At 43.8% G+C, this 72,089-nt stretch overlaps 2 protein-coding genes across 5 annotated transcripts; both read right to left on the bottom strand.

The window, feature by feature from the left end:
• Positions 1-39,148: 39,148 nt before the first annotated feature.
• Positions 39,149-53,881, bottom strand: b4galt7 (xylosylprotein beta 1,4-galactosyltransferase, polypeptide 7 (galactosyltransferase I)). 4 transcript variants are annotated; one of them, XM_084331786.1, is made up of 7 exons: positions 53,793-53,881; positions 53,287-53,558; positions 50,836-51,201; positions 48,883-49,108; positions 45,645-45,728; positions 42,876-42,980; positions 39,149-40,845 (listed from the first exon to the last, which is right to left on the bottom strand). In XM_084331786.1, exons 2-7 carry the CDS (start codon positions 53,337-53,339, stop codon positions 40,690-40,692), a joined length of 990 nt encoding a protein of 329 aa, XP_084187912.1. In that variant the 5' UTR covers positions 53,340-53,558; positions 53,793-53,881; the 3' UTR covers positions 39,149-40,689. The 4 variants fall into 4 exon arrangements, with proteins under 4 accessions (XP_084187912.1, XP_084187911.1, XP_084187913.1 ...); XM_084331785.1 differs by having other exon boundaries at positions 53,287-53,848; XM_084331787.1 differs by having other exon boundaries at positions 39,149-40,842; positions 53,287-53,848.
• Positions 53,882-54,474: 593 nt separating this feature from the next.
• On the bottom strand, positions 54,475-66,622 carry tmed9 (transmembrane p24 trafficking protein 9). The gene is made up of 5 exons (XM_084332537.1): positions 66,454-66,622; positions 63,029-63,129; positions 60,223-60,348; positions 59,129-59,275; positions 54,475-56,879 (listed from the first exon to the last, which is right to left on the bottom strand). Exons 1-5 carry the CDS (start codon positions 66,602-66,604, stop codon positions 56,730-56,732), a joined length of 675 nt encoding a protein of 224 aa, XP_084188663.1. The 5' UTR covers positions 66,605-66,622; the 3' UTR covers positions 54,475-56,729.
• Positions 66,623-72,089: the final 5,467 nt, after the last annotated feature.

The following is a 72,089-nucleotide window of genomic DNA, read 5'->3' as shown; positions in this document are numbered from 1 at the left end:
CATTCCAATAGAGAGAGTATATATTTTAGTGTTTATTTGATTGATTTGGCCTTTTATTTATTACGTTTCCACAGTTATTTCCTCATACTTTATTAACATTTTGTACATAATACAAGTTCATGTTAAAATGATGACACAAAAAGCCAGACCGAGGGCTTGTTTCATAAACAAACTGAACTTTCTTTTGCCTGCCTACTGTATTTGTTTGGTGGAAACCTGATCATAAAGTAAAGTAAAAAAAAAAAAAAAAAAGTAGTGTGCTATTTTTGTAGTGTAGCTTGCTACATTTATCTGGGGATAGCTTCCATTGTAGTTGAGCTATATTTAATCGAGAGTAACTAGTGTAGCTTACTACATTTTCCAAGTAGCTTGCCCATCACTGGCTAAATGCTGCATGTAGCTAGTTAGCTGAACTGAAGCTATATAGGTAGCCAGGTAGCTAAATGGCTGGCTATACTATAGCTCCAGTTCAGAACAACACTTTTTCACTGGTAGTTTGTGGAAATGAACCAACTTTCCCCTCTTTCACACGGTAAAATTAGTTTGAACAGCCAGGAGCAATATAAAAAAAAAACACAGTGGTCCCGTTGTTTGGTAGGCAACGTTGCATTACCCAACAGAGGTCAGACATAGCTAACAGCTAACATTAGCAGCAGGCACACATAACGTGTAAAAACGCATAACCATGTAAAAAACGAACACAGCACTACTCCGCTGGCGTTTGCAATCGAAATCATAGATACAGAATAATATCCACCATCGACTTTATCATGCACTATATACTCACGTTTTATTGTCGATTAACGATGCAGAGATACAGCACACGCTGATACAACAATGGAGGAAGGTGCAGGTATTCTGGGAGGCAAGGTACAGGTGTAGTGCATTCTGGGAGGCGCCCGCCCAGGAAGCTGGTGTGTGTGCAGGCAGCCTAGACAAGTCTCAACATGTCTCCTAATCATGCATTATATAGTGGCCCCCAATACGCAGGTGCAGAACGGGTACTGATTGATTGATTGATTGATTGATTGATTGATTGATTGATTGATTGAAAACTTTATTAACAGATTGCAGAATGGGTACAATACAGTACAGCTCAATACACACAATTGTTAAGGGGATGCAGACCAGAGAAAGACTTTCGTCTTGTTTACATCAGGGTCCCCCATAACCTTTCAATTCATCAGGACATACATCGTCATCATCATTTATTTATTCGTACATGGAATTACCACAGTCCAACAGTACATATAATTCACCAAATACCATGGCCGAAAGGAACAGGAAGAAGAAAAAATCTTCTACACCTGCCCTTACACACACACAACACACCAATAGACTTATTGTGTAAAACAAACAGAATATGCATTTTGCAAAAATGGAAACATCAACACAACCAAATTAAATCAACATAAATAAACCCATTTTGTGTATCTATCAGCAAACTACATATTTCGGTTCATTCATTTACACACACACACACACACACATACATGACATACAGACAGTACTGCTACATCTATACATTTATGAAACCGTACATTAGGTGGGGTGGGGTGGGGGGGGGCTGTACATTGGAGATGGTTGGGTGGGTGGGGTGGGGGGGTTGGGTAGGTTGGGTATAGGAGGGGTGGGTGGACACTGTACAACTGTATACAAGCACATTGGAATATTGACAAAACCATGTTTGGTAATTTACTGTACATTGGAGGGGGTTGGGTTAGGACATTTACAGGGGCCAGTTTCGAATTGCAGTCTCCCGTATAGGTGTTCTTTGAGAGTGGTTTTGAAAGTGGGTAGTGATTCACATTCCTTTACAGCTTTGGGTAGGGCGTTCCACATTGATCTGGCATAATTGCGAAACATGTTTAGTCCCTGATTGAGCGGAATCTGGGTACCAGGCCCATTGCATGTTGATGTACTCTGTCGTCTCTAAGCCATCCTAGGTTGTCAAAGTGGGCAGGGGTGAGGTGGGTTCTAGGAGTAAGGTCAAGCATGTAGTCTGACCAGTTTGTTTTGAGATGTTTGTGTAGCAGGGTGGATTATCCCTATGAACGTTCACCAGGTAGGGGGAACGCAGCATGCAGATCTGAGTCCAACTGAATCCCTGACTTTAGTGCAGGAGTAGAGTGGAGCTTTAGCAGAGTGGTGGATGGGGCCTATAGGATTTACTAACCTAGGGGTAGTGAGCTGGTCCTTCTTGCCCTCCAGGGCGACTCGCAGTAATTCCCCACACACCCACACTTCTCCTAATACTACCCGCACCCTCCCACACCTGGTGGCAGTAGTGATAGATGATATACTTTCTCCCCAAAGCAGTACCTTTCCTTGCTGATGAGCAGAGACCTGTCCCAATGATATAGGCTCCCCTGTTAGGGAAGTTTAGGCTGCAGAGGACTATGATGGTCCAGTTCTACACTGCCATCATCCAGTCCATCCTCACCCTCTCCATCATCACCTGGTTCCCTGCAGCCACGGTCAGGGACAAGGCTGCAGCGGGTGATACGATCAGCGGAGAGTGTGATCGGCTGCCCCCTTCCCTCCCTCAAGTCCCTACATTCCTCCAGGGCCTTGAGGAGGGCGAGGAAGATCATGGCAGACCCCGCCCACCCGGGTCACGACCTCTTCACCATGCTTTTCACCCTAGCAACCACCTAGAAACACCCTAGCAACCACATATAACACCCTAGCAACCACCTAGAAACACCCTAGCAACCACTTATAACACCCTAGCAACCACCTAGAAACACCCTAGCAACCACATATAACACCCTAGCAACCACCTAGAAACACCCTAGCAACCACTTATAACACCCTAGCAACCACCTAGAAACACCCTAGCAACCACATATAACACCCTAGCAACCACCTAGAAACAACCTAGCAACCATATATAACACCCTAGCAACCACCTAGAAACACCCTAGCAACCACTTATAACACCCTAGCAACCACCTAGAAACACCCTAGCAACCACTTATAACACCATAGCAACCACCTAGAAACACCCTAGCAACCACTTATAACACCCTAGCAACCACCTAGAAACACCCTAGCAACCACTTATAACACCCTAGCAACCACCTAGAAACACCCTAGCAACCACTTATAACACCCTAGCAACCACCTAGAAACACCCTAGCAACCACCCATAACACCCTAGCAACCACCTAGAAACACCCTAGCAACCACCTAGAAACACCCTAGCAACCACTTATAACACCCTAGCAACCACCCATAACACCCTAGCAACCACCTAGAAACACCCTAGCAACCACCTAGAAACACCCTAGCAACCACTTATAACACCCTAGCAACCATAGAAACACCCTAGCAACCACCTAGAAACACCCTAGCAACCAGCTATAACACCCTAGCAACCACCTAGAAACACCCTAGCAACCACTTATAACACCCTAGCAACCATAGAAACACCCTAGCAACCACTTATAACACCCTAGCAACCACCTAGAAACACCCTAGCAACCACCCATAACACCCTAGCAACCACCTAGAAACACCCTAGCAACCATCTAGAAACACCCTAGCAACCACTTATAACACCCTAGCAACCACCTAGAAACACCCTAGCAACCACCCATAACACCCTAGCAACCACCTAGAAACACCCTAGCAACCACCTAGAAACACCCTAGCAACCACTTATAACACCTTAGCAACCATAGAAACACCCTAGCAACCACCTAGAAACACCCTAGCAACCAGCTATAACACCCTAGCAACCACCTAGAAACACCCTAGCAACCACTTATAACACCCTAGCAACCATAGAAACACCCTAGCAACCACTTATAACACCCTAGCAACCACCTAGAAACACCCTAGCAACCACCCATAACAGCAACCACCTAGAAACACCCTAGCAACCACTTATAACACCTTATTTTGAAATAAGAATAATATAATGTGATATGTTGATATGCTATTGTGAGATTACAACATCTGATGTGATATGACAGAGAAAGACTTTTGTCTTGTTTTTTTTAATAAAATTACAATATATTATTGTGAAATAATAAATAAATTATGTGAAATATTCATATGCTACTGTGAGATAAAAAAAATGTGATGTGATATTACAGAGGATTTTGATTGCAATATTTTATTGTGAAATAATAAATAAATTATGTGAAATATTCATATGCTACTGTGAGATTACAACATCTGATGTGATATTACAGAGGATTTTGATTGCGGTATCTTATTGTGAAATAAGAATAATATAATGTGATATGTTGATATGCTATTGTGAGATTACAACATCTGATGTGATATTACAGAGAAAGACTTTTGTCTTGTTTTGTATAAAATTACAATATTCTATTGTGAAATAAGAATAATATAATGTGATATGTTGATATGCTACTGTGAGATTACAACATCTGATGTGATATTACAGAGAAATACTTTCATCTTGTTTTGTATAAAATTACAATATTTTATTGTGAAATAAGAATAATATAATGTGATAAATTGATATGCTATTGTGAGATTACAACATCTGATGTGATATTACAGAGAAACACTTTCGTCTTGTTTTGTATAAAATTACAATATCTTATTGTGAAATAAGAATAATATAATGTGATATGTTGATATGCTACTGTGAGATTACAACATCTGATGTGATATTACAGAGGATTTTGATTGCAATATTTTATTGTGAAATAATAAATAAATTATGTGAAATATTCATATGCTACTGTGAGATTACAACATCTGATGTGATATTACAGAGGATTTTGATTGCGGTATCTTATTGTGAAATAAGAATAATATAATGTGATATGTTGATATGCTATTGTGAGATTACAACATCTGATGTGATATTACAGAGAAAGACTTTCGTCTTGTTTTGTATAAAATTACAATATTTGATTGTGAAATAAGAATAATATAATGTGATAAATTGATATGCTATTGTGAGATTACAACATCTGATGTGATATTACAGAGAAACACTTTCATCTTGTTTTGTATAAAATTACAATATTTTATTGTGAAATAAGAATAATATAATGTGATAAATTGATATGCTATTGTGAGATTACAACATCTGATGTGATATTACAGAGAAAGACTTTCATCTTGTTTTGTATAAAATTACAATATTTTATTGTGAAATAAGAATAATATAATGTGATAAATTGATATGCTATTGTGAGATTACAACATCTGATGTGATATTACAGAGAAACACTTTCGTCTTGTTTTGTATGAAATTACAATATCTTATTGTGAAATAAGAATAATATAATGTGATATGTTGATATGCTACTGTGAGATTACAACATCTGATGTGATATTACAGAGGATTTTGATTGCAATATTTTATTGTGAAATAATAAATAAATTATGTGAAATATTCATATGCTACTGTGAGATTACAACATCTGATGTGATATTACAGAGGATTTTGATTGCGGTATCTTATTGTGAAATAAGAATAATATAATGTGATATGTTGATATGCTATTGTGAGATTACAACATCTGATGTGATATTACAGAGAAAGACTTTCGTCTTGTTTTGTATAAAATTACAATATTTGATTGTGAAATAAGAATAATATAATGTGATAAATTGATATGCTATTGTGAGATTACAACATCTGATGTGATATTACAGAGAAACACTTTCGTCTTGTTTTGTATAAAATTGCAATATCTTATTGTGAAATAAGAATAATATAATGTGATATGTTGATATGCTACTGTGAGATTACAACATCTGATGTGATATTACAGAGGATTTTGATTGCAATATTTTATTGTGAAATAATAAATAAATTATGTGAAATATTCATATGCTACTGTGATATTACAACATCTGATGTGATATTACAGAGGATTTTGATTGCGGTATCTTATTGTGAAATAAGAATAATATAATGTGATATGTTGGTATGCTATTGTGAGATTACAACATCTGATGTGATATTACAGAGGATTTTGATTGCGGTATTTTATTGTGAAATAAGAATAATATAATGTGAAATCAAAAGATACTGTCTTTTTTACATGTATTTGTTGGGATATTACAGGAGGCCTTAATTACAATATGTTACTGTAAGATAATACTGTTAAATGTTGTGAAATGCTGGTTACTTTTTACAGTGAAGTCTTGTGTGCGCCAGTATGGCCTACGACGTGTCTAATGAATGAACAGTATAGGCTTAATATATTCTAGTTACTTGTTTCATTAGGATTTAGTAGATACTATATATATGATCTGCCCTACGTACAGTATAAGTACAGTCTGTATACCTATACTGTACATAGGGCAGAGCATATAGTATCTACTAAATCCTAATGCAACACATCATTAATGGAATAATAAGCCTATACTGCGTTCATTCATTACGCCGTAGGCAGTATCTACTAAATCCTAATGCAACACGTCATTAATGGAATAATAAGCCTATACTGCGTTCATTCATTACGCCGTAGGCATTAATGGAATAATAAGCATACTGCGTTCATTCATTACGCCGTAGGCTACAGTACTGCGCGCGCGCGTGTGCGTGTGTGTGTGTGTGCGCGCGCTGCGGCAGGTGTACCATGAGCTGTACTATATATGATGACAATACATTAATCTAATCTCATTTCGATGGGTCACAACTTGCATTTCTCCCAGACGGCACTGCCGCAGACTCGCAAGGCACTTCCGCATCCATTTTCTAACCGGCTGCATCATTACTTTGCCTTATAAGGAGCTCTGGAGGCGTTGTTTTGTATGCAAATGACCTAGACGGGAACGCACGTTTGTGTTTAAGACATGGTGTCATTCCCCAAGCAGATGTCACAGGCTCAAACAGATGCGACCGTTTGAGCCACTTGAGACATATTACGAGCCCGTTCGGGACTCCGAGTGAACTTGTCATTGATTCTGTCTCAGTCGGTTCCAAGATAAGTCTTCCAAGAGAACTCTTTGGAAAATTTTGGGGAATGAGACCCGATGACTATGACGGGCAAACCTGAAATATCGCTGCATTTGTTTACATGTGAAATGTTTGGGAACATTGTATTTTGAGTTACGATGGGTGAAGAGAGGAAATGTGAATAAATGAATGACACTCATGTCAAAGAGGACGGCACAGTGGTGCAGTGGTTAGTGGTCCTGCCCCACAGCAAGAAGGTCATGTGTTTGAACCCCCGTGGGAGCGCTTTCTGTGTGGAGTTTGCGTGTTTGTGTGGGTTTTCCTCTGGTTTCCTCCCACACTATAAAGACATGCGTGTCTTTAATATAATAATATTAATAAACTTTATTTGTATAGCACTTTTCATACAGAAATTGCCGTTCAAAGTGCTTCACAGCAGTAAAAAAAAGAATACAGGCAAAGCAGGCATAAAAAAGATAAAAGAGGGTAGCAAGGTAAGGTAAATCACAGTTTTTCACATTAAGATCTAACATCCCAATAGGTCTCTCTGTTTACGGATTCATTCAGTTTAAAATAGGCAGTAATAAAAATAATAAAATAGAATAGTAAATAAAAGTTGGATAAAATAGTTCAATAAAAATATACAATAACATTTACAACAGAGCAGTGCATCACTCTTATGGATGCATGTTAGCTGATCTGGCACATTTAGCATGTATGATATGAGTCTGTATGATAGCATGTACAATAATGCTGTATATATATATTTATTCTCACCATATATATATATATATATATATATATATATATATATATATATATATATATATATATATATATATATATATATCCACATCTGCCTGTACCTACCTGCATGTAATCCGTTTTACATATCTGTAGATACTATCTATATCTGTACGTATCCCTTACCTACTCATACTAGTTACGCTGCTGGCCAGTATGACTTACTGTATTACTGTACATATTAATACTACAACTCTGTACATACATCTGATTAGCACTATTACTCAGTAGTACTCATTTATATATTTTATATTTATATATCACCTTTACATTGGATATGACTATCACACTTTACTGTTACATTACTGTTACGACAATTTAATCTAATCTAATTTACATTGATGTGGAAACTGCGATTACAAATAGGATACTGAGGGAAACAGATTCTTACATGCAACGCATGTGTGTGTGACGACAGATCACAACATCACTCAAGATCGACGGTACTTACCTATGTGGATGAATTATTTAGCCATTTCATCTCATTTTCATATATATGCTCTGGAAATATACTGCCTCATTCATGATATTGCTCTGCAAACAGCATGGATAGTTCATTCTCAATGTATATATTGTCCTGAAACTGCAGTGGTACAGTATATATTGTATAACCTAAATAAATGTATAACCTCAGTGTTTAGAACACTTTTGACTTGATAGTTTGAACCCCAGACTAGCAGAGCCAAGTAGCCGTGATAATGAACAGCACAGTGCCCTCTAGTGGCCAACTGCGGAATGTTTCACATGTCTTGAAATCGAATAAAGTTGCCTGAGAAGAGAGTGGTCACATGGGTCTCATTCCCGAACGGATTTACGACCAAAATGTTCCTCTTAAGGCAGATTTCTGCCCATGTAAGACATATTAGGGCTGGTAGCGCGATTCCTCAAATTTTCCTGAGATCAGATTTGAGCGTGGCATAGTATGGGAGCAGATTTAAGAGTGCCGAGGAGCACACTTATGATTGATTGACTAATTGAAAATTGTATTAACTTGACAGACTGTGTTCTCATAGTGATTCCTTCATGTTAACGCTACAGGCCTCCTTGGAATAATTTTCTTTTTTATAAATGTTTTTATTTTATTTTTCTTTCATACACAGAACAAGACATCACAATACAATAACATTAATTAACAATAACATTAACAATAATAATAATAATTATAATAATAATAATAATAATAATAATAATAATAATAATAATAATAATAATAATAATAATAATAATAATAATAATAATAATAATAATAATAATAATAATAATAATAATAATAATAATAATAATAATAATAATAATAATAATAATAATAATAATAATAATAATAATAATAACAATGACAACAGCGGCAACTACAATAATAACAGTACAAGAGACAGGCAAACAAGAAAAGGTAAAAATAATAAAAATTTTATTAAAAATAAATATGGCTCTTATGTGTGTGTATTACCTATGTGTGCTATATATATGTGTGTTCTACCTACCCATGTGTGCGTGTGCATTACCTATGTGCGTGTTTTATGTGTGAATGTTTAATATGCCTGTGTAATTTACGCGTGCATGTTGCATGTGTGTGAGTGATGTGTGTTCTATGTGTGTGCATGCGTATATGTGTGGTGTGAGCGTGTGTATATGTGCGTGTATATGTAAGCACCTTTACATTAATTACGGTTCCCTCTGCAATGATACCAGCACAATCAGACAAAAACAAGGCAGCATTGGTCTATAGGGGGGTTATGGGTAATGGGGAAACCCACCAAGTGGCAGACAGTGCAGGTCCGATATGAGACAGATATGGGTCCCATATCTCATAGAAAGTGTCCAGTTTAGAGTGCAGCATGCACGTGATGTATTCACAGGGAATGCATTCCATTATGATATTGTGCCATGACCTCTTTGATGGGACCTCGTCCTTGATCCAGAACAACAGAATGTTCTTCCTAGCAGCAAATGTCAACAGATTGAACAGTCTCTTATGTTTGAAATTGGCAACATGAATATCTGGGAGGCCTAGTAAGAGGCAGAGGGGATCCAGTTCGATGGGGGTCTGAAATATATCAGATAGTTCCTCTACGATGTCGAACCAATAGCTCTGAAGCTTTACACAGGATCAAAAGCAGTGGACGTGGTTTCCAGTCTCTATCTTGCATTTAAAGCAGAGTGGGGATGTATTGGGATCCATTTTACTCTTAAGGGAAGGGGTAATATGAATGCGGTGCAAGATCCTAACTTGGATAGACTTGGTGCGGTTGCAAACAGAGATTTGTTTTGCGTATAGGTCCATGCATCCTGCCAGTCTACATCCGTGATCTCTATGTCCAAGTCTTTTTGCCTCCTTGGAATTAATTACTTAATCATAATTAAAATAAATATGACAATATTTGTACGCTTACTCATTTGATGTCGGAAAAATAAATAATATGGATTCATCTGATCACAGGGGAGCTGGATTAACCATATCTGAACCAGCTATTTTGGAGAAATGTATAATTACTTTAATTACTCAGATATTCAAACACAATTATGCAATTATTGTGAAATGATTGAAAATAATTATTATTTAATGCCTTCTGTGGAATTTGTATTTCTTATTTTCTGTTTTAATGATTAATTATATACATTTGAAAGAATGCAGGTCAACATGCAATATATCCCATTGATTGGTATACAATGGGACAGACCTTTGTTTGATATAGCTATAAACCTGCATTCCTTCGAATATATCATTAATCAATTAAACTTATATTGAAATACACTATATAGCCTATACACCAACACTGAAATGACAGTGGATAAATAAATAAATAAATAAGAACTAAAGCTAATCTCATGGAAATATTATAATATAATATTCCATAACAAGTCTTGTGTGCGCCAGTATGGCCTACGTATCTAATGAACAGTATAGGCTTAATATATTCTAGTTACTTGTTTCATTAGGATTTAGTAGATACTATATGCTCTGCCTCTGCCCTACGTACAGTATAAGTACAGACTGTACCTATACTGTATGTAGGGCAGAGCATATAGTATCTACTAAATCCTAATGCAACAAGTCATTAATGGAATAATAAGCCTATACTGCATTAATTCATTACGCCGTAGGGCTACAGTATACTGCACGCGCGTGTGTGTGTGTGTGTGTGTGTGTGTGTGTGTGTGTGTGTGTGTGTGTGGTGTGTGTGTGCGCGCGCGCACTGCGGCAGGTGTACCACGAGCAGAGCTGTACTATATATGATGACAATACATTAATCTAATCTCATTTCGATGGGTCGCGCAAGACTCGCAAGGCACTTCCGCATTCATTTCCACACAGCTGCGTCATTACTTTGCCTTATAAGGAGCTCTGGAGGCGTTGTTTTGTATGCAAATGACCTGAACGGGGACGCACTTTCGCGTTTGAGACATAATGCCATTCCCCAAGCAGATATCAGATCATATCACAGGTGCGACCGTTTGGGCCACTTAAGACATATTACCAGCACGTTGGAGACTCAGAGTGAACTTGTCATTGATTCTGTCTCAGTCGGTTCCAAGATAAGTCTTCCAAGATAACTCTTTGGAACATTTTGGGGAATGAGACTGTTTGGGGGTAGCTGGGATATATTTCACTTCAGGAGAAACAGATGACTAAATTAAGCAGTGTTTGAAAGCAATGCATTGTGAAATACTTCATGTGATCCCTGTTTGTTGCTGAGACTAAATGTTCCAATTCATTCTTACCATATACAGACATGTATCTATCTATCCACGTATGTCTTTACATACCTGCATATAATCCTTTTTACATATCTGTAGATAGTAGATACTATACCTATATCTGTACATATCCCTTACATATGCTGCTGGCCAGTATGACTTATTCAAGTTCAAGTTTCTTTATTAGTTGTCATACAAAAATACAGAATACTTTTATATGAACAGAACAGAGAACAGAACAGAAAAAAAGCATTTCATATAAAGGTATTCTGTATTTTTGTATGACAACTAATAAAGAAACTTGAAACTTGAACTTATTACCATAGTGTATTTATACCTGTATCACTGTACATATAGTAGTAGGCCTACCCATTTATATATTTCATACCCGGTTTAATCACCTGTACATTGTATTACTATTGGACTTTACTGTTACATTTGCACTCTTCAATTCCATAATTTTAAATGATATATTTGATGTGTTGACTTCTATTTCAAATATAATATTTGTGGAATTTAATTATTTGAAATTGGAAAATGTTACCTAGTTGTTGGCCACAAACACCTCGCCCAGAGCTTTAAGCTAGGTTAGTGGTCTGTATCCACTTCCATTAATTTGTGCTAAGCTAGCTAAGCTTTCTACTGAACGCACAGAGAGGAAATTGGTATCTATCTTCTTGTCTGACTTTCCCATAATGTTGACATGTTCCTTTAACTCATTCAACGCCATAGCCAGCGCCCATCTCTGCTCTCTAGCGCCAGCTTTCCATTGCCTATTTTCACGACATTTCACGATCTTTGCGGATCTATTGTATATTCTATATTATAGCTATGGAGAAAATAGTCCGGCTCATTTGACAGACACTATTTGAAGCCCAATATGTAAAAAATAGTACATTTTTACATGTATACGTTCGCGTGTTATCCCGTGGTGAATATTGTATAGTTTCAGAGTGATCCGGGCTAATTCCTGAAAGCTGAGTTATGGAGCGCTATGTGCATTTTGCGAAAGTCGTTCGCGTTGCTTGCCTGGACACGATATTATTTCCAAATCAAAGGTATATAATAGGTATTATGTTTCATCATAAAGGCATCAAAGGGGGGGGGGGGTCGTTTTGTGATGCTCTGATTGTCAGCAACGGCATACGTTTTGAATACTACATACGTTGATCGCTGCGATCAATGTGAAATCATTGTAGGATCAAAGTAGGTTTGATGTCATATAGTCCTTACCTTTGCTAGGAGTTATTCCAAAATGAATATTCCAATTGTCTGATCGCGATTTCCAGTATTGATGTCCATCGGGTCCCTGACATGAAATGACACAAAATATGCATCAAGTGTGCTGGACGCGTTCCAAGTTGCTCGAATGAAGCGTTTCACTTGCCCGGGTCCAAATTCTCCGCCCGGACCATATAAAATGTAACACACAGTGTGAAATAAGGTTTCAAAGGGTAGGCGATACTGCCACCTAGCAGGATTCGGCCGACATTGCACTCTCGAGGTCTCAGAATGAGTTCCAATGATAACACTGAGGTCCGTGAGAGTGTATAGAATATTGAAAATCGAAAAAAAGAAAAAACTATCTGTAACTGAGGGGTACAATTCCCTGACTGTATTACTAGATATGATACTTACTACCACTACCTTTGTACTTAATATTCGGCCACCCAGTACTCGGCATAAATATATTATGATGAACACTGTCACGTAGATGAAACGGATCCAACACAAATGTACGAATTAGAAATAGGTCTTTATTTCTACACAGCGATGGTGTGTAGAGCAAGCACTTAATCAAATCAATCACATTTATGAATGGGAATTAGTATGCACTTTTATGGCAAGAGTATTCGTCGGTATATCAATAGAGAATGTCCAATCTCTGAAGGCGCAGGTGGTACATATACGACCTGGAATAGTTAAGGAATAACAGCAATGATACTTTAATGATTATAGACTGGATACACTAGGGGGGGGTTAATCCGGTCGCTTGTAAGCCGACAGGAGTAGGAAGGGGGGGGGGGTAGAGTCCGGCTGCCTCATCCGGCCAAGGGTATCCCAGGTGAACCCACTGTAGTGCCGTTCAATGCGCCGGCGATCCTTGGACCGCAGATGAAAGCAGATGGACTCTTTGTGGGCCGGCGTCCTCCGGTCCACGGAGGAGAGACGTGAAGCGACCTCGTCTTGCAGAGCGTCTCCTCACCTTGCGTCCTCTCCAGGGGGGGGGGTTCCAACACACGGCAGTGTCGGGGGTCTTTATCCATGGAATAATCAACATATACAAAGCATAATCCGTGCCTGGGAAGGCGGGCTGTCGTCGGTAGAATAATCCGGTATACAGGTCCACTCGCTCGTCGGCTCTGGGGCTCCTCGGGTGCAATCTCACATGGGGTCGATCATCCTGGATAAACAGCCAGTTTTCTGCCCGAAACGATGGGGTGCTGACTACGGTAGTATTCTCACCGTACGAAGCACTATATATTAACAGACTATTATTAGCTTAATAGACTACGTCCAACTCGACGATATAGTGCCAAATATGACTATTCAAATATTAATATACACGATGTCTCAATACCGATGGTAGGCCGAACTTGGCCTTACTCCCACACGTGGCGTCGCGGGGAGGCTTTACGTCTGTCACTCTATTGGAGGGTAAGAAACTGGACTGAAAAGGAAGTCCTACTTTAGTAGCGCAGTATATATACGCACTATGAACAAATAGTCCCATTAGTGGTGCGGTAGCCAGATTCCTACGCGGAACTAGGACTTGTTCGTACATGTTGAGCGGTACGTTTGAACTGGGTCTGGGGGGTATGGCAGCCTGGCACCAAGGTCTCGACCAATAGTAGAATGGAGACTATTATGGGATGTTCAGTAGGCTAGAATGGATATTCAATGCATATTGTACAATGAATATACAAGGGATATCAAGGAATATTAGAGAATATACAAATACAATTAAATATATATATATAATAAATATATATATTCGATTTAATCTGGCCCTTCACAACAGCCACCCCCTGATTGGTCCCAGACCTAATCAGTTAAGCAGAGACAGATTAATCGCGTTGTCTATTTACACATAAGGGTTTGTTGTAGGGGTCAGTCAACTTCACAAAGTCATAGGGTTATAGGGTCATGGTCATCATCGATTGTGTCTGGGAGTCGGGGCAGTTCTATGAGCCTCGCCACGGGACGGGTGTAAGTGCGACCCTGGACAAGCACTTCAGCTGCTCGGACCTTGCCGTCGGCACCGGTGATCACTTTGCTTACGCGGCCGGCCGGCCACATAGCTCTGGGCAGTGATTGATCAATAATCATGACGACTGTTCCTTCTGTCAAATTGTCTCTCTCCTTTACCCACTTCTGGCGGGTCTGTAGAGACGGTAGGTAGTGCAGTAGGAAACTGCTCCAAAACTTGTCGGCTAATACTTGGCTGTACCTCCACATTCGTCGGCCGTTCGCTTCTTCAGGCCGGTACATTGTCTGGGGTAACGCAGGATCTAGCCGCCCCATCAGGAGTGTGTTGGGGTCTGCGGAGATAACAGTGCTCAATCCACAGAACACAGACTTCTTATTTTCCACCTCCTCTGGACTTGCTTCCCTCGGGATAGGCATGGGCCACTGTCCTTCCGGGAGTCTTAGGAATGCGGGGCCGTCACTGTAGACATTGCGACGGGTGAGGTCATCTAGGGGCATTCCCCGGGTGATGACGTCAGCTGGGTTCTGTTTTGTATCAACGTAGCGCCACTCTGTTTCTCCGGTTAACTCTTCGGTTAAGTCTTGAATCTCGGTGACTCTGACTCCCACGAAGACTTTGTACTTGCATGAGTCCGATTTGATCCAGGCGAGTACTGTCGTGGAATCTGACCACAGGATTGTTCTAGACACCGGTATGGTGAGCTCACGTTGGATGAGCGTGGCTAGGTGCGCTCCGGCTAGGGCTGCGCAGAGCTCTAGACGTGGGATAGATTGTTGCTTGCGTGGGGCTATTCTCGAGCGGGCGAGGACAAATGCTGTGTAGATCTCTCCCCCCTTTTCTTGGGCCCGCAAGTAGGCTACTGATCCGTATGCGACCTCTGAGGCGTCACTGAAGACGTGTAAGTCCATTTTACATGTCTCTGGCCTCACCGTGGGTGGGAAGTAGCTTCGGCGCATATTAACGCCTGGGAGTGAGTGGAGCTCCATCTCCCACTCTCTCCAGGTGGATGCAAGGTGTGCGGGAATGGGGTCGTCCCAGCCCTGGTCCTTGTCCCACAATGCTCGTACAATCATTTTTGCCCTGGTGGTGTACGGTAGAATACATCCTAGCGGGTCATATTGTCGGGCGAGTGTTGTGTACACACTCCGTCTGGTGGTCGGCGCCGCCGCCGGCCTTCCCTGCTCCGTAGTCAGGGGCTTGTGTCTGTAGTGAAGCGAATCTGTTTTGAATCGCCACACCAATCCCAGGGTCATCTTCTGGGCTTCTCCCGGGATTGTAGCCATCCAGGTCTCGCTGCTGGCTGCCTTGTCCTCGGAGGAGAGGCTGCGCAGTACTTGCGGATCGCTGCTGGCCCACTGCCTGAGATCAAAGCCGCCTTTGATCAATGAGGCGCGGAGTTTAATCAGGAGAGCCTCAGCTTCTTCCTGGGTTGAAAGGCTTTGTAGACAGTTGTCTACGTAGAAGCTGTTCTTTACGCTGTGTCGGACCTCTTCGTCCGCTGCTGGGTCCTCTGCTACATGTTTCTGTAGTGCAAATGTAGCACAGCAGGGGCTGCACGTCGTTCCGAAGGGGAGGACTTCCCATTGGTAGATGGCTGGGTGCTCATCTCCTGGCTTCTCTCTCCATAGGAACCGCAACAGGGGCTTGTCCTCCTCTACTAATCTCACCTGCAGGAACATTCCTTTAATGTCCCCGCTGATGGCCACCTTTTCCTGGCGGAAGCGGAGTAGAACGCCGAGTAGGGAGGGGCCGAGTGTGGGACCGGGCAGTAACTCTTTATTCAGATTTTGGGATCCGATCTGGTAGCTGCAGTTAAATACTATGCGGTCTTTACCGTTGTGATGGACCTTGTGGTGAGGCACGTACCACGATTCAGTGGTCTGGTCAGCCTCTTTAATGTCCATCTTTGTGACGTGTCCCGCTGTGATGAGCTTCTCAATCTCAGCGCGGTATACACTCTCTTGGGCGGGGTTCTTGGCTAAGCGCCGCTCCGTGTTCAGCAGGTACCGTTCTGTGGCGTCTGTCTTGGCGTGGAAAGTAGGCATTCCTTCTCGCCGCAGGAGTGGCGTGGCGTATCTCAACACGCCGTTGACCGGGACTCTCTTGGTCCCTGTCTCGAGGAGGTGAATGGCATAAATGTCATCTTTAGAGCGAATGTCTTTCTTTCCGTTCTTAAAGGGCATTTGTTCCAAGGTCCATAACCGCTCTACGTGTTGCAGGAGTGCGGTTTCTCCCTCTGTGACTCGGGAGTGGAGACATCTAGTGGCTGTACTTCGGTTGAGAGATTTGGCGAGCGGGCCTTGGAGAGTCCATCCCAAACGGGTCTCGACTGCTGCAGGACAGCCTCGGGGTCCGGTATGAACCCGGTCTATCGGGACAATGAGGTCTGCATGGTCGGAGCCTATCAACAGGGTCGGCATAGCATTGTCTATGAGCGGGATCGGTAACTTGCGCAGATGTACATATTTCTCCATCAGCTTGGCGACGGGGTATGTGTACCGCGACAGTCCTATTTCTTGGCTGGTGAAAGCGTCTGTAATCTGGTACCGTCGCTCAGGCTGGCCGCTTGCTGCGATAGAGAATGAGACATTCTCGCCCTTTATCGTCTTCAAATCTCGTCTTATTGTCCGAATTGTCATTTGGGTTTCGCTTCCCCGCAGCCCTAGCTGGGCCGCAGCGGAGGCGAGCAGAAGGGTCTTCTCTGACCCGTCATCGAGGACGGCGTAAGTGTCCAGGACTTTATTCTGGTAGCTTAGTGTCACACGCACTACTTTTAGGAGTACTCGGGCTCCACTGCTGCTGGCGGGATCGATGTACATGACGCTCGCTTTGCTGCTGGATGGTGCGGGTGAAGGGCGCCGTCTGTTACTGTCGTGAAGTATGTCCAGATGGGCTCCATCGCACTTGGTGCACCTTTTCTTTAAGCGGCATTCGGCTGCCATGTGTGAGCGCGCACAGCGAAAACAGCGCTTGTTGGACTTTATCCATTGACTTGCTTCCTCCGCGTTCAGCTTGGGGAAGGAGTCACATTGCGCTAGCCAGTGTTCTTTCTCACAGTAGGGGCACACTATCTTCCACTTCTCCGTTCTGGAGGGGGTACTGTGGCTCCTGCTGCTCGGTACTGACTCCGATTGGTGCATCACAGTCACCGATCTTCTTCCATCATTTAGTCGTCTGGTTCCTTCTCTGGAGCCAGGGGTGCTCCGTCCGAATGTATCTAGCCGTAGGCTGCTGACTTCTCTCGCCAGGAAGTCTGCTAGATCGAGGAGGTTCGGTTCGGGGCCATTCGGGTCTCGGTGGTCTCTCTGCCGCCTAAAACGCTCCTGTCGAGCGGGCGGCAGCTTCTCCAAGATCCTTTCCACATTTGAGTTGGCGTAAAGTTCATGCCTCCCCTTCTCTCTCTGCGCTCCCAACATCCCTACCAGGGACTGCACTCTGATGGACAGGTCGTCCAGTGCTCGATTGTCTATTGCTGGGGGTAAGCGGTCGATGTGTCGGATCTCCTGGATCACGTAATCCCATATGCGCCCATACCTCTGGTCCAATGCTACCAGCGCTGCTGTGTATGGGGTGGTGGAAGTCGCGTAGGCGAGCGCTATATTATGTGCGCGGGGTACCTTTAAGTGCTTCAGTAGGATGGCGTATTTATGGCGTTCATCCAATACATCCACCAACATGGTCTCCAGACACATGCGGAGTTCTGTATACTGGGCCCGGTTCTCTTGGGTGAAGTCGGGTACCATAGGCGTGCCAATGTATGACGCTGACTGTGGATACATCGGCGAGCGTTGGGGGAGAGGCCTCCTAGGCGAGTCTCCTCCCGCTCCTTGGTATGGGCTGGTACCGGCAGTGTACCATGGCCCGCTTGTCCAGGTGCTGTTCCTCGGTGCGGGTCGTGCGTCGTGCTCACCTGTGTATAGAGTCGGGGGTCTGTAGCGCAGCTCCGCGGGAGTATAGCCTGGGCTGTACCGGACCTCCTGGTCCGGTAGAGTACTGTGCTGTCGTCGGGCGTGGTTCTCCTCCTCTTCCTCTTCGTCTTCAGTTAGGTCATCCAGTGCTTGTAGTCTCTGGTTTAGCCTCTCCACAGGATATGCTGCTCCTTCCCGGTTGCTAGGTCTCGCTTGGACCGGTGGGGGGAGGTGGTCTGTGGGGGGTATAGACCTCGTCTGTTGGTCAAGTTCAGGGTTGTTTACTCGGCTAGGGGATGCCGCCCTGGAGGTGTGTCTAGACGAGTTCCTGGAGCCTCTGGCGGAGGGAGAGGGTGTTGTCCGTCTGATCAGCTGTTCTATTAGTTGCGCTTGCTGTCTGTCGCGCTCTGCGTCCCGTAGAGCACCAGCAGCTGCTCGCTGGCTGTCTGCTCGGTCTCGGGCCACATTCTCTTCCCTCTGAATGCGTCTTATTTCTAGACGTATATGCTCTTCTTCGCTCCGCTGCTGGATCTGCAGTCGGTCGCGTTCAGCAGCGGCGTTCAGGCTGATGAGGAAGGCCTGCTGTAGGGTCCTCTCTGCCTCGCTGGGAGAAGGCGGTTGTATAGGGGAGCCTTCCCTCGGGGTACTCCTTGCGGAGCCTTGGAGCTCTATCTCCACGGTGCTCTCCCCGTCTTCTTCCGTGCCGAGTTCTGTCTCGGTAGCGTTGTATTCCTCCCGGGACTCATCGGGGACTACTTCTTCAGTACTGGCGGGGTGTGAAGTCATGTCTGGTTCCCACTGGTCCCCACCGTGAACTTGGTCAGTTACATTAGAACCCATAGGGGCCTCTATGGTCGGGGTAGTCTGGGCGTTGGGGTTAGACATACTTTTACTTTCTAGTTTTACCGCGTTTACTGTTAGTAGAAGACTAGGTTGTTGACTGACAGCGTAAGCCTCTAAGTACTGAGGGAGCCGTCGTTCGCGCTGCGGGCGTTGGTTAGGAGGATCGTTTCGTGGAGTGTTCATCATAGGCCATTTCAATATTAATAACACTATATTAATATTACACTAATTACCATCCGGCTCGAAGGACCAATTGTAACTGAGGGGTACAATTCCCTGACTGTATTACTAGATATGATACTTACTACCACTACCTTTGTACTTAATATTCGGCCACCCAGTACTCGGCATAAATATATTATGATGAACACTGTCACGTAGATGAAACGGATCCAACACAAATGTACGAATTAGAAATAGGTCTTTATTTCTACACAGCGATGGTGTATAGAGCAAGCACTTAATCAAATCAATCACATTTATGAATGGGAATTAGTATGCACGTTTATGGCAAGAGTATTCGTCGGTATATCAATAGAGAATGTCCAATCTCTGAAGGCGCAGGTGGTACATATACGACCTGGAATAGTTAAGGAATAACAGCAATGATACTTTAATGATTATAGACTGGATACACTAGGGGGGGGTTAATCCGGTCGCTTGTAAGCCGACAGGAGTAGGAAGGGGGGGGGGGTAGAGTCCGGCTGCCTCATCCGGCCAAGGGTATCCCAGGTGAACCCACTGTAGTGCCGTTCAATGCGCCGGCGATCCTTGGACCGCAGATGAAAGCAGATGGACTCTTTGTGGGCCGGCGTCCTCCGGTCCACGGAGGAGAGACGTGAAGCGACCTCGTCTTGCAGAGCGTCTCCTCACCTTGCGTCCTCTCCAGGGGGGGGGGTTCCAACACACGGCAGTGTCGGGGGTCTTTATCCATGGAATAATCAACGTATACAAAGCATAATCCGTGCCTGGGAAGGCGGGCTGTCGTCGGTAGAATAATCCGGTATACAGGTCCACTCGCTCGTCGGCTCTGGGGCTCCTCGGGTGCAATCTCACATGGGGTCGATCATCCTGGATAAACAGCCAGTTTTCTGCCCGAAACGATGGGGTGCTGACTACGGTAGTATTCTCACCGTACGAAGCACTATATATTAACAGACTATTATTAGCTTAATAGACTACGTCCAACTCGACGATATAGTGCCAAATATGACTATTCAAATATTAATATACACGATGTCTCAATACCGATGGTAGGCCGAACTTGGCCTTACTCCCACACGTGGCGTCGCGGGGAGGCTTTACGTCTGTCACTCTATTGGAGGGTAAGAAACTGGACTGAAAAGGAAGTCCTACTTTAGTAGCGCAGTATATATACGCACTATGAACAAATAGTCCCATTAGTGGTGCGGTAGCCAGATTCCTACGCGGAACTAGGACTTGTTCGTACATGTTGAGCGGTACGTTTGAACTGGGTCTGGGGGGTATGGCAGCCTGGCACCAAGGTCTCGACCAATAGTAGAATGGAGACTATTATGGGATGTTCAGTAGGCTAGAATGGATATTCAATGCATATTGTACAATGAATATACAAGGGATATCAAGGAATATTAGAGAATATACAAATACAATTAAATATATATATATAATAAATATATATATTCGATTTAATCTGGCCCTTCACAACACTATCTAATAACGAGTATACTCGTTATTGGCGGTGAACCGCTGGCGGCCAATAACGAGTATACTCGTGATTGGAGCAGAAAGTGTTAAGGTTTTCAAATTAATTGAAAAAACAGTTGTTGTTATTCAACATAGAACATGTTTAACTCATTCTGCGCCAATCACGTAATATTACGTGTTTGCTCGCCAACCGTTGAGCGCCAAACATGTAATATTACGCTTTTAGATCGTTTTTTCTTTTTTTCAATTTTTATATTCTATACACTCTCACGGACCTCGGTGTTATCATTGGAACTCATTCTGAGAACATTTTACTCGTCACCGCATATCTACCTGCAGCAACTAAGACCAGTGGAAACGTTATCACGTACCTAATGAGACGGGTGGTGTCGCTTCTCACACGTCAACAGCTGGATGCCAGGTTCCAGCGATGATATAACTGTTCCGATATTTTGTCTTCAGCGTGACCACCAGTGATGATAAACCTGTCTCTCAGAGGTAAGCAGTAGGGAAGGACTTCAGGGCCTTGTCGGACAGCTCTGGGTATTCTGAGGCAGCGTTTAGCCAAAAGGCAGACAGGCGTCGCTGAGAAAAATCTCATTTTAAAGCACTGTCACAGGACAGTTCCACAAGACTGTCTTTCTCTCTCTGCGTAATGCTTGCGATGTTGTTATCATCCAGGCTCACAAAGGGATTTCAGATCCAGTTAGGGAAGGGAAGTACAGCCATAGCTGTGTTTTCAAACTTTGCAAGTGCTCTCTGATGTCATCTTTCACTGTATTTGGAAACCGCATTTCTGCTCTGCCCAGCAAAATTGGAGAGGTTCGCAAACAAGTCATAATTTGACTGCTCCAGCTGCCTGGCCCACATCTAGATTTTAATGATTGTAGCTTCAGTTTTGTCTTGAAAAAGCGTCACCAGGCGCCCCAGTGGCGAACCACATAACGCGCTGAGTCGCGGCACGGCAGACCCGGGTTCGATTCCCAGACCCGTCGTTATTTGCTGAATGTCTTCCCCCCACTCTGTCTCCCATTCCTCCTCTCTCTCTCTCTCTCTACTGGACTGCCGAGTAGCAGAAAGCGATAAACGCTAAAAAATAAATCTTACATTTCTTTTTAAAGTGTCACCGACTTCCCCTGAAGGCTCCGATTGAGTCCATTCAAATGCTCAAAAATATCTGCCATGTATGCTAATTTGGCAGGCCACTGAGCATCACTAAAACGAGGCGAAGGTTCAAATTCTGAGTCAAGTAAAAACATTCTCACTTCATCACGCAACTCGTAGAGCCGCCCAAACTCTCTTCCTCTGGATAGCCAGCAGAGAGAAGCCCTTTTCCTCTTGATAGCCAGCAGAGAGAAGCAGCTTCTTTCTTGATAAAAACAGACAACTAAGTGTAAAAGGCTACTTAAAATGACTACTGTCTGTGTTTAAAAGTCTGATAGCCAAGGGGACAAAAGATTTGGCGTAACGGTTGGTCCTACTTGGTGGAACGTCATAATGGCGGCCAGAAGGCAACAGCGAAAACCGCTGAGACAGAGCGTGGAGAGGTTGATTTGTGATGCTCGTCCCCTTCTTGACCACCTGGTCCGTCCAGAGAGAACATAGGTAGGAGCAGGGGCGGACTGGGACACAAATTCAGCCCGGGACATTCAGACGCACCAGCCCACACACCGACCCACACAACGGCCGTTATGAAACACTCGTCCAGTATTAAACAACCCAAGGCTGTGGCTAAGGAGTCAACATCAGGGAGACCAAATCTACACCCCGCCCCTAGATGTGCACTTGTGCACAGTGCACGCATGTGCACACACACCGTTACTTCCTGTCATTGGCATACGTTTTTTTTTTTTTTACTAACATCTTAGTGCCTCATTAGCCTAGGGATTAAGGATACATGAAGTATTAACTACACCATAATAATATTGAGGTTTTGATCCATAGAAAGGTCTGTGCTACACAATTTCAGTTAGATTGTCCTTTAATTTTGCTTGCCGTTTAATCAACATCGAAAGACCCCCCACTTCCTCCCAGACACCCATTCCAAGAGCCTTGTCCGTCCATCTCTGTCTCTCTGTCTCTCTGTCTCTCTGTCTCTCTGTCTCTCTGTCTCTCTGTCTCTCTCTCTCTCTCTCTCTCTCTCTCTCTCTCTCTCTCTCTCTCTCTCTCTCTCTCTCTCTCTCTCTCTCTCTCTCTCTCTCTCTCTCTCTCTCTCTCTCTCTCTCTCTCTCTCTCTCTCTCTCTCTCACACCTTTGTAAAACACTCATGAGACCAAAAGAAATGCCTTTGAAAACAATATGTAAAGATATATAAGATGGTATATATATACATATTGTTCACACTATGGTGAGGCATGAGACATGGTGTTTACACATTCAATTAGGGCTGGGCGATATAACGATAACAATAATTATCGCGATATATTTTAATAATCGATATCGGGGGGGAAAATATCGATTTTATTTTTATTTTATTTTTGTTAAACCCAGAGACAGTGGACAGACTTGTTTTTCTTGCCTGCAACTTAAAGTAATGGCTTTGCTTGTCCAAATGACAATACTGACCAAATTGAGATTTATTTTTCTCTTGTCCATTTATTTTGTTTGCTTTCTAATGTAAAATACAGTTTGAAACCGTCTGTACACAGTAGGCTATGTGTGCTAGCAGAGCTAGACTCCAGTCACGAGTCACGAGTGCACATGTGCGGTGGTTTGTCCACCAAAAAAGCGCCAAAAGATAGAAAAGAAACTAGCAGAGCCAGAACTGTTCAACTCCCCTGGTGCCACAGCCAGCAGAGAAGCCTGTTTACCTTCGCTTTCAAACCAGCTGCAGCCTGAGAACTGGAGTGTGAGGGGCTGTAACACTAAAGATGGCGGCAACGACAAAGAATTGCTGCAAAATAAACATACATCTGTTGTTTAAAAAAATATGTCATAATCACAGCACGGGCATACTTCACTCCCCCTCCTTTTCCCCTCACGTTCTCCACACACTCCTCTTCATCCCCCTCTCCATCCACTACACACTCCTCCTCATCCTCTCTTTCTCCATTCACCCCTCCATTCACCCTGATTCGACCAGCATCACTTCACTTCACGACACCTAGCACAGCTATTCATCCCCCTTCATCCATTCATCCCCCTGATTCGCACGCTGCCAGGCACCTCACTCACAGCTGCCTCCTATCCCCCTCTGATGAGATGCCTACATCTACTCCACGACGCTGACCAGAGGTCGTCGTGGTATTAATTGCCACTACCCAGGTACGACGTCTCTGCCTAAAGCTCTGCTGGATTCCATCCTTGTATTGCCTACTCTAACCTGTTCTCTCCTGTGCCCCAAAGGACCGCCGTCCCTGCCTCGACGGCAGCCACAAGACAGAACATAACCCCGTTCTATTCCCCCCAATTCCTGTGTTGCTCATTTCATTAAACACCCTTGAAACCGCTCCTATCTCATCTCCTGTGTATTCAGCAATTGGGCTGTGTTCCAGACCACAATCTCACAAAATATATATATGACTTCCGGTTCCGTTCCACAGCGCATGGCTGGCAGATTTTTCGGTGCTCGGCAACCGAGCCACATTATCCCTGAATACGTTTTATTTTTTATACCATTTGATTTTTCAGAAGTTATAATTATGTCTAAACATACGCAGAGCAAGTTGGGAACCATGAACGACGTGGATAAGGATCTCATCAGGTCGATATTCCGAGAGGAAACAGACGCTATCTTGGCTAAGCTAGCTGGTGATCGTGGGCTCTGGCTGGGGGTGGCCGCGGTTCGGGGTCTCTGTGGGTCGAGGCACTAAAGAGGCGTGGTGCTTTGGCTCGCGGGGGGGCCGGGCTGGGGTTCCCCCGGGATTGGGCTTGCGGTTGCCGGGCCTGGAGGTGGAGGGGATTCGGTAAGCAATTTGTATATTATATATTTTATTTTATTTAGTATACATTTACTTGATGACAACCTTTTTGTCTAATCAGTGTTGTGTTAGTTTATGTTCTTGGATGTCTTTTATGTATTATTGTTATTATTGTGTTGTGAGTTGTGTTGTTTCATGTTTGAAAAATTGAAAATAAAAAGATTTGGTCACATATTTTTTGTATACTTATAACAATATTGATAATTATGGATATCGCGTGATATGATATTGTTATCGATATCGTTATCGCGATATCATTTTTGGCCATATCGCCCAGCCCTACAAGTGGTTATAGTGTAACAGAGTATTTTCTGTTTCCCAAATAATAGATTCTTATCAACCTGGGCCTGTAGCCCCTAAACCCTAAGTATTACAGTGAAGTGCTAAGTGAAGTGCCTCTGTGACCGCAATGAGGGCTGTCTCTGTGGAGTGACCAGTCCTGAAGCCTGACTGATTAGGGTCTAGGAGGTCATTCTGTAAGAGATAAGCAGTAAGTTGGTTGGATACAGCATGTTCAAGTGTTTTAGAAAGGAAGGAGAGAAGAGAGACAGGACGGTAGTTGCCTATGACGGTAGGGTTCAGGGTTGGTTTTTTTATGAGGGGCGTGACTCTGGCTTGTTTTAGGGAGGTGGGGACCACCCCAGAGTTGAGTGAGGAGTTGATGGTTGCAGTTAGGAATGGGAGGAGGTCTGGTGCTATGGTCTGGAGGAGTGGGGAGGGTAGCCGGTCCAGCTGGCATGTAGTCGGACGGTTCGACGTTACCAGTGTCAGGGTCTCGGCTTCTGTAATGGGAGAGAAAGATGACAGAGTGACGGTTCTCGATTCAGCATTTGGAATGGGTGCGGGTTGGGAGAAGGAGCTGCGGATGTTCTCCACTTTTTCCTCAAAGAAGATCGCAAAGTCTTTGGCAGAGAAAGATGAGGGAGGGAGGGGTGGGGGGGTGAGGAGGGAGGACATGGTAGCATGCAGTTTGCGAAGATTCTTGGCAGAGGCCTCGATCCTATGGTGAAAGAAAGAAGCTTTTGGCATTAGTAATGGTTTTGGAGAATGTTAACAAGAGGTTGTGATATGTGGCGATGTCAGCAGTGAGGCGTGACTTTCTATACTTCCTTTCAGCTGCTCTCAGGACCTGTCTTTGTTCTCTCACTGGATCTGTCAGCCATGGACTGGGTGGGGAACGGCGGGCAGGTTTCTCAATGAGGGGACAGAGCTTGTCGAAGGAGGTTGCAAGGGCTGAGAGGAGGGTGGAGGTTGCCATCTCTGTGGAGAGAGCAGAGAAGGTGTCACTCAAAGGTAGAGCGGATAGTATGTCAGAGGAGAGGGTGGAGGGGGATAGGGAGGGCAGGTTGCGTCTGAGTGAGACGGTTTGAGTTGGGGTGAAGACCTTTCGGTTAAGCATGAGAGTTAATGAGAAGGATATGAAGGAATAGTCAGATACATGTAGGGGAGTTACCATGGTGTTAATGATGCTGGAGTTACGGGAAAATATGAGATCCAAGGAGTTGCCTGCTTTGTGGGTGGGAGGCATGGCAGTGGGAGTCAGGTCAAACGATTGTAGGAGGGAGACTACTATGACTGACTGAGATGAGTCAGGCAGGTTGAAGTCGCACGATAGAAGGAGACGGGTACCATCTTCCGGTAAGGAGCTTAGAAGCATGTCCAGCTCATCTGTGAAGTGATCGAGCGGACCTGGAGGGCGGTAGAGTGTAACAATGGTGAGATTGAAAGGATTAGAGACAGATACTGCATGATATTCGAAAGAGGAGAGTGACAGTTCTGGGAGTGATGTTAAGTTTGTAGCCCATGAAGGAGATGTCATGAGGCCAGTGCCTCCACCCCGTCTGGAAGGCACTATAATAACAGTAACTATTATTATTAGGGATGCTCGATATTGGCTTTTTTACCGATACCGATATTCCGATATTGTCCAACTCTTAATTTCCGATACCGATATCAACCGATATCAACCGATACCGATATATGCAGGGTTTCCCCGTCCAAAAAACGGAATAATTTCACGTAACTAATAATTTCACTGGATATATATATAACAAATATTGTTATTGTTTTTTTTTGTTTTTAAACCGATACCGATATTTTCGGATATCACATTTTACTGCCGATATCGGCCGATAATATCGGTCGGCCAATAATATCGGACATCCCTAATTATTATCATTATTGCTCATTTATAAAATGTCTATGGTATGATTATTGTGCGTTGGTGGTTACATGCGCAGCTGCGCTTGTCTCGTGTGTGGGTGCGTGCGGCTCTCACCCTGTCTTTTAGTACTGACCAGGGTGCTGACTGGTGTGATAATGTTGCATTTGCCTATAATAATGTTAGACTCGATGTGTTTGGTCGTTGACTTGTTGTTCGGTATTGGTTCATCCGTGTGTTTGTGTAAATAGGACTGTTGTGTGTGAATTTTAGTGTTGGATCAGAGGGGTTATTCTGATCTGAGCATGTGTATTTCAATTATAGCTGTCAACATTGGGATTTGAAAAAACTGGAGACAGTGCAGGCTGTGCAGGCTGGTAAATTAAACTCACTTCCCCATAACAGGGTTAACAGACGCATAGGTACGGTAGTTAGGAGTGAATTCACTTCTTAGTGCAGCGGCCTGTGTCGTCGCCCGCGGACGCGGGAGCCCCCTGTTCGACTCCCCCTCGGGACATTCTCATTTAACATCAAACACAACGCAGACCAGTATGATCCGTCACACGGGCTCAGGATGATCATGTGCATGATGTGATTGGCTACATTATTTAACCTGAGCCTATGCGTGATTGGTTACTGCCTGACTGTACCTGGAATGTTAAACGCCGTCACCTAGCCGACTGACACCTTGGCCAGCGGGCTGCAGCACAAGACACACAATAGCCAGCAGGAGTTCAAGTTCAAGTTCCTTTTATTGCCACACGGCCAAGCCGGTGGAATTCAAGCACGGTGCAGGAGATAGAAAGAGAGACAGATAGAGAGAGAGAGAAAGAATGATGTGGTTTAACTACCTTTTCTCCCTCAAACCTGTTTTCCCCCATGGGGTGCAATTTTCACCTTTTTGTTCTAACAAATGCAATGAAAAGAAAACACCTCTAATGCCACAAATAGCAGCCGGCAATAACCTGCTATCAAAGTAGGGAGTTTTCATTTTGAATTCCCCACTTGGTAATTATAAAGGGTTATCTTTGCGGTAATAATGTAAATTGTATGGTAATAAATAAGAACACCGTGGCGTGTAATCGTCGCAATGTATGTATATTCCCGGGATGTGATTGAAACACATCATTTTCAGGCATTGTTAATGAACGTGGGGGATTATGCTTCTATTACTGAGTAATTAGTAAAATATTACAAGTTGGTAGGCTGGATACAGCGGGTGGAGATGTTCAGCATCCGCGGCTAATAATGCGCAAAGGGAATGAGGCTCGCAGCGTCCCATCCAGCGCAGAGCAGGACCATCTGAACCGCGGAGCTTATCGACCATTTAGAATCAAATTAAATCAAATCAAATGTATTTGTAAGGCCCGAAATCACACGTTAATGCCCCCATGGGCCGGACAAGTCTTATTTAAACAAGTCAAGAAGAAACATCACAATAAATCAAGAACAAAAAACCTATCATGAAATCCAAAAACAACACTCCCAGACATACCCCAGCGAAGGTACGGAAAAACTCACTAAAAACCTAGCAGTAGGAAAAAAGCACCACAGGCAATGTGGAGGAGAGAAACCTTAGAAGGGCCGTTCAAGGGGGGATCCCCCTTCTTGGATGTCGGTGATAGTAGTAGTGTTATGGATGATCAGAATAATGGCAAACTGCGAAATGTTTTTTTTCTTTCTCAGGTTTTGATTGATTGATTGAAAACTTTATTAACAGATTGCAGAATGGGTACAATACAGTGCGGCTCAATACACACAATTGTTAAGGGGATGCAGACCAGAGAAAGACTTTCGTCTTGTTTACATCAGGGTCCCCCAACCGTCTGTTTGTTTGCATTCATTTGAATGTCTATATCAGATCGACAGCTTCAAAAAATATCGTTTGGATAGAAAAACTGAATGTGCAGTTTTTTGTGATTTTAAATGACAACTGGCTGAGTAAAATCACCAAATGATAAATGCTGCATTTATATAATGTTTTTATTCAAAGCGTTTTCACCCATTCGCTCACACATTCACACACCGACGGCGGAGGCGACCATGCAAGGTGCCGACCTGCTCATCGCGAGCAATTAGGGGTTAAGTGTCTTGCTCAAGGACACTTCGACACGTTGCTCGAACCGGGAACCTTCCGACTACCAGGCCTCTACCTCCTGAGCCACTGTCGCCCCACCAAAGGTTTCTAATTTTTTTCAGGACATAATTTCCAGTGAGGAAATACATATCTTTTGCAGTCAATGATAGTCTGACGTCTCCACCAGTTGTTTTCCATTGTTTCCCGGGTCTTTTGGTGTTGTTCATTCTTTTTTTAACAGTTGATTTGGCCACACCTAATGTCCATCTCTCTGATGGGTTTGTTTAGATTCTTCAGCCTAATGAAAATGGGGGACCCTGATGTAAACAAGACGAAAGTCTTTCTCTGGTCTGCATCCCCTTAACAATTGTGTGTATTGAGCCGTACTGTATTGCATCCATTCTACAATCTGTTAATAAAGTTTTCAATCAATCAATCCATCCATCAATCAATCAATCAATCAATCAATCAATCAATCAATCAATCAATGATGTCTTGCTTCACTGATAGCAAGACATCCGTTTTGGAGTCTTAATTTTGTTAAGAATATAGGACAGGCATGTATAAGCATTATGCTTCAGTCTGTACCTTTTCAGTCACTGCCAAATCAAAGATTGTGGAATGTTTGTGCATATTGTATTGTGTGTGATGACGGAATAAAACTACTACTACTATAGTGACAGCTCTTTCGACCTCATATTGAGAGTTGACAGCAACAGATTCCAAATACGAATACCACACTTTTATACCACACACAAATTAACTCTAGACCTTCTATCTGCTCATTGTAAATGAAATAATGAGGGAATAACACACACCTGGTCATGGGACAGCTGGGGGAGGCACATTTGTTGTAATTCCTACACTGATTACATGCTTTTGGACATGAATACCATCAAATAATTAAAGCTGAAAGTCTGCATATAATATTTTTGCTTTAACCTCTCTAATTAGCTCTAATCTCACCTGTGAGATTGTACACATACAAGATACACTATACGAGTAAGGTACCCATGTACATGTCAAAATACTTCCCAAAGGTCAGTGAATACCACGACCACAACACCAGAGGAAGCTCAACAAATCATGTTAAACCCAGATTCGGCTCAAACAAGGGACTAAACACGTTTCGCAATTATGCCACATCAATGTGGAACACCCTACCCAAAACTGTAAAGGAATGTGAATCCCTCATTTAAAACCGCTCTTAAAGAGCACCTACGGGAGGCTGCAATTCGAAACTGGCCACCGTAAATGTCCAAACCCCCCCACCCCCACCCCCTCCTAATAGACAGTCTCCTCCCCACCGCATGTATATATTCTCTCCCCGCCGTATGTATATTTCTCTCCCACCCACCCACCCCCTCCAAATGTACAGTCTCCTCCCCACCGTATGTATATTTCTCTCCCACCCACCCACCCCCTCCTAATGTACAGTCCCCTCCCCATCATATGTATATACTCTGTCAGGATCTATGGGTAACAGTACTGTATATTTGAATATCGTATATGTCACAAATGTAACAGTACTAAATACCTGTATGTCATGTATGTCCCTATGCCATAAATGTCATGTATGTTGTGTATGTCATAAATGTCACTATGAATTGAAAATGGGGGACCCTGATGTAAACAAGACAAACGTCTTTCGCTGGTCTGCATCCCCTTAACAATTGTGTGTATTGAGCCGTACTGTATTATACTCATTCTGCAATCTGTTAAATAAAGTTTTCATTCATTCATTCATTCATTCATTCAAGGATCACTGTGGAATGTCTAAATGACAGTGTTAGTACCATAGTCTGCTCTGTTCAGCTACTCAGGGGCCAGCGAGCTGTCTTCGAGCTAAAAGCCCTCTCTAATGGATGTTCACAGCCTCATTAGAAGGCCCAGGCACCTGGGATGACTGGCTCTAAACGCCCGGGTGTTTAGCCCTCCTAATAGCTCCCATACCTCCGTCAACCACACACGTAAAGTATAGCGATACATTGACACTCCTAAAGACGCGCATCTCTATCTTAAACCCATACCGCTCCACATTTACATGTCCTGTGAAACCTAACATGTGAACAGGTGGCAGACCGTGATGGCAACGTGAGGATCACATTCAAATGAGCAAGAGAATCAAGAAGCAGGGCAACGTGGGTTAAGGTGAAACAAACCGGGTAAGTACACATGCAGGCATGTACGCACACAGGTGCAGACACACACACACACACACACACAGGCACGCATACACACTCCCTCTCTGTGATGCAATACACTTTAAAGTTTCAAGTTTCTTTAATAGTTGTCATACAGAAGTACAGAATACTTTCATACAAAATGCTTCTTACTGTTACGCTCCAGAGACTGTGCTAGACAAGATAGTATCAAATAACATAGTATAGCATGTAAATTAGAAGTAGAAAATGAGGTCACAGTGTTCAGTATAGACATATATACAATGTTCGATGCAGAATAGACGTAACTGAGTTACCATATAATATACAATACTATGCAGTGTACTAATGTACAATACTATATAGTGCAAAGCAGAAATGGGATGAGGTACAATTTAGGTACAATTTACAGTAAGGTGTACGAGTTGTAGTGCAATCCTTCATCAATAAATATAAAGTGTGGGGAGTGGGTGCTACAGTGTGTTTGTTTAAAGTGAGTGTGTGCTATAAAGTGTGTGGAGTGGGTGCTACAGTGTGTTTGTTTAAAGTGAGTGTGCGTGTGGATGTGTGTGCTATGTGCGTTTGATGGTTGTTGTTGTGTAGTGTTCATTGTTCGTTTAGCAGCCTGATGGCCTGGGGATAGAAGCTTCTTCTGAGTCTTTCTGTGCTCGCCTTGAGACTCCGGTATCGCTTGCCTGACCGCAGCAGTTCAAAGAGGCAGTTGTTCGGGTGACTGGAGTCTTTAATGATTCTCTTAGCCTTGCTAACCCAACCCTCGTAAAAGGTGTGTTCCACCCTAACCTTGTGGTTGGTTTTCTGTTTTCTGCTAAAGTAGACATTTAACATAATATAATATATATATATATATATCGTCTGGTAGTCAGTCAAGATTCCCGGTTCGAGGGCGGCTGGGTGGCGCAGCAGACATTGCACTCGTCACCAACGCAAGAGACACCGGGTTCGACTCCGGCTGTCGGCGTTGCCTCCGGCTTGGGCCAGCCGTCATACTAACTCAATTGGCAGAATTAGCGGGTGGAAGTCGATGGGTGGTAATCTGGACGTTGTGGACAGCGACTCCTACAGGTCGGTTGGGGACGCCTGCACAGCAGAGACAGGAAATGGCGGGGGTAGTGTGAGCCTCCCACACGTTACACCTCGCCAATGAGAGTCCGCGCTGGCAGGTGAAAAGATGTGACAGGCTGCCTCCTCGTGTATCGGAAGGGACACGTGGTGCAAGGCTTCTATCCTCCTTACGACTGGCCAGTGGGGGGCATATGCGAGCAACGTTCAAGACAGGGGAGGGGAGAATTGGCACAACGGAATTGGGATGGGAGAAAAATAGAAAAAGAGGAGAAAAAGTGGATTAAAAAAAAATAGATTCCCGGTTCGATTCCCTTCCTGCTCCTCCCGGGCAGCGGGTCGAAGTGTCCTTGAGCGAGACACTTAACCCCTAACTGCTCCCGATGAGTGAACAAAAGATTGTAAAGCGCTTTGGATAAAAGAGATATATAAATGCACCATTTGCCATTTATATATATTTGTTTATTGTTTTTTTTTTTTTTTTTCTTTTTTTTTTTTATTATCTCTCAATGTAGACCAGTGCAGTCCTTAAATAATCAAAATGCATCGCCAGACAGATGGCTGAGAGGACATTGAGAAGTGAGGAGACTCAGGAGAGTGAAGCTCTCTAGGTGCTTGGGGGGTGAAGGGTCAGCAGGTGTGGAGCGCTGAGGATGAGGAATGTGGCGTTGCAGCACACACACACACACACACGGACACACACACGCACACAGAGACACACACACAGAGAGACACACCCACAGAGCACAGTAGTTATAAAGGAGCTCCTTCCAAACATCTACGTAAACATCCAGCATAATAAAGAACATTGTAGATATACACCTAAATGTAGAAGGGTGGATTATCCCTACTTTATGAGAGTGGATATGAACTGTCACCAGGTAGTGGGAACACAGCAGATCTGGGTCTGGCTGAGTCCCTGACTGTAGTGTAGGGGTATTAGAATTGGGATTTAGCAGAGGGAGTGGATGGGGCCTAGGATTTACTAACCTAAGGGTTATACGCTGGTCCTTCTTGCCCTCCAGGGCGACTGTAGTAATTCCCCAAACACCCACACTTCCCCTAATACGTCCCACACCCTCTCACCCCCGGTGGCAGTATTGGTAAATGATATAATTTCTCCCCAAAGCAGTACCTTTCCTTGTTGACGGGTGGAGACCTGTACAGAACACCTGCCCCAATTAAACATAGGCCGTGGATAAAAGGGGTTAAACAATAATGCACCGTTAATATTCACCGAAAAGGGGTTAGACAGTAATGCTCAGTAATCCACACGCACACAGTGATTCCAATTGTCCGCCTCTCCCTTTACTGGAAATATGACATGCAGGTTTACCACAACGCACTATGCATGACACTCGGATTTCGCGATTCACATTAATCAACAAGTCCCTGTATGGGTTAATACTCTTTTCATTGAACAGTACGGAGGGAGGTAGGCGGCAAGCTCCGTGAGCTATGGAATTGGAACAATCATTAAGGTGCATAAGTGCTGTTTACACAACTCGATCACACAACACATGTAACCAGAAAATTAAGTGGGCCCACAGTTGAAACAAAAAGCCTATCTAAGCCGGCATTACCTAAAACAACAAACGTTGGGGCGCCCCTAGTCACTGGTGCACGTGTCAGCTCAAAGTATTTATTCTCTTCGCCCTTAGAGGGCATGCTCTCGAAAAGGAGAATGTTCACCGATAATGTTCCAGAGTGCTTGGAGCGCTAACAGTACCTGGTGTGAGTGTACGAACCGAGTGCTGGCCTGCTCCCACAATGAATGTCTGTGACGCGAGATGGCCGTCGAACGGTCCCGTGGTTGTCACCTGTGATAGCAAGGGGGCTGGCTGGGCTGACGTTAGGCAGGCGAATAGCTGGACTGGCGGTCGGCTAGGAGAATGCTGGAGGCGGGTGCGGTCCAGCGACGTCTGCTGCGGGGCTGGGAGACGGTGGAGCGACGCGTGAGCTAACTGGGCTAACAGGCCTATACTTGAAGCTAAGCTTTGGTCAGTGCGACCCCCTAGTCTTTCGCCTATACATTCCTAAACACAGCGCGTGGAATATCCACAGCACAGTCCGGCAGTAGAACGTCTTCTTCTTGGTTCAAACGTACCCTATAAGCACTATACTGGGATGCTAAACTTTCGCATACGACGTTACTATCCCACCCCGTGGCAGGAGTCGTAGTTCGCGTGTCTTTATTATCAGGAGCTCTTAGTCCACACGTCTGCTTGCTTCACTGGAATTGGAAGAAGAGAGCGTCCCGTGTATCTAGCTCCTCCTTCATGTCAGTCTCTTCCTCACCTGTCCTTTGCCAGCCCAACGTCGCACCAGCTCCCCCTGGCGACAGTCCAGCGCCATGTCCCACTACTAAATGTCAATATTAGGATATGGAGAATCAAGACGGGTCAGCGAGTTACACAACGTTATCATGAACACAGTAGAGTACAAGGAATTAGAGTTAGACACATTGAATTATTGTTAGACATATTCAGGTGTCTACATATATAACATAGGTGTGGGAACATACCGGCCTATACAATATTAACCATCCTCATTTAAATAAAATGACAACCTAAATAATAGTTGACTTTGGTGGAATTCCTCTAACCTTCTCATGGACTGATTATGGAATATGTATTTTATGGTTGGAGAATTGTGATATCTGACTTATGAATATTGAGTGAGCTTTGATTCACTCGTTTTGTTTGTCGTGATGTTTTCTTGTGAGTATTTTTCAATGTTTGTGGTTTTATATTTTTATTTGACTTTTTTTGTGTTTGTATTTTAAATGTTTGGACCCCAGGAAGAGTAGTCTCACTTTGGTGTAGACCAGCGGTTCCCAAACTTTTTTGGCCGTGCACCCCCTGTCACCTCCCGACCTAGCTCGCGCACCCCCCAATGGGTTTCTGTTAGAAAAAATTGTTGCTGGTCTCCGTGCACAGATTTAATTTTTTATTTTATCTCTTCCCACGGCGACTATGGATAGGGAATTTCTTTATTTAATTAAAATGTTCACGACAATACTCTGCCAGCATGTTTAATATCCATAATACTAAAGGTTTGACTAAGATTTGTATGAAATTTTATTATAAAACATTTTTTTTTAATTTAATTTTTTTTACCACCATTAGCCTTTTCATGTCACGCACCACCTAGAGGGCGCTCGCGCACCACATGGGGTGCGCGCACCACAGTTTGGGAACCACTGGTGTAGACTAATGGGGATCCACAATAAAACAAAACAAAACAAAAAAAACTGCGAGACAGAAACGCAGCAGTAAACAAACCTTGGTGTGGTTGGTACAAAGAATGACTAAAGTGATAGAAGACCATGAGAGAAGACCTTCAGCCACGGTGCTGCTCTCCTCCACAGCAGGGCAGGTTTCCTGCCTCAAGGCAGTCCCTTTGAAAACCTAGAGCACACCGTTCCTGTAATAACTCTTATGACTAAAGCCTGCACTCGAGGTTTCCCCCACGAAGCTTATCTGGATCTGGTGCAAAGGCCTCTGAAGGAGCATTTAGCTTATTTAGCTGGCCGCTATCCTGGAGAACCCCTCCCACCCCCGCTGTGAGCAGCAGCTAGCCAAGATGAAGAGCAGCCACAGACTCATACCCCCAGACACCCGGCCAGTCCTTCGTGCCAGCGGCCATCAGGCGATCCACAGCCGCCGTGGGCATTATTCCCTACTTTTACTCATACTCAATAGTATTATACATTCGGATTCTTATTATTTATTGCCTATACTTATGTCTTTCTACTATTACCTTGCCCATACCTGTACCTCCCCTCCCCCATCCTGCTATGACGCCCAAATTTCCCCTCAATAAAGGAATATCTAATCTTATTTTAAAGAGTAACTAATCACATTGTCAGTTTTGCTTCCCTAGCGGTGGATATCTTAACCCTGCTGCACACTCCGCACTGCGCCAATGTGATGTCAGAGTACCCCCCCCCCCCCCCCCCAGACAGACCTTGATAGTACCTCCAAAGACAGGGATGGGGCAGTGGTCTCTAACTACACACCATCAAGACTCCTACGCTCTGCATCTTCTAACTACACACCCTCAAGACTCCTACGCTCTGCATCTTCTAACTACACACCCTCAAGACTCCTACGCTCTGCATCTTCTAACTACACACCCTCAAGACTCCTACGCTCTGCATCTTCTAACTACACACCCTCAAGACTCCTACACTCTGCATCTTCTAACTACACACCCTCAAGACCCCTACGCTCTGCATCTTCTAACTACACACCCTCAAGACCCCTCCGCTCTGCATCCTGTAACTACACACCCTCAAGACTCCTACGCTCTGCATCTTCTAACTACACACCCTCAAGACCCCTCCGCTCTGCATGTTCTAACTACACACCCTCAAGACCCCTACGGTCTGCATCTTCTAACTACACACCCTCAAGACCCCTACGCTCTGCATCTTCTAACTACACACCCTCAAGACCCCTCCGCTCTGCATCCTGTAACTACACACCCTCAAGACTCCTACGCTCTGCATCTTCTAACTACACACCCTCAAGACCCCTCCGCTCTGCATGTTCTAACTACACACCCTCAAGACCCCTACGCTCTGCATCTTCTAACTACACACCCTCAAGACCCCTCCGCTCTGCATCTTCTAACTATACACACCATCAAGACTCCTACGTTCTGCATCTTCTAACTACACACCCTCGACTCCTACACTCTGCATCTTCTAACTACACACCCTCAAGACCCCTACACTCTGCATCTTCTAACTACACACCCTCAAGACTCCTACGCTCTGCATCTTCTAACTACACACCCTCAAGACTCCTACGCTCTGCATCTTCTAACTACACACCCTCAAGACTCCTACGCTCTGCATCTTCTAACTACACACCCTCAAGACTCCTACGCTCTGCATCTTCTAACTACACACCCTCAAGACTCCTACGCTCTGCATCTTCTAACTACACACCCTCAAGACTCCTACACTCTGCATCTTCTAACTACACACCCTCAAGACTCCTACACTCTGCATCTTCTAACTACACACCCTCAAGACTCCTACGCTCTGCATCTTCTAACTACACACCCTCAAGACCCCTCCGCTCTGCATCTTCTAACTACACACCCTCAAGACTCCTACACTCTGCATCTTCTAACTACACACCCTCAAGACTCCTAGGCTCTGCATCTTCTAACTACACACCCTCAAGACTCCTACGCTCTGCATCTTCTAACTACACACCCTCAAGACTCCTACACTATGCATCTTCTAACTACACACCCTCAAGACTCCTACACTCTGCATCCTCTAACTACACACCATCAAGACTCCTACGCTCTGCATCTTAGGGCCGCCTCAGACCCACTCCTATCCGAGCTCCTTGGGGGGGCGGGCCGGCTCTTCTCGGTCCTCGCTCCACAATGGTGGAACGAACTTCAGGACAGCTGAAACACACACAATTGTCTGCCTTTGACTAAAAACACACTTCTTGAATCAATATCGGAAAAAATGTGTACCGTCTTTTACTAGTATGCACTTTGCTACTAAGGAATCTAGCATGCTCATATTATTATCTACTACACTAATATGTCTATACTACTATGCACTCAAGAATGTAGCACTCAAGTTCAACACTGTTTTATGAACAATCTTACTGACCCTTAGCTGCCAGAGTTGTACCCTTCCTGCTGACTTGTCGTACAGAACTTGTAAGTCTCTTTGGATAAAAGCGTTCAGCTAAATGACTAAATGTAAATGTAAACATGTGACTCAATAAAGGGACACGCTGGACATCGTCTGTTATGGCAACTCCTCTTTTATCGTACCGTCCACACCGACAATGCATCATGAAACATCACATTGACAAAAAGCAATGCCTCGTCTTAATCATCATCATCATCATCACAGTCCCTGAAGTTTGGTTTGAGATCCAGTCGTTCCTGAAGCAGGTCATTCAGCTACCAAGCGGTTCATGAATAGCATTAAAAATAGAACAAAATAAAAAATAATATTTGTTAAAATGACATAAAATATGGTTCAGCATAAATATATTCCGTTTCCTTGAGGCACGTTCACAGAAAGTTTAAAAAAGGTTCTTCTACTGCATGTCCTTAAGTTTCAGGACGACCAACGCGATTCTCATCATCTCATCTATGACTGTCCTCCTCATTATCACCATTATGATAACCGTCATAACATCACCGTCACCACCACCACCACCACCAACGAGGAAGAGGAGCAACAGACCCGCCTGCCTTCCTGGCATCATAACCAGAGAAGAAGAAATGAGCTGGGCGTGAATCCTCCCTCCAATCCGAGGTGAATGTTTGAGGACAAACTAACAGTCAGTCAATGTGAAAAAGAAAACACAAAACATGTGCAAAAGCGCACGCATACAAGCAAGAAATACTAAAGTGTCTGGACAGAAAAACACTAGGAAACTTGATAAATAAGAGTCTGTGTGCACTAGATCACGCTCCGGTGAACATGTCTTGGTATGACCACCACGTGTGCTCTTCAGGTCTGAGGAAGAGCGTGTACGCTCGGGACGTCCCACATGATGGCGGTTATACCCATACATGGACATGGGGGGCACCATCTAGTTAGAGCAGTGAGCGTCCGTCAAGACACTTGATGGGTTGACCTGAGTGATTCAGGTGAGGGGGGGTCACTAGTATTGGAGTCAGTTTGGTTTCATCCATCGACTCTCCTGTTTGTTTGTTTGTTTGTTTGTAGCTTATTCTCAGGGAGAGAAGACACTAAACCGGATGACTTTGTTCCTTATTAAAACAGAAAAATAAAATGACATGTATTTTAAGCTCATATCGAGTCATTCGATCTTATTCGAAGGAGACCGGTGAACAAATCTGCAGCTCAGTCTGTTCCGATCATTTTCGTTTTTTCTTGGGAAACCCTTGAAAACCAGCTCATTTGTATTGGAACGCCAGCTCCAACGACAACATGAAATTAAATGAACTCTCGCTCCACGGGCAGATGTTTCCACCTCATTTTAAGAAGATAAGACTCTGTGTTAGGGGCTGGGAGATATGTGACCAAAACATCACACCACAATATATTTGTTTTCGTTTTGACAATTGACAGTATAGTGTCTTTATCTTTCAAGAATCAAGAGGTTTATCTTCCATCTAATACAATTGTCATGGTCATATTTCATTCAAATTGTCCATTTTCTTTTACTTTTTAATATTGCTGCAGGGAATTCTTTTTATTAACTTAAGAATATACAGTATGTATATAGATATATATTATCTTTTACAATATTTTGATATCGTGGATGACGGTATAGTGAAAATCCATACCTTTGCGTTGATCCATGACTGTACGTATACTTTATATTGGGTATACCTCCCAGCCCTACTCAATATACCATTAAATAACCCATTCTCTAATAACAATCTCTTCCTCTGGTTTCCTGTATCTGCGGCGCGCTATTACAGTACAGCTTCGGTGACTACAGCCTAGAGGAGCATAACCCAACCACCTATTCCCATTCCTATCCGGAATGTTCCTAATCCTATATATTATTCCTATATCCAGTTCTGGTTTGTTTTAGCATCGTTTACAATTATTTGGCTCAGATTTCCATGAAGAGGGCCAACACAGCGGACATAGCAAAAGCGAGCTCAGTCGAACCGTCTACGACGCCTCCTCCGACACGCTTTGCACTACAGGCAGAGAGCGAAGAAGTCTTCAACACCCGTCTGTGACGGTAAGTAACGACGACGTCTATAGTTCCATCGGTCCACAATGTAACTCTCGAGTCTACCTCGGGTCAACCGGGCTGGGCTTAGGTTCGCCCCAGTGTGGTCTGAAAGGTGTCATGTGTGTGTGTATATATATATATATTTAGGAATCCATGTCCATCTATGCCAATAGGCAGCAAGGCGTCTTGTCCATCTCGTACTCTCCAATGATACTGCATTAGGTCGTTTCAGCTTGGGTTTGGCTAAAGGGGGGGCAAATTCATGATCCATGTCCATCCATGGCAGAAAATAAAAAGAACTGACTGACATTGTCCACAACATAAAAGGTGTTGATTTTCATCTTACGCCCGACCCGTAGACACCGGGGCCAGGCTCCCCGCGGTGGTCTACACCTCAGTTCAGTTCAGTTCAGTTCAGTTCAGCTCAGCTCAGCTCAGCTCAGCTCAGCTCGGCTCAGCTCAGCTCGGTTTGGTTTAGGGGTGTTATTAGATTATATTATATTATATTATAGTATAGTTCTGTTGCGTCTACGCCAGCAGGCACCAGGGCGTGAGGGTCTGGTCACACTCCAGTTTGGTGTTGAGGATGGTGCACGGCGCCCCACTGATGGTCAGCTCCTGCCTGGACTCCACCTGGTACAGCAGGTTGGACAGGCCGCCCTCTGGGTCCACTTTAAACTGCTCCTACAGGGAGAGGAGAGGAGAGGGGGGGGGGGGGAGAGAGGAGAGGAGAGGAGAGAGGGGGGAGGGGGGAGAGAGGGGGGTTAGGGAAGGGAGGAAGAGAGAGAGGGATGGGAGGAAGAATGGAAAGGAAGAAAGGAGGACAAATACAGACTCTTACAATAAGAACAAAGTCCCTCTGTATGAATGTGGAGTTGGCTTCATGTGGGGTGGAGAGTTATGCCTGATTTATACTCTACGCCAAAGTGGTTGCAAAGGTTGCGGCGGCAAGCCGACCACACTCCTACAAGCCCACCACGCTCCTACAAGCCCACCACGCTCCTACAAGCCCACCACGCTCCTACAAGCCCACCACGCTCCTACAAGCCCACCACGCTCCTCCTGCAAGCCCACCACGCTCCTGCAAGCCCACCACACTCCTCCTCCAAGCCCACCACGCTCCTACAAGCCCACCACGCTCCTACAAGCCCACACGCTCCTCCTCCAAGCCCACCACGCTCCTACAAGCCCACACGCTCCTCCTCCAAGCCCACCACGCTCCTGCAAGCCCACCACGCTCCTGCAAGCCCACCACGCTCCTGCAAGCCCACCACGCTCCTGCAAGCCCACCACGCTCCTGCAAGCCCACACGCTCCTCCTCCAAGCCCACCACGCTCCTGCAAGCCCACCACGCTCCTGCAAGCCCACCACGCTCTACTCCTGCAAGACCACCACTTTTCCATGACTCGACTGTATACCTCCCAGCCCTACTCAATATACCATTAAATAAAGTGCTCCTTCCAAGACGGCGACCACGGCGTCCGCCCGCTCCGTATCCCTCCGCCCGCTCCGTATCCCTCCGCCCACTTCACATTCCCTATCCCCCGAGGTGTGCGAGCGACGTTTTCACACAATCGTCTTTAAGTCCATAAGTCAAAGCGCTGCCTGCGTTGTGTTCCCAGTTACCGGACGACAGATCGAGTCCGTTCGGGGCGAGCTCACGTTGGCCCCCCCAGGGCTTCAGCATCTACTGTACAACAGCAGACAACCTGAGCCGTCCGGTACGTGTCAGAACTGACCTATATGGCTCTTTTGTTTGCGAGGGTTCAAATGACAGGTTTACAGTTTGACAATAAGAGACAATAAGAGACGATAAGAGGACATGCCACGTGACACGAGACGTCTCAGACAGCTCGTCTGAGAAGCAGGCGACCGCAGGGCTTTCATTGGGAAAGGGATTATATACCACCCGTTTTAAAGCTGGGCTATGGGAGAGTGGCACCCAGTGGCTGTGAGAGGTAACTGCACGATAAGGACGATGAGGATGAGAATATGGAATACGGTGACAAAAAGAAATACATTTCTTCAAAGCAGGGTAACTTTGTTTACGGTTTTTCATTTGTGTCATTCATGTTTTATGCTCTAGAAATTAAGACCGTTGGCCTTTTTACGGATTTCGTGGCACTGGTTGAGCTCGAGGAGAAGGCTTAGACTAGAGGGTAGTTTCATTGTGTTCCAAGTCTCACTGTTTTCTCTTCTTCAGTCAAACTCTGAGTTTTTCTAAAGACGATAAGTTTCTTCACCAAAAGGTTCCATAGTGGCGTTTTAAGAGCCTTCTCTGGACTGTGACAAACGGCCATTTCGCTCTTATGTCACGCTCAGGTTGGGTTCCTTTCCACCCTGTTCCCACAGGGCTGGGGGAAGGTGGAAAGGAACCCAACCTGAGTGTGACATAAGAGCAAAATGGCCCTTCTAAATTATAAGCACTTGCGCTTTCAGTTTTTGAGATTTCGGGGGTAGAAATTATTCTTAGCACGTTGTTATCAATGCTGGAGTAAAGTCTGTGAGGTAAAATAACATTTAAATCCTTCTAGTGACACACGTCATTCACATCCCACAGACTTGGGATGACTACTAATGTTAAGTCAAAACTATTTCTTCTTCCAATATCTCAAACACCAAAACACTGGTACATGTGATTTTTGGATAGACGGAAAGATAATGATTAAAAAATTATTAAAAGATGCCCTTTAATTGAGGAACAAATCACCAACCTGTTTCTGTGAGGCTATTCTCTTCTGGTCCCTCTTCCTCCAGGCAGGGTCGTGGATGTGGCGGAAGGTTTTATACCCCGTGGTTATTCCACTGGGCCTGAACAGCTGGACATGGAGAGACAGACAAAGAGATCATCACTGGTTTAATCAGGGATGTGATTGGGACGATACACTCCCAACTGTATTATTGTACTTCTGTTTATTAAAAGGTGCTGTAAGTGGAATTATTTTGTATAAATATAAGTTAAATAGCTCTACGTTGATCTGACAGCCATCACTGATATAGAGCGTCAGTAACATGGGTCCCTCCACAGTAAACAGAACATTTATTTTTGGTATCCCTTCCCACTTTATCCAATCAAGAGAGACCCCTAGATATTTTTATTTTTATTTCAAGAAGTCTTGCCAAGCCTAATTAGCTTACTGCACTGTAGGGCTAAGCCCAAACGTTCGAACGTTCGTTCGTTACGTTGGCATTCGAATTCTTTTTTCTTTTATCCACTTTTTCTCCCCATTTTCTATTTTTCTCCCATCCCAATTTCGTATATCCAATTCTTCCCTCCCCTGTCTTGATCGTTGCTAGACTATGCCTCCCACTGGTCGGTTGTACCGAGGATAGAAGCCTTGCATCACGTGTCCCCTCCGGTACACGAGGAGGCAGCCTGTCGCATCTTTTCACCGCAGCAGCTCGAACTCAGTGGCGAGGAGTAACGCGTGGGAGGCTCACGCTGCCCCCGTCACTTCCTGCTTCCGTCGCACCGGCGTCACCAAACCGACCTGTAGGAGTCGCTGTCCACAACGTCAAATCCCCACCCACCGGCTTTCCCACCCTCTAACACTTGCCAATTGTGTTAGCATGAACGACCGGCCAGCCGGTAGCAACGCCAAGAGCTGGGCTCAAACTAGTGCACTGCATCCCTGCCCAAGCCCGACGGGGCCCTACCCGACCCGACGGGTTCGGGCTGGGTAGGCCTTTGTTTTTAAATAAATTATTCGGGCTCGGCCGGACAGCCCCCTCCTTTTTTTTCTTTTTTTTTATTGCGCGAGCGCTGCTTTCACTTTCTATTTTGCACCGTAACGATGAATTACGCAGAGAACTCGAGGAGAGTAGAACAGTGCTCAGCATTCCCGCAAGTAGCAGCAGCAGCGAGAGAAACTTCAGTGCCGCGGGGAGAGTAGTGGATAAAAGGGGGACCACACTGAAGCCATCTACGGTGGACTCTATTCTTCTCCTCCACGACGCATTTAAATTCTAAAGGAATTAAATGACTAATGTAAATAGTTCAAGAGAGAGAGGCAAGGTTGGCCAAATAGGCATTATGCCCTGAATGGTCGATTATGATTTATTATTAGCCTACGTTAAAGTTATTTGTTATTGGATTTTGGACAGCTGGACTTTGTTCAAAGCGGTAGGCCAATGCCATAAGCCAAATATTGTATTATTATTTTCTGATTTATTATTATTTGCTGGTGTGGGGTCCTGTTCTGTTGTGCTTTCATTATATAAATGTTGCTCTGCTCGAAATCTGATTTCTGTTTGTTTGTATAGTGACTGAGTAGGCCATTGTGTCGTGTGTGTGTGCGTCAAAGAAGATTCCATATAGCCTTCAATACGTTTTAAATGTTTTATTGACCATAGTTAATTAATTGACTTCCCAAATTTGTGACACAAAGCTTTATGCAATTGCAGCATATCTCGCCCTGCGTGTGTGTAACATTTAGCTCATGTGTATTGTAAATCTAAAATAAAATAAGCCAGGCTGGCAAAGGTGGCAAAGCTGGCACGCCAGTACCAATGTATACTCCCGACATCGGATTCGGTAGCATCCTAGCAGTGATTTTGGACTGATTGTGACGAGGCACCGTGTGAGTCAGTCTAATGCGTGCTGGGAATAGACGGCATTCTAATAAGAAATACGCGAAACAGGCTATATAATGCTTGTTAGTTTTCAGCGTGATAAATGCGTTATTTAGGTAGACCTATTGGACATTTTCATTTTTGTTTATTTATTAAGTTAATATATAAACAGTGATTCGAATATTTAAAACAAAAAAATTATTTAATATTTGGCTATATAATATAATGCTTCTTTATTTTTCAGCGGGATATGCGCCTATCTGTTATTTAGGTAGACCTATTGGACATTTTCGTTTTTGTTTATTTATTAAGTTCATATAAAACCGTGTTTCGAATATTTAAAAAAAAATTACTATTTTTTTTTAAATGAAAAACGAAGGTTCGAACGTTCGTTTCGAAAAACCCTGGTGAAGTTCGAATCCCAAAAACAGGGTTCGGGGACAGCCTTACTGCACTGGTAGATTAATTGACTTGTTTCAAGGACACATTTGCTTAAAACTAGTTTTTATTTCTTATTTTTGTCTCTCTATATCAGTGATGGCTGTGGGAGTGTAGAGCTATTATTTTAACATGTAGACTACTTTTTTCTTTTCTTTTTTTTTTTACTTTATTTTTTAGCGTTTATCGCTTTTCTGGTCAAGCATGACCGACAGAAACGGGTTGAAATGGGATGTAGAGCAGGGGAAGACATTCTGAGAAATGACGGCGGGTCCGGGAATCGAACTCGTGTCCCCCAGATCCGTGACGAGCACGGTTTTCCCCGACGCAGAAATAGCGCCGAGATATGCGGTGAAAAACAAAACAAAAACACCACTACAGCTCCTTTAAGTACTGCATTGAAACGTGTAACAAAGAAAATTGTTTAGAATATTATTATATGACAAAAAAACAAACAAATGTCTGGTGTTCACCTGTAACTCAGCTTTCCTCAGTCTCCTGTAGAACTCGTCATCCTCTCTGCCCCAGCCCCAGAACCGGTTGGACATGCCGTTACACTGAGAGCAAACAAGGACAACAGACACTCACTAGACTGTTTACAGTCATTAAACAACGGCTTCCCCTGTGTTGGACCTAATTAAAACATTGTTAGCACAAAGCATATGAAATAAAGTATCATCATTTTTTATACACTTTCCATTTCCTCAGTAGAACATATGAAGACGTATCTCATTATAGTATTTTTGGAGACTAAAGCACTCGACCCCAGTGGACTGGAGTCTGGCTGAGAGGATGCAGCATAGTGCCAAGTTTCTCAGTAGTAAAATTATCAGTGAAATGATGGCCTGTACTGGTCAACACATCGTGCCAGACACTCTCTAAATAGGGCCTGGGTTCAGATAAAGCGAACCCGCATTTTCTGGAGAGATGTTTAGTTTGAACCGAAAACCCTTTTATTCAAAGCATGATAACATGCTTAGTATCCTTTAGCTAGAGTGTAGCTCACTGTATAGCTCACTGTATAGCTCACTGTATAGCTCACTGTATAGATGACTGTATAGATGACTGTATAGCTCACTGTATATCTCACTGTATAGATGACTGTATAGCTCACTGTATATCTCACTGTATAGCTCACTGTATATCTCACTGTATAGCTCACTGTATAGCTCACTGTATAGCTCACTGTATATCCCACTGTATAGCTCACTGTATATCTCACTGTATAGCTCACTGTATAGCTCACTGTATAGCTCACTGTATAGCTCACTGTATATCCCACTGTATATCCCACTGTATAGCTCACTGTATATCTCACTGTATAGCTCACTGTATAGCTCACTGTATAGCTCACTGTATAGCTCACTGTATAACTCACTGTATAGCTCACTGTATAGCTCACTGTATAACTCACTGTATAGCTCACTGTATAGATGACTGTATAGCTCACTGTATAGCTCACTGTATAGATGACTGTATAGCTCACTGTGTATCCCACTGTATAGCTCACTGTATAACTCACTGTATAGCTCACTGTATAGATGACTGTATAACTCACTGTATAGCTCACTGTATAGCTCACTGTATAACTCACTGTATAGCTCACTGTATAGCTCACTGTATAACTCACTGTATAGCTCACTGTATAGATGACTGTATAGCTCACTGTATAGCTCACTGTATATCTCACTGTATAGCTCACTGTATAACTCACTGTATAGATGACTGTATAGCTCACTGTATAGCTCACTGTATAGATGACTGTATAGCTCACTGTATAGCTCACTGTATAACTCACTGTATAGCTCACTGTATAGCTCACTGTATATCCCACTGTATAGCTCACTGTATATCCCACTGTATATCCCACTGTATATCCCACTGTATATCCCACTGTATAGCTCACTGTATATCTCACTGTATAGCTCACTGTATAGCTCACTGTATAGCTCACTGTATAACTCACTGTATAGCTCACTGTATAGCTGACTGTATATCCCACTGTATAGCTCACTGTATAGCTCACTGTATAGCTCACTGTATAGCCGACTGTATAGCTCACTGTATAGCTCACTGTATAGCTCACTGTATAGCTCACTGTATAGCTCACTGTATAGCTCACTGTATAGCTGACTGTATAGCTCACTGTATATCCCACTGTATAGCTCACTGTATAGCTCACTGTATAGCTCACTGTATAGCTGACTGTATAGCTGACTGTATAGCTCACTGTATAGCTCACTGTATAGCTCACTGTATAGCTCACTGTATAGCTCACTGTATAGCTGACTGTATAGCTCACTGTATAGCTCACTGTATAGCTGACTGTATAGCTCACTGTATAGCTCACTGTATATCTCACTGTATAGCTCACTGTATAGCTCACTGTATAGCTCACTGTATAGCTCACTGTATAGCTCACTGTATAGCTGACTGTATAGCTGACTGTATAACTCACTGTATATCCCACTGTATAGCTCACTGTATAGCTCACTGTATAGCTCACTGTATAACTCACTGTATAGCTCACTGTATAGCTCACTGTATAGCTCACTGTATAGCTCACTGTATAGCTCACTGTATATCCCACTGTATAGTGCACCATGTGGTCATTCTGAGTTTCTATCTGACTAGCTCTCTCAATCTTGATGACATTTTTTATTTTTATTTTTTGGTCTTTTTCCCCCTCCATTTTTCCTCCGGTTTTTCTCCCATCCCAATGTTAGTCGTATGCCAATTCCCAATCCCCTTCCTGGTCGCTGCGCACTTACCCCCCACAGTCAGATCATCTGGGAGAGTGGAGGCTACCACGTGCTTCCTCCGACACATGTCCAGCCAATCAACCGCTTCTTTTCACCTGGCAGCGCGGATCGTCCCTGAGAGGGCGTAGCGTGTGGAAGGATCACACTATCCCACTCAAGTCCTATCGGCGCTTAGCAGGCGCCCCGACCGAACTGTAGGAGTCGCTGTTTACAACGACCCGGACCCACCCCGCCAGCTTCTCCCACCCTCTAATACAGCCAATTGTATTAGTGTGAACGGCCAGCCAAGCTGGTGACTTGATGAAACTTTTAATCTCAATGTCAAATGGCGTTCTCTTTCCAGAACTCCTGAAAATACTCAAATCGTTTAGTGAGAGAGATTACAATACCCTCACACTTCACGTGGTTGTGTAATAAATCATTACCGCCTTTGTTTAATAAATTAATACTATTGCAACCAAATAAGCTGCGTCGATAGATGCTGATCCCGTTTGAACACGGCCTGCCATGTGATGGTGCTTCTTGGTGAGGAGCAGGGTGCCCCCCCACGTAGGTCTTGTAGTGGTACACCTACCATGTGATAGGGCTGAGCCCTAACGGTCGAACCTTTGTTCGTTACGTTGGCATTCGAATTCTAAATCAACATCCACATTTTTTATTTTAATAAAAAATGCATTCTGTTTAAAACAAAGGGGTTTTTCTTAATTAATTATATTAATTAAAGAAAGTTGATTTAATAAAAGAAAAAGACTAATTTAATCAGATTAATCGCTTTATTCAAATTGAGGATTTAGTTTGAGGATATTTATTTAAAAAAAAAAGAATAAATAAATAAAACTTAAAAAAAATATATATATATTATTAAAAACGAAGGTTCGAACGTCTGTTCGAAAAGAAACCCTGACGAAGTTCGAAATCCCAAAAACAGGCTTCGGGGACACAGCCTTACCATGTGATAGTGCTTCTTGGTGAGCAGCAGGATGCCCCCCACGTAGGTCTTGTAGTGGTAGAGCGGGTGCAACTCGGGCGAGGCCACGTGGAACGGCCCCTCCGCGGGGAAGCCATAGTCCAGGGCCTGGTTGAGGGGCAGCAGGTCCACGTCGTGCATGGCCACGTAGTCCGTGTCGTTGCCGCTCTCCAGGAAGCCCACGTTGATGAGGGACGCCCGGTTGAACCTGGGGAGGGGAAGAGACATCCTCAGGTACAGAGACAAAACAAAAGAAGAGATAACGGGGAAGAAAAGCCGGGAGACGGGAATCTCTTAGAAACAATTCGGGAGTGTCGTGTGAAGTCGCGTGAAAGAAATCGATGTACCGTAATGATATGTTGTAAACAGATCTCAAGCTCAGCTGGCTAACAGACGGGCCTAAATAACTGATCTACAATTACCTACTAGACTTTAATATAACAGCGATGATGATCGTAACAGTCAACATAGCCGTCATTAGTTTGGTCGGAGCACAAAGACGGTGTTTCCCCTGCGTGTATTCAAGTTATATCGTCTTGTTGCTGTGGGGAAATGATGATCCCTCTACATGTGACCCAGTGGGCAGCTAGAGACGTCTGGGGACCAACTCCAGTTCTGATCATCTGCATCGTCGTTATGCCGATTCCCTTCCTGGTCGTTGCGCGCATTGCCCCACTGTCGGCCTGGGGGAGGGTGTAGAACTACCACACGCCTCCTCCGATACATGTGGAGTCAGCCAGCCGCTTCTTTTCACCTGACAGCGAGGACTCTCACTGGGGGAACGACGTAACGCGTGCGGAGGTTCACGCTATTTCCCCCCAGATCCCCTCCCTGCTGAACAGGCGCCCCCGACCGACCAGTAGGAGTCGCGGTTTACAACGACCAGGAGGACGCGTGAATACTTTCGACAACAAATGTTTGTTTCCGCCAGGTCATGTGACATGTGCGCCAATCGTGGGACAGCAAGTTCTGCGCCTATTTCCGGGTCTAACAGCCTGCAAACTACCTGGTGTTCTATCACCATGCTCTAAGACAAACTCTAACCTTGACCAACTTCGAAAGAGCGCCTAAGCTTAACCAGTGTAGACACTTGGGGTCCCACGATTGGGCGTACATGTCACATGACCAGAAATGACCTGGCCAATCAGAGACGCGGAAACAAACATTTGTTGTCAAAAGTATTCAGGCGACCAGGACACACACCCCACCGGCTTCCCACCCCCCGCTAACAAAAAAAAAAAAAAAAACGTGGAACACCGACCGCAGCCCCCCTGACGACTCACCGGTAGTGGTCCACCTGGTGGTAACACGTGGAACACCGACCGCAGCCCCCCCCCTGACGACTCACCGGTAGTGGTCCACCTGGTAACACCGACCGCAGCCCCCCCCCCCTGACGACTCACCGGTAGTGGTCCACCTGGTAACACCGACCGCAGCCCCCCCCCCCTGACGACTCACCGGTAGTGGTCCACCTGGTAACACCGACCGCAGCCCCCCTGACCTGACGACTCACCGGTAGTGGTCCACCTGGTAACACCGACCGCAGCCCCCCTGACTCACCGGTAGTGGTCCACCTGGTAACACCGACCGCAGCCCCCCCCTGACTGACGACTCACCGGTAGTGGTCCACCTGGTAACACCGACCGCAGCCCCCCTGACTCACCGGTAGTGGTCCACCTGGTAACACCGACCGCAGCCCCCCCCTGAGTGACGACTCACCGGTAGTGGTCCACCTGGTAACACCGACCGCGGCCCCCCTGACTGACGACTCACCGGTAGTGGTCCACCTGGTAACACCGACCGCGGCCCCCCTGACTGACGACTCACCGGTAGTGGTCCACCTGGTAACACCGACCGCAGCCCCCCTGACTGACGACTCACCGGTAGTGGTCCACCTGGTAACACCGACCGCGGCCCCCCTGACTGACGACTCACCGGTAGTGGTCCACCTGGTTGACCACCAGGATGCGGTGCCGTATCTTCTTGCCGTTGAGGTACGTGTGCATGAAGGGCACGAACACCAGCAGCTCCTCGAAGCGCTCCCTGAAGGGGATGATCAGGGCCAGCTTGTGATCGCCCCAGGAAGGGTCGTCCTCCGTGGTGACGGACGCCGCCGCCTGTCTCTCTGGCGGGCAGGGCGGCGGCTGCTGTTGTTGTTGTTGTTGTTGGTGTGAGAGGCGGATGTCATCGAGGCGGGACATGTCCCCCGTGCAGCTCAGCTGGAGCCACAGCAGGGACACCAGGACCAGCACCATGCAGAGGCCGAACAGCTTGTAGACCGTGCACCTGCCCGAGAGGAACCTGGGGGGAGGTCAGAGGTCAGCGAGATGAGAAAACATATTTGTCATCACGCCTCTTTTTCGGGCGGTAGGGGTGGGGGCAATTTGGGAAGTACACGGAGGTCAGGTGGCAATTCAACACACGACTGCGACTACAGGACAAAACAAACAGATACAGCATGCCGAAGACTATCGCGACCCAGACATATAGTCTTTACCTCCTAGTATTAGATCACCCAGAGATTTATAAGTGTACATTTAAATGTCCAGGTAGGAAATGTGGATATATACACTGCGGCCACCATAGAGGTCAAAGTCTGATGTGTATACTAGGGATGATGATATGATTATCTCAGCGTACTATTTGATGCATAATACGGGCTTCACAGTTCATCTAAACACAACCATGACCACCAGCGCCAGGGAATCTTCCGAAGCGGTCGACGACGTAGTGTTACATCAGGGAAATGTATTGCATACAAAATGGCGAGTGCGCCCTCTGCTGGCCAAACGGTGTCATGGGCGAGGGAGAGCTTGTGAAAGAAACAATAAAAAGTAGCCGGCAGCATTGTTGTACTCTTTTCTGCCCCTCCTTGATACATAGTGACTTTTTTTGTATTGCGATATATTGAATTGTGATACAGTATCCCATCCCTAATGTAAACAATTCTACGTGGTATCAAAGACAAACTAGGGAGGGAGGGAGAGAGAGAGAAAAGGGTCCTTTGTTGTTTACAATGAGAAATGCATGTACAGATTTGTTGTGGTAAGTTTTAAACATTCTAAATACTGAAGGTGCTACTGATTTATCTTGACAAAAAAGCGTAGCTTCAAAATGGACACCTATCTTACAGGATATGGTACACAACGCACTCTCTTTTCTAGTGTAGTTTGCCTGAGGGCAGTAAATTAGGCTAATTAAACAGGATTAGTGGGGTAAACATGTGTTGTTGTGAGTGAGACACACGTAAGCTAGAAGGGAACACGTAGGGCTGGGGGCGATACAGAAGAAGATAACATCATGATTCATAAAGGATTTCCCCCTCCAATGTTCATATGTCACAATATATGTTAATGTATGCAACATATCATTATAAATTAAATAGTCTAATTCCATTGATGTCATTTTCATCATATTCCGCCAAATACTTCTCATTTTGTGATACATTTTAGTGCATGTTGATTTAGACAACATAACACATCTTAATTTGAAGCTGAAGGTTATTCCTTGTTTTGCTGCAATTAAAAGTATGATCTCAGACTTGTAACAGTCTTAGCAGATTTGTTTTATTGTTTATTATTGTGCCTAGAGGCCTACTTATGAAATTGCTGATAAATTAGGGTGACCTCACTAGTGACCTATGAGTTTTGGAATAATTGAATCATGACGCCAATGAAAGATTACATCTAATATTGCATTATTTCCCAGCCCTAGAAGTATGCATGCATAAAAGTGCCGAACATACTACATTCTCATTATTGGCAGGGGGCCTAGTGGTTTCAGTTGTATGTTTTGTAGTTACTAACTTACTGGTTACTGTTTTGTAGTTACTGGTTAGTAGTATTAGGCCCTATAGGGTATTGGCTCCTGCAGGCTGGGCCACTAACCTGTTGCATCAACCTACATGCAGAGCTCAGCATGCAATGACTGTAATTGATAAAGTAACACCATGCCACCCATCTACATTCAATGAACCACCTTGAGCCACACAGGTCAACAAACTGGACCAAACCATCTCTACTCACTCAGCAGACCTACTGTCTTCTCGATGAGGCACGTTGAGAGGGTCATTTCTTGGGGGGGGGGGGGGGGGCAAGAAATTGTGTTATTCGAATAGTTGGGTTGGGTTTAGGCTGTAGAGATGATCCACATGCTGTTTGCTTCTCAATGCATACAGCCTGTATGATACAGGCTAAATCATTGCTCGTCTACTAAGGGCGAGTGTGGGTGGGGGGGGTGGTTGAATTCATGACAAACTATTGACTAAAAAGGTTGAACATGAACCCAGTTAGCTACCGTGTGTATCAATCAACACAACAATATACATTTTTATTTCAGAAAACATCCAACTTCTTTGGCAGACTAGTAGTAGGTGGAAGTTCTTACCTTCGCTCCTCTTTGAAATAGAGCACAGGTTTTCTTCTCGACGAATACATCATTTTAAAAACGCTATGAAGAGCTGGAGAATGAAAAGCTGCACAATGTGTCGGGAAGCAGAGGATGTTGTTGTTGTTGTTGTTGGTCCAACACAGCGATGCTAGTAGTAATGTTCTCAGAATAAACCCAATACTTTCCCTCTTCTTCGCTCTTCCTCCATCTCCTCCTTCGTCCCTTCAGTCGGTGATCCGTGGCCTCTTCTCTCTCATCTCGTCCCCCGACTGTCACCCGTGAAAAAGAAAGCACAACACATACTCTTCACCTCCTCAAAGTAAGATGAAAGTGGGAGCAGTTTCATACATCAGAATGCATTGATAAAGATGCATTGAATAAGAACCGACTCTAATCTATGTAGCTACACGTGGAGATGTAACGGTAACATCATTATATAGAGACGAGCTGGCTGACCGTCCTCACTGTTAATACTGTACACGTAGCAACACACGGCAACCTACGTGGGGATACTGATGATGCTAATGTTTGTTAGCACAGCTTTGCTTTCCTGTCGGCGACGACCGTTTCTGAGGCTTTAATCGCCGCGTTACAAAAAACGGACACAGTTATTAAAACGAAACGCGACGACAAGCTTTTATTAAAACAATATTTTTGCAGGATACTTTTCACGCTGGAAAAATATACAAGATTGAAGCCTATTGTAAAATGCGGACCGTCGGTCATATTGTTCCTGGTGGGAACGTTGTCATTGGGGCATAAAGGTTCCTACTGTGCACAGGCGATGAATGAATGAATGAAAACTTTATTTAACAGATTGCAGAATGGGTACAATACAGTACGGCTCAATACACACAATTGTTAAGGGGATGCAGACCAGAGAAAGACTTTCGTCTCGTTTACATCAGGGTCCCCCATTTTCAATACATCGAATGCCACTAGACACAAAATTGTGTCTTAAATTTCACATTAGGAACTCTGCTTTTAATGCTTTTTAGATTCAGATTACCCAAAAGCCAAAACCATATTCACTGTACTAAGCCTATACAAAACAACGTGCTATATTTGCTGATATTTTTCTCATCTAAAATTGCTTGCCGTTTTGGGATATGCGAGAGATTGTGAGCAAAATAAATCAGCACTGTTTTGGGTTTAAGTGTTTGACAAAATCAGAAAAGGACGGTCAATTGTTAAACCAAATGTGACAAAACTTTATTTTTGAGTGCAATTTTGACAAGATTTCACATGTACAGTATCTTTCTAAAAAAAAAAATCAAACCCCCTTCCGAGCCAAAGCCTTCACAAACTGATTCAAAACCGCAAAACAGAGGAATAATGTTGTCCAAAAGACTCCTGAAATATAACCACAAAAAAAAAAAACGGATAAAATAGCTTTTTACAACGAAAAAGGGACAAAATCTTCTTGGGAGCAGGGGAGAGAGGAAACTGAGAAAAATAAACTTTTTCCAATTGCCCTTTTTTTCTTTTCTTCTCTAGACCAAATGTTTTACGATAGCCAAACATATCTGTACATATTAATTTAACTTGTGTAACATACATCTTCGTCTTTATCAAAGCACTTCAATCTGAATACAGGGGTGTCAGCGAAACATCTCTATGAACGTCACAGACCGATGTCCTGACGTATACCACCATCGCACCCAACTATGTTGCCATTCAAACAGCATTTCATAAGCATTTTGCAACTTGGGCCACGCTCGGCTCACAGCGCAGAGAGAACGTCTCCCGCTACTGTGGCTCAAGACGACAGCTAAGGACAGGGACCACAGGACTCTTTCAGTCTCTTGGTTTCAGGCTTAATCAGTGTCAAGAGAATAGATCCAGTTCGGTACAAATTGACAAGTTTACATACGGGGGGTTGAATCAGTGTCTTCATAACTCTACCTGAGGTTTTGCCGGAGAAAATGAAAAAGAACAAAACACAAAAAGATATTGTAAAACTGGAAAGAGAAAAAAGGAACTCTGACGATGCTAAAGATCTTGTGGTCATGCAGTACAGAGGCATCACACAAAGCACCCCCCCCCCCCCCCCCCCCCCCCAAGGCCTCCCAGAACCCTTGCCAAGCCACTGGTCCAAACAAGGGAAAATCTTTGGCAGTGTTTTGAGCAAGAAAGGTACGGCATGAAAGTCCCCTCTCGTGTTGACAAATGCATAGTATCTATATGAACAATAGTAACTACTGCCATGGAAGTTTAATGTTGGGGGGGGGGGGGATCAAAGTGTACGGTACAGTACCAAAGTGATGAGTTATTTTTCTTGTCTCGTGTCGATTTAGATGATTCCCAAGTAAAACCGGACATTTTTCGAGGCAAAAAAAGGAGTCATAATTTCAATAAAATGAATTCTGAATACCCAGGATGTTCTCCTACTACACGCATAGACCCCCGAAGACTAAAACAACTGGACAGACGTACATTGAATTGGAAACATACATTCAGTTTGGACAAAATAAAAACAGACTAGCTTAGCACATAATACCAAAAAAAAAAAAAAAAATGTTTTAACATTAGGTAGGTTCCTAAGGAGCTGCGTTTGTTCAACAAATGCTATGGGGCACGTTCGGGTTCACCATTTCCTACTGCAAGGCCCATGCTGTATACTTCATACAAGTAACAATCTGCCCCACCCCCCGGTTTTTGCAGGCCAATCTATATTGCGTTTGTTGAATAAACCTCAAGTCAACGGGAACCTACCTATTATTTTCCAAGTACGGCTCTCTGTACAAAGGACGATCTCTATTGGCCAGTAACATGTTGTGTACTCATTACCAGAAGTAGCAAGTCATAAAGTGGGCAGTCGGTTTAAATTTGGAGAGAGAACAAAACAAAACAAAAGTAACTTTTTTTTTTAAACATTTCAGTACATACTTGGGGAGAAAACCTTCTGATTTTAACATCACAGTGCCACAGCGCAGCCTGATGTCGGGGGGAGAGGGATAGAGTTATGAACACGACGGAAGAAGGAAGTGGTTTAACCGGTGAAGAACACGACTAACATTCCTCACACTGATGATGATGATGACATTCTATTCAAATCTAGGGGATAAAACCATTCTCTGTCCAAAAAGGTAAAACATAAAGTTGTCAAATAAATAGAATTACTCATTTCCCGTAGTCCGCAAAATATGAGGGGCGTATCAAAATATCACGAACGAGTGATTAAAAAAAAAAGGGAAAAATCAACAAGGCTCTTTTCAATCTAAATGGACAAGGCAGATTTCTTTGCACTGTCGAAATTGACATCCTGTAGCCTCACCAGCCTTGCATGTCTCTTAACAGGAAGAAACCACCCGCTTGGGCTCCCCACTCGATGTTTCCTGGGTACTGCATGAATCGATAAAACAGACAAACACACAAACAAGTGCATCATCGACGTTTCCACCCGGGGTCTCTCTCTCTCTCTCTCTCTCTCTCTCCCTCTACACCAGCTTCTTGGCCTCGAAGAAGCTCTTGAGGTGTCTCATCTGCCAGAAGCCGATGGCCACCAGGATGAGGGTCTGGACGATGGACCACCACAGCACCCGCTGGTTGGTGCTCTCGCTGGTCTGCCTGAAGCGCTCCTCGCGGTACTGGAACACAAGACACAAAGCACCGGGTTGTGACCGACGAACGCAGGGAATTTGCCATCTGCAGGTTGCAACTAGTTAAAAGGTGCTGTGGTTTGTTAAAACAAGTGGTCTACGTGTTAAAACAATAGCTCTACACTTGCGACAGCCATCAGCGATTTAGATTGTCTGGTCATTAACTTGGTTCTCACAGCTCTGCAGGAAACAAAAAATACATTTTCTAGTATGCCGTTCCCACTTTAACCAATCAGGAGAGTTTGAGATCAGTCACGGCACAAAAGGTGTGTGTATATAACTCGGCTCACAAATGAGTGCATTGGAGAAATTAGCCATTCTAATGTATATCTACAAAAGGAACACTTGGAATAAGTGAACACACACACACCTGTCCAGACTCCTATCCACACATAATAACAGACAGACAGATAGACTGACTGTACATTCAGATACAACGCAAAGAGAAATCTTGTCGCTTTTTACACAAGTCAGTTTGACAGCGGATAACTAGGAAAACTTCCCTGAAGACATGCTAGTGCGTCTCAACAGTGGCATTGTTGACATTTATTATTATTTAAAAAAAAAAAAAAGAAAAAAAAAAAGGGAGACGATTTATCAATCGACTTTGTATGCGTTCGTGCCACCTCTCGACGTTTAACTTTTCATTTCGGAGGCTGTGTAAACAGGCTAGAGCAGCCACACGGCCCCACCCGTCGTCTAGCATAGGAGGTAGAGCGGTCGTCTGGTAAACGAAAGGTTCCCACTCCTCCCGGCAATGTGTCATAAATGTCCCTGAGCAAGACACTTGGCAGCACCTCGCATGGTCGCCTCCGCCGTCGGTGTGTGAATGTGTGAGTGAACGGGGGAATGTGAAGAAGAACATTGTAAAGCGCTTAAGATAAAAGCACCATATACGGTAAATGCAGTCCTGTTTACAATAATTTTCTCACGAGAGACGCAAGAAACTTTGGCAAAACAACGGCCCATTTGACGGTCATGTAGAGTCCCATCTGTGTGGGACAGCAGTTGAATACGAGCCGTTGCCGTTTATGGTTCGTTCTCACCCAAAGCGGTGGAGTCTAGCGGCGCGGCTGCTTTCACTTCCCATGTAGAGGAGGGTCTGCAGCCACGAGGTCCTCCCGAGGTCCTGTGGAGACGCTCCTCTAGATCAGTGGTTCCCAAAGTCGGGGTCGCGACACAAAGGTGGGCCGCGAGCAGCCACGGATGGGCCGCGAGATGATTTAAAAAAAACAATTTTTTTTTTTTTTTTTTTTTTGTCAGGCCACTGAACTTAGAAGCAGGCCAGGACAGTGTTTCTAGTTGTATTCTAAAATTCTATTCTATAGTATTCTAAAATGTGACTATATGGTTTTATATTAACTTAATAAATAAACAAAAACGAAAAATCTACTTATTTCAACGAACATTTCAAACTAAATAACAGATTATGCACATAAAACGCTGAAAACAACCGAAGCAACAATAGTATTTTAATGAGGCTATTATTATTATCATTATTATTTTGCAACAAGTTAGCCCTCTCATAAATAGCACATATAAATGAATAACTAACTTGAACTAACTTAATAGGATTGAAGTGATATTTGGCTTAAAAAATCGGTCGCATAAAAAAAAAAAGAGAAAAAAAAAGCCAGACGATGTGCATTGGGCCGCGGCTCTCTGACGCCTTATTTTCTGGGCCCCGGCCTGAAAAGTTTGGGAACCCCTGCTCTAGATTGCATGTACATTTGTGTTTTATTACACGTATATGTACATACATACCAACTATTTCGCCTGTTTTATTCTCCAACCATCGATCATCCATAACACTACTACTATCACCGACATCCAAGAAGGGGGATCCCCCCCCTTGAACGGCCCTTCTAAGGTTTCTCCCCCTCTTCTTTCTCTTTTTCCCTATTGCTAGGTTTTAAGTGAGTTTTTCCTTACCTTCGCTGGGGTATGTCTGGGAGTGTTGTTTTGGATTTCATAATGGGTTTTTTGTTATCTTGATTTATTGCGATGTTTCTTCTCGACTTGTTTAAAGAAGACTTGTCATTTGATTGGAAACTAGACTTTGGCTGGAGGCGGTCAGACTGAACCTTGCCGGGAGAGCAGACGCAGACGCAGACACGCACACGCACACACACACACACACACACACACACACACACACACACACACACACACACACACACACACACACAGGTGAGGCAGGCCGTGGGCAACGAGTGACAAGAGAGTGCTGGACTGACCCTCTGGTAGTTCTGTTCCTTCTGGATCTGGTCGACCTGCTCCACCAGCTGTCGGACTCGGAGCTGCAGCTCCGTCAGCTTGTCCTTAGCAGCGATCTCGGCGTAGTTGTTGGTGTGTTCCCCCACCTGGATGTCCAGGTGAACTCTCTACGGGGGGGGGGGGGGGGGGGGGTAGGTTAGAGCGGGGAGAGTGGGTGAGAGACTGTCCGGTCCGAGTCAGTTCTTCTTATTCAATGCATCTTTAATTCTGATGTATGAAACTGCTCCCGCTTTCATCTTACTTTGAGGAGGTGAAGAGTATGTTGTGCTTTCTTAACTTGTAATAATTTACATTTACATTTAGTCATTTAGCTGACGCTTTTATCCAAAGCGACTTACAAGTTCTGTACGACAAGTCATCAGGAAGGGTGCAACTCTATCAGCTGAGTAACAATGTTCATCAAAGTGTCGAGTGCTACAGTGTAGGTTAGTTTATTAGGACAAGTGCATGACAGTAAGGTTAGTTAGGGTTAGATTTTTTTTATTTTTTATATATAATAAGTGTAGACTATGGGAGGGAACTAGGGATGGGCATAGATTATTTTATATTCGTTAAATAATCAAATAATTGAATAGTTAAATATTTTTTTTAAAGATGTTCCCTTGTTTTTACAGGCAACTACACTGTGTGTAGTGTATTGAGAGGGGACCCTATGAACCGTTACACCGCTGATCAACATGCTGGGTACAGCTCGCTAACTAGGTAGCATAACAGACTCCCAAATATCTATGATTAGCAATGACAGCAGCTAGCTAGCTCGCTTGTTTGATTATGTCATGTTCGTTTTATTAAGTAAAAACAAAATCATATGTTGTGAACTATTCAAACTATTGAAATAGTTCCCAGTAACTATCAAATAGTAATTTATTTTGTGAGTTTTTCCCATCCCTAGAAACTAACAACGAGCCACGTTATGAACCGGACTCTAGATTAATCCGTACACAAGCGTGCCTCTGGTGTCCCAAGTGTGTATCTTGCTCATCAACTCTGAATAACTGAAGCCTAACAGCAACAACAACAACAACTGTGAAACATGAAAACACTTAGCACATACAAGCATGCCGCCAGCGAAGAGGGCAAACTTGGAGGAGTTGGAGTGCAGGCAGATCTGGTGTTCTCCAGGCGTGTGGGAGGTGAAGGTGAACCTTCCCTCAGAACCGTACTGCCGAGACAGGATCACCTAGCAGGGAAACACACACACACACACACACACACACACACACACACACGTGAGAACAATCAAATCTACTGCATCCACACTGCACTTTACACACACTATATCCACACCATTATCACTGGACTATATATTTTTTTATTATAGAATGCAGTATTATATTTTCGATGCTGCTATTGCATGCTACTTCTATTGCTTTATTTGATTCTATTACCATTGCTGCTGTACGGTTATCACTAGGGCTACACGATTCTTGCTAAAATGTGAATCACGATTTTTCTCTCTAACAATTCTCTCACACAATTCTCAGGTCAGTTCATGCAAATGCTTTTGCGTTGTTGTTGTGGACTGAGAGATTTTCTAAAACAACAGTGTTGGTGTGGACAAGAATCTCTTTGAAAACAGAAGGGTGAAATGTTTGTTTTTGTGGACATGTGTGGACATGAGTGGACATGACCGTGGTCACTAAGGTGTGGAGGGTTCCTTCTCTGAACACCATACAAGAGGTGTTACTTTGCTGGGGGATCCACCAAGTAAGCATCTAGTCAAGTAAGTAACGCATGTGTGCATGCTCACACACACACAATGCAACCTTCAGCACTTCCCCCCTACCCTCATCCTGGGACCCACCAGACCCCCAGCTGGTACCCACAAGGTTCTATTATGAACCTTAGTTAGTTGGAAAATGATGATGGGTCAACTTTTGAGGGTTCTTGTCTCAAGTGCACCTCAAGTAGTAACACGGTTTCATCAGAAAACATAAACAAAGTACTTAATTGACCACAGGAAAAAAGGTACATAATGTACGTTAAGTTATTTATTTATATATATATATTTCCATTTTGTATCTGTGCACTCACCACTAGACCAAGTGACCCACCCCGATCACGCTGTATATTACTTATACAATATGTAGTAAATAATATTACTTATGGCTATAACATAACGTACATTGTGTACCCTTTTTCCTGAGGTTGATACGTAACTTTACATAGGCTATGTTAAGCGAGGTTGGGCTAGTAGTAGTAGGAAAGGATATAAGACATTGTAAATAAATGACATAACTCCAATTCAAAGTGTTTTTTTGTCTGAACATCCCCCCCCCCCCCCACACTGTAGTGGGTGATGTTGGCCAATCATTAACTCTAGAACAGCAGGCTTACTGCCCTTATTTGGAATGCGGAGCGGTCAAACAAGCGGACAGATTAAAGCCCTGCCTCCCATGTGTCCTTTTCATGCAAACAATCTGACAGAACAAGGTCGCCTCCCCTCCCTGGCCTTCTGCGTGCGTTTCTCCTGCAGAATCTATATATGTAGGCTTCCCTTAATATTTGTGTGATTTTCTGAGCAGAAGTCTAAGCATGATGGTTATATTGTGGATAGTTTGAATAGAATAGGTGGAACGAAATGCATTTGTGCATTTGCGAAATATATATATATCTGCAGTCTCTGCTACAAACTGGCGTTAAAGATGTAGTTTCTTAAGTCTATGAATGAATAATGAATTCCTCATATATAAGGGCTATTTGGCATATTGTTTTCTTAATTTGGAACAGTGGAAAAACCTTTAAGAACTTTTGGAACGATGTGTGTCTGGAGAAAAGTGAAAAAAAGCCACACGATTTGCCTCGTTCCTCAATATCTCTGCAACACCTCGAGTTACCAGTAACTGCATTTGCATTTGTCATACCGTGGCAACTCACGATAACTTTTGAACAGATAAATGATGGTAAATAAATCATATTCCTGGAATTGGCACGTCAATGAAAGCTGCTCTAAGTGCAGGAAAGGGAGATGAGAGGCAGAAGAGACCGAGGAGATGAGAGAGGGGTGGTGGAGCGTTGCAAACAGCTGTAGCTTCTACTAAACATTTACATGTCCCTGCTGCATCACAGTAACTTTGTATTGTTTTATCCACGAAACATTTGCAAACCTTTTGTCAAAGAGACAAAAGTCACAGAGTGGGCAATCAAGAAACACTGGCTGAGTTGTTTTGACACGATCAGCGCGCATCAGTCCTCCTTTGAGCTCTCAGTGAACAAGGGAGAGGAGAGGGCAGGGAGAGAGGCAGGGGGAGAGGCGAGGGGAGGCAGAAAACACTGCAGTCAAGGGATTTTTTCTGTATTTCTTTCTAAATTCTAACATTGCAGATGTTTAAATAACACACTTTCAGGAAATGTCAAGGAAGGAGGGAGTTCAATCTTCTTCTTTTTGTCTCCAAGTTATTGGGATTCTAAAATTCTAAAACAGTCATGTGACAGACAGGCGCAGCTGCTGTCCACGTGTTAAAGATAGCATTCTGTAAAGCAACCTGTAGGTGAAAGAGCCCCACTTGGTACTGCGCTTTGTTCACATTTCTTTGTTCCGCTTTGATGTGAGGCTTGAATGTGAGTGGGTGTACGGGAGGGGTTGCAATACAAATACCTCCCCAATCCCCACTCAAATCCAACAATACGCACAATGTTTGACGGCATTACAGAGTGAACGCCAGATCTCCTCATAGTTTAACTTTTCACCTTAAAACATTGTTTATGAACCTAACTAACCTAAAATAGACATGCTTTTTTTGTTGTTGTGATAATCCATTTTCAAAGTTTCCCCCCAAACTAGGGCGAGGAAATGTTTTGTGGGGCGACTGTAGAGCCGTAATGGCGGGTACAGCAGTATGGCATGGGCCAATGGCTACCTTCTCATCAGGGTCCTTGACTTCCACAAACATCCCCAAGCCTTGTGTTGCTGGCAGGTACTCTTCTTTCTGCTTGTCATACAGCTGTGTCCGGTAGTTTCCTGTCGATAGATAGAGATAAAAGGGAGTGAGAGAGTTAATATAGTCATGTACTACATATATTTTTACATATATCCGATACTATATCTACAGTATATCTGTACATATCCCTTACTAGTTAGTTACGCTGCTGGTCAGTATGACTACAGTCTTTATACCTGTATCACTGTACATATTAATACTACAACTCTGTACAGTGTATACATCTGATTAGGACTATTACCCAGTAGTACTGATTTATATATGCCATAGGACTATTACTCAGTAGTAGGGGTGGGACGATACATCGATCCAGATCGATACATCGATGTAATTATCAACGATCGAATCGGATCGATGCAATGTAATAAGATCGATTCATATCGATACTCTTATTTTGAAAATCCTGTGGCGAGTCTCATATCCGCCCAAGAACAACAGCAGTAGCTCCGTGTGTGTAGACGTTACAGCATAGCATTCTCCCTTTCTGTGTGTGTGTGTGCGCGCGTCTTTGGAAAGACCAGATGAGGTCAGAGGAGTTTGATGTTTAAATGTTATTTAAACATAAACAATATAATACATAATAAATGTAGGCCTATACATGATCATGCAACATCAACAAATTGTTGTAGGAACGGTTTGGGAGAGGGAGGTAGGGAGGGGTTTTAGGTTGTGAGTTTTGAGTTCCAAAAAATGGAGCTTAAAGTTTAAAGCTCAATATATCAAAACGTGGCACTTTACAGTGAACAGGAGGTCTATTTGTATTAAAAACAATAGATTGATTTTCCTTTAAATGTCTGGAAGAGCTCAAAAATACAAATGTCAAATGATATTTTCGTTACCGTTTTTTAGTTGATCTAAATGTTACTGATTGTGTTAAATGGGCATATGATATCATCTCATATCGATTGCAGGCACCTGAATCTAATCTAATCGTATTGTATCGTGAGAGACTTTGTGATATCGGCAAATATCGTATCGTTGTCCAAAGAATCGATATCGTATCGTATCATGATGAAACTGGTGATTCCCACCCCTACTCAGTAGTACTGATTTATATATTCCATACACAGTTTAATTATATTACTATAATTGCATATAAGTAGGGATGGGTACCGAATTCTGTACTTTTAAAAGGTACTTACCAAAACACGTCGGTACTACCGAGTATGGATTCACGTGAGATACCGTTTAAAAATATATATATTATTATTTTTATTTTATTTTCATGTCAACGTTCACACGCACAATATACGCTTACCTAGGATTTGACTTGATTCAACAACAAAGCAGTCTGGGCAATGGCAAGCCGAAAACAGTCGAAAATGTGGTTATTTGAAGTTTGGATTTTTTTTTTACAACTGAGGTAGGTAGATTACATTTTTAGAGACTAAAGTACCGAAAAAAGGTACCGTTGGGTACCGGTACCGTATCGGTTCAAATTTGAACAGTACGCATCCCTACATATAACTTAGTGTATATTACTATCGCACTTTACTGTTACATTTGCACTGTGGTTGGATGCCAAACTTATTTTCATTGCACTGTACTTGTGCTGTATAGTGACAACAATACATTTGAATCTAATCAAATCAAAATGCACCAAGGACTTTAAAGACATAATATACAAACAATACAATGGTAACACAACATAAAGATTAAACTCCAGTTCACATATAATGTCTGATCCATTATCCAATCTGGTGCTCATGTTGTTGGGCCCATCCGATCAACCTTGTTTTCTAGACTACACATTGATCAGCTCCTTGTTTAAATGTAGTTGTTTAACTATAAACTAATCAAACACTTGTTTGATTTGATATTTTTCTCTGTTTTTAAGTTCTTCCTTTGTCTGCATTTTGTTTGGCTTATTCCATTACTAATCGTAAAATCATAAGTAGCTAAATGTCCAAACCCCCCCCACCTCCCTCCAATGTACAGTTTCTTCCCCCTCGAATGTATACATTTTCTTTTATGATCTCCGTCTCTTAAACAGTACTGTATATTTGTACATCTTCCATCTTGTATGTCATAAATGGCTGGATGTAACAGTACTGTATATCTGTATGTCGTGTACGTCATAAATGTCATGATGAATTGAAAATGGGGGACCCTGATTGTAAACAAGACTAAAGTATTTCTCTGGTCTGCATCCCCTTAACAATTGTGTTTTGTGTGTACTGCGCTGTAGTGTATTGTACCCATTCTGCAATCTGTTAATAAAGTTTTCAATCAATCCATCAGCTTCAATGTTTAGTTCTTGTTTGTTTTATGTTTTTACGAGTATCTGTTTCCATGGACCCCCAGGAAGACCATCATCGGCATAGTTGGAAGCAGCTAATGGCGATCCACACACACAAGCAATAAAGACCCACAACAAGTGACAATCTTGTCAGTTAAACTTATGGATTCTTTCATCGTCTTTAGCAGTATCTCAGAAGAACAATGTTTGATGATCGCCTACCAAAGCAGCTCACACAAACGTATCACACAAGACAAAAATGTCCCACAACACTATCATGATGGTTGCTCATAGATTTATATATAGAAGTAAGAGCGTTGGCTGCTGATCTATTTCACAATGCACCCTGCACAAGTACACCCTGCACAAAACAGTAGCTTCCGACGCGTCCTGGGGGGGGGGCAATAGAGGAGAGGCTGAGTTAATCCGGAAGCAGCTAGAGACACCCCCCCCCCCCCCCCCCCCCTGGCCGGTTTACTGCTGTCTTATAATAACCAGACAAATGTCTACCAGAACACATCCACTACTAGACATGTTACAACTGTGTGACATGATGTTTATGATGAATTGAAAATGGGGGACCCTGATGTATACAAGACGAAAGTCTTTCTCTGGTCTGCATCCCCTCAATTGTGTGTATTATTGAGCTGTACTGTATTATTGTACCCATTCTGCAATCTGTTAATACAATTTCCAATCAATCAATACAAACTCACTTCCTTGCACGTTTTGCTAGAAGCACAAGCCACAGCACTCCGGCACACATAACTACTCTCACTACTTCTTGTTAATAAAGTCAGCAGACGTTACAGAATAAGCATGACCCTGTTTGACAGCTCTTCTCAAAAGGTGACGTGTAGGAGCCGGCAGAGTTAAGGGACAAGGAAGCAAGTAAACCACCACGACATCTCACCCACTTTCCTACCACCAGGTCAAACAGGGGGACCGTGAACAAGACGCGTGTTGTACTACATTATTGTGAAGCAGCTAACCAGCTTACAAGCTAACCGATTAACGTTAGCCTACATAACCATATATTAGCTCAAGTTAGCGAGATAAACGTTGGCCTTCGGTTTATTTATTAACTTGCCGCCCACTCACTCACCAATGATCATCGTTTCGTCCGGAATCTCTTCTATAAAACATTTCTTCTCCGTCTCCCCTATGTGAAAGTACAAAGAGGAGACACAACTGTAGTACACGTTCAAAAGTAAAACTGACAACAACACACACGACTGCATTTTGACGGCCACCATCTTCCTGCCGTGCCGGGCGAGACGCTTTCTGAGTCTGCGCGGACTCATCAGTGCCACGTCAACTATCGCCTTCCCGTCGCCCAATCAAAAGACGCGCGGGGCTTGTGGTTGTTGTAGTCCTTAAATGTCTTAAAGGGCTACACCACTCAAATAAAAACAATTTTATAATAGTTCGATCAATAGTTGTGATCAGGGGCGTAGCTGGGGGGGGGGGTAGCTTAGGATGATTCCAAGGGCCCAGCACTGAGGGGGGGCCCCAAAAAAAATTTTTTTTTTTTTTTTTTACTAGACATCACTCAGGTGTATTATTGATGCTCTCATTGATACTATTTTTGTTTCTGAAGTGTGTGTGTGTGTGTGTGTGTGTGTGTGTGTGTGTGTGTGTGTGTGTGTGTGTGTGTGTGTGTGTGTGTGTGTGTGTGTGTGTGTGTGTGTGTGTGTGTGTGTGTGTGTGAGATATATAGAGAGAGAGGGGGGGCTTTGGTAGACTATTGCATTGGTCCATTCATTGAAGATGAACGCAATGCGACATCCTTTACTAGGCTCACCCACCAACAGTGCAGGTGCTGAACTGCTGATCCGAATGTATAGGTAAAAACCATATTATGCGTTTTCATCAATAAAAAAATTGCCAAAAAAAATTACACTGGGGGCCTACAAATACATTCTTTCATGGGGCCCAGAATCTGGAGCTACACCCCTGGTTGTGATGAACATGAGCTACTCTCTCCCAAAGCCAGAAACCAGAGAAGTAGGAATCAAACTTGTGAACTAACGGCTGCAGAACTCAAGAACTACTAGGAATGTCTGACCGTCCACTATATAATAATAATAATGCAGGACCTCTTTAGAGAGGTCTTTATTCGGCATGCAACGACACAACGACATTAACGGGCGGCACACACACGGCACACACACAGCCATTAACACTGAAGAAGGAACACCTGTTCTGAAACATGTCTGTTGTATCCGGCTGCGATTAAAATTGTCAAAACCTGAGAGTGCTGGTCCGGCTTCCTGCTTTTTTCTACTTATATCTTCGGGATTGCAGCACCCAGTGTTAATTATTGTGAGCGCGGTCTAACTTGACTTTCGACGACACAACGCCATGCAATGGGCGGCACACACAGGAATACACACACATGCAAATGTCTTTCTCAGGGTCGCCGATGCGATTGAGCTCTGCTCTTAACCCATCCCGTCGTCCTTTCCCCCAAGGGCAGCCGGGAGCAGACAGGGCGTCGGCGAGGTACTGCGCCCCGGGGACCGGTCCAAGTGCTCCTGCCCGTCTTCGTCAGGGATGCGACAGCGTCAGCGATCTGTTGTGCATGTTTTTCCATTGGGTTTCTCTTATCTGGGGGGGGGGGGGCTTGCGAGCACGGGGAGAACATGCAAACTCCACACAGAAAGGCCTGGGAGATACCCCACCTGGGTACCTGGCATCATGGAAACCTGGTCCCCAAGCGGGAATCGATTGATTGATTGATTGATTGATTGATAAACTTTATTAACAGATTGCAGAATGGGTATACAGTACAGCTCAATACACACAATTGTTAAGGGGATGACTTACTTACTTGACTTAAACCCTTTTGCTCTTTGGGGAGCATAGGTCATTCATGAAATCACTCCAGCTGGTTCGGTGTTGGGCGATTTTCTCTGCTTCCTTCCATGATGTTCTTTCTTCCTTGAGATCCGCCTCGACAGACCTTCTCCAGCTGTTTCTGGGTCTTCCTGGCTTTCTCTTCCCCTGTGGGTTCCAGGTTAAGGCCTGCCTGGTTGTGTTGGAGGATGGTTTTCTCAGGGTGTGTCCAATCCAGCCCCATTTCCTGCGTTTGATTAGGGTTTCAAGTGGTTCTTGTTGAGTGGTTTGCCAGAGCTGTTCGTTTGTGATGGTGTTTGGCCAGTATATTCCCAGGATGTGTCGTAAACATCTGTTTATGAAGGTTTGCAGTTTGTTTGAGGTTGCTTTTGTTGTTCTCCATGTTTCTGCTCCGTATAATAGAACTGATTTGACATTGGTGTTGAAGATGCGGAGTTTGGTCTTTGTGGAGATGTGGTTTGAATTCCATGTTTGCTTCAGTATTAAAAATGCTGTTCTTGCCTTCCCTATTCTTGCTTTGATGTCTTTGTCGCTACCTCCGTCCTTCCCCACGATGCTTCCCAGGTATGTGAAGGTGTCCACCTCGTCCAGTGCTTCTCCGTCCAGTTGTACGGCCTCTTCTAAATTGTGGTTCATCTTCATCTCCTTTGTTTTTGCTTTATTGATGTGTAGTCCTGTGGTAGCTGCAATTGTGGCAAGTTTTGTGAGTTTGGTCTGCATTTGTGTTTGTGTGTGTGAGAGGAGGACTATGTCGTCGGCAAAGTCTAAATCCTCTAATTGAGACTTAAGGGGATGCAGACCAGAGAAAGACTTTCATCTTGTTTACATCAGGGTCCCCCATTTTCAATCTGGAGCTGCTTCATTGTCAATGAATGGGAGACTGATGTGGACCCACAGAGCGTTTTTATCATTATCATAAAAAAAAATAAAAAAAAAAAATATATATATATATATATATATATATATATATATATATATATATATATAACGGATGGTATCGTGAAGCGCAGTCAAGAAGGGCTGGGGTGAGTAGCGGTGCTATGGGTTAAACTCACTCTCACATCCTCAAAAGACGCATAGACTGAGCGCTTAGGAGGGATATCCTTTCTTGGCGCAGCGGTTTGTGATGTCGGCCCCGGTGCGGGAGACCGGGGTTCAACTCCCACTCGAGGCATCGAAGTTTATTTCCCTCAGTGTCATATATCGTCTACGGAGCAGGTCATAATTGGGATCGGTTACTTATATACGACCGATGCCTTGTGTTTTTTAATTATTATTTAGATTTCGATCTGAATGTTTCTTCCATTTCATTGGTTGTTTTATTCATTTGAATTGTTTTTATTGTTTTTTATTTTATTTGTATCTGTATCTCCTTTCATGTATTACTTTGAGATTGTTACAACATAAAGTGTGTTACAAATTGAATTTATTATTGTTATTATTATTATTATTAAGGGGGTTGCGGTGAGGGGTCTCAGACCCTGCTGTGTAAAATAACTCAGAGGGGAGACCAGGGTGAAGTTGTGTAGAACTAGTTCAAGTTCAAGTTCAAGTTTCTTTATTAGTTGTCATACAAAAATACAGAGTACTTTTATATAAAATGCTTCTTTCTGTTTTGCTCCAGAGATTGTGCTAGATAAAAATAGATAAGTATAAAATAAGTATAATAAGTATAAAATAGAAGTCAAGTACGTAGACAAAAGTGTTCAATGTACATATATGTAACGGTTGTGACAATGTCACCTCAAACTTCGATGCCCCGAGTGGGAGTCTAACCCCGGTCTCCCACGTCGCAGGCAACAACACAGACCGCTATACCAAGAGGTGAACTCACTACTTCGCAACGTTTCTATCTGTCTTTGAGGATGTGAGAGTGAGTTTAACCCATAGCATCACTACTCACCCCAGCCCTTCTTGACTGCGCTTCACGATACCATCCGTTACACTTATACAATATACAATGCAGAGTAGAAAAGTAACTGAGTTACAATACAATATACAGTACAATGCAGAAATGGGATGAGGTACAATTTACAGTAAGGTGTGATGAGGTATGAGTTGGAGTGCAAATCTCTTTACCAATAAATATAAAGTGTGTTAAAGTGTCTAAAGTGGGTAAAGTGGGTGCTACAGTGAGTTGTTTATTTAAAGTGAGTGTGTATGTGTGGATGATGTGTGTGCTGTGAGTGTATTTGATGGTTTGTTACATATAGTGTTATTGTCGTTGAGCATCCTGATGGCCTGGGGATAGAAGCTCTTTCTGAGTCAGATTCCAGAACACCCTCCTGTTCAAAGGAAGAAGATGAACGTAAAAAATGTGACAAATGTCAATCTAGACTATAGAGTGACTGTAAAAGTCACATGAAAGTCGCATGACAGTTCAGACTGAGGTTGCATTGCAAAAGATCAGACCTGTGTCTGATTTGGTACCACATTATAAAAGTGGCCCGAATCAGGATTGAAAAGATCAGATTCCATGTGATTTGTGAAATAAATCCCATTCGGGTCACTTTTGCCTGTAGTGTGAACGTAGAGCTGGGTAGAGGATAGCTGATCTGAGGTCGTTGGGTTGCCTCTTGATGGTAAATGGCTGCTTTCTTTATATAGCGATTTTATCCAAAGCGCTTTACAATTTGTTACTCACATTTTACCCATTCACTCACACATTCACTCACAGACGGCGGAGGCAACCATGAAGGTGCCAACCTGCTCATCGGGAGCAATTAGGGGTTAAGTGTCTTGCTCAAGGACACATCGACACACTGCCCAGGAGGAGCGGGAATCGAACCGGGAACCTTCTGTCGCCCCGATGGGATACTTTTCTTTTTTACCAGGCATTTGTCACACTGTAGTGAAAACAGTTCTGTATGCTGTTCAACTAACCGAAAATCTGCACACTGTCATTCCTTATTCTAATCATGCATCATATATGACCTTGACATAAGAGAAGACCTGGTTTCACATCATCAGCACTCCTGTTATTAAAGAGTTTATGCAGACCGGTACTCAGGATACTCTTGATACTACCAAACCTCCTCCCCCATGTGGTGACCTCAAATCTATCGGAGACAACCCCCGTAACGTTACCAAGTACAAATGGACTGATTACACAAAGGATTGGTTGATTGATTGAAAATTGTATGATTGCAGAATGGGTACAATACAGTACAGCTCAATACACACAATTGTTAAGGAGATGCAGACCAGAGAAATACTTTCGTCTTGTTTACAGCAGGGTCCCCCATTTTCCAACCCCTGGTTATATCTGCTTCTGGCGTCGGTTGCAGTTGCCCAACGTCTGCAATTGGCCATATTCACCTGGTGGCCATTTTGTTCTTATGTCATGCTCAGGTGGACCAAGACTAATGTGTTTTTCTGTGCTAAATAAATTATTTCCTGAAAAGATGAATCACACCAAGCTAAGAGGGAGGGGAGAAAGCGTAAATGCTGTATATACCGTATCGTATACATATACCTTCACCCCCCCCCCTAATTGCCATACCTTGGCGTTTACTGAAATGACGCCACTGCCTGTACCCCACCACCCGATCTTTCTCAACATGATTCAACGCTCCCATCATCAAAGTCATTGACTCTGAGCCTGGTTCATCCGGGGGAGAGCCCCCTAGATCCTCCCCATCACCCCCACCCCAGAGGGGGCCTCACACCAGGGCGCCTTGGACCATTGGGAAGAGTAAGTGCATCCTCCCCGGCCAATGCGATTTTTTGCCATTGCAGCGCCACGCCCAATCCATCATATGCCATTAAATATGTAAACTTGCTCTGTGTTTGTATGAATGAGATTTTTATTTTCGAAAAAGTATAAAAACTAAAACATATCTGTTAATTTGACATATACAAAATATAATAAAAAATAATTCC

Source organism: Notolepis coatsorum (assembly GCF_963971535.1).
Source record: "Notolepis coatsorum genome assembly, chromosome: 16".
Classification (NCBI taxonomy): domain Eukaryota; kingdom Metazoa; phylum Chordata; class Actinopteri; order Aulopiformes; family Paralepididae; genus Notolepis; species Notolepis coatsorum.
The sequence above is the reverse complement of the archived record's forward strand: the minus strand, read 5'-3'. Positions and strand labels throughout refer to the sequence as shown.

Bases quoted from the DNA above. Each gene is read 5' to 3' on its own strand.
- b4galt7 (XM_084331786.1), bottom strand. From the start codon at position 53,339: ATGATGTATTCGTCGAGAAGAAAACCTGTGCTCTATTTCAAAGAGGAG. The intron at 45,729-48,882 runs GTAAGGCTGTGT...GTTTGCTCTCAG, and splicing joins CCAAGAAGCACTATCACATG to TGTAACGGCATGTCCAACCG. The intron at 42,981-45,644 runs GTGAACACCAGA...CTCCATGTCCAG, and splicing joins TGAGGAAAGCTGAGTTACAG to CTGTTCAGGCCCAGTGGAAT.
- tmed9 (XM_084332537.1), bottom strand. From the start codon at position 66,604: ATGGTGGCCGTCAAAATGCAGTCGTGTGTGTTGTTGTCAGTTTTACTT. The intron at 59,276-60,222 runs GTATGTGCTAAG...CCCCCCCCGTAG, and splicing joins TCTTCGCTGGCGGCATGCTT to AGAGTTCACCTGGACATCCA. The intron at 56,880-59,128 runs GTCAGTCCAGCA...CTTGTGTTCCAG, and splicing joins AGGAACAGAACTACCAGAGG to TACCGCGAGGAGCGCTTCAG.